Genomic DNA, 72089 nt, shown 5'->3' on the forward strand with positions numbered 1-72089 from the left:
CTATACGGGGGAACAGTCGAGTACACAACGACTGATAATATATCAAACGACGGGGTATCGACTGTCTGGAGGTGGGGGGCCACGGACACCGCGAGAAGCTGAGTATCATACATGTATATGTATACGTACAGGCTGAGTGATCCTGTATATACAGATAAAGTCAATCAGAACTACTCTAAAATAACTCGTTACTGATTGATTGTACCCTCGTAAGCAAACTCGGTTTCCGCTAGGGGAAAAAGTGATGTAATAGGGAATTATGCCAAATTAACATTCGGTTTAACATTTATTTGAGTACTTAAAATAAATTTATCGAACGGTAGAATACCCTTACCCCTAGATTCCTTTTCGCCCTAGAGAAAACCATGAATGAATTACAGACTCCTCTCGATTATTGTCCAGGCGTTATCCTCACCACCTTGGGGGTGGGAGGCGCATCCAAATGGATACAATTTGATTTTTTTATATTTTTTTTTTGAGGTATTAAGGCGACCTTGAGTTTAATCAAGAGCAAAGCATCTTGTTCTTAACAACATAGTATTAAAAATTAGATGCAGTGACCTTGGAAAAACTCAAGGTCACCCTGACATCTCAAACACAAAAATTACATTCTATCCATACGATGCGTCCCTTAAAATGCTACATAATTCATTGAAACGTTTCTTGACACAATCAATAGGTGACGAGTTACTTTAGATAGTAGATATTATCGACTCACCCTGTATATGTGTTTGAAGTGACAGAGCGTGCTCCGTACACCGAACGATCCCCGATTTTCCCCGTTGCTCCATTCTCGTCGGTTGCAGATCTTATCCATCGATATTAAAATCGTGCACGATCATCCTCCACACACACACACACACACACACATGCGCGCGCGCGCGCATACGTCAAGGATCGCTCGGCGTACAAAGAGCATTTCTCTTCTACACAGTTAGACATCACTTGTGTGGCAAGGAGTAGCCTCCCTGCTGAAGAGATACAACGACAGAGAATATCAAGAGACGAACAAACTAAAAAAGAAAATTAAAAACAATACAGGAGAAAGAGAACGGAAAAGCGGTTCGCTGGTACGCTAGACAAATATATATATATATGTATATACGCAGAGGACAGAGAAAAAAAAAACTTGGGGAGGGGGGGGCGAGCACACGACGAAATTTGGATGAGAAAAAATATATATATAAACGAAAGTTAGGGGATTGGAGAGTTTCTGAGAGGGCAGCGGCGGCGGGGGTGGTGTATATATAGTGTAACGGACACGCAAAGCTGCCTTTAAATGCTGGTCTCATGCACGAGTTTCGTCAATTCCGGGAGGGCCAGATTATTGGAGCTGAGAAGCGGGGAGTTTCCGGTGTTGTTGCTGTCTCTGGTGTTGCTACTCTGCAGCTGTTGTTGCGTATGGTTTGGGTTGTTGTTGGCGCTATTATTGGTTCTATTGTCATTGGTGGTGTTGTTAATGGTATTGTGATGGTTGTACGGGTTGTTGCCCTGTGTCCCAGACACGGTCAGCAACAACGGCGACGTCGAGCTGTTGTTGGTCCTGTGTGCCTGTTGCTGGTGATAATGATGATTAAGATGATGGTCCAACAATTGTTCCGCTGCGGTGATCCTGTTCGACAATTTCCCCGTCATCGTGTTGTTCGCCGTCTGGCCGGTGTTTGTCGGGTCTTCGTCAATGTACGTGAAGTCGGAGAGTGGTCGTGGCCCGGTGTGGCTGCGTGAGCTGCGCATACTGTGTAAGCTGTGTAAACTATGGACAGAGCGACGCTCCTCCAAATCTTCCAGAGTCGACTTGAACGCTCTGATTACTCGAAGCTGCAAAAACAGGGAAGAGGATTGTCTATCAGGAAGCGAGGAGGCAAGCCAGCGACACACAAGCACGCCATAACTCGAGTATGTGTGTGTGTGTTCGTATATTGTATTATATGTGGGCCTGTATATATATGCGTATGTCGGTTGCTGCTGGCACAACATATATGTATATACAGGCTGAATCAGTAGAGTGAGAAAGGGACACAGACCTGTGAACACGCTCTGATTACCAGTTGTGTACAAGTTTCGAGCAGATTCCCAGGAATAAATGACAAAAATTGTCTAAAATATTGCATAAAACCTGTAGCGATAACTTTAATAACAGGCATTGGACAAATGATTATTCTCTCTCGAAATACTGTCGTCTAACGGTCAGAGGCGTTCAGAGATTAGTTTCACTCCTGCACTCTAACTCGGCCCTGCATATACATATATCTTTTTTCTGTTGCTGGTTATCTGGATGACGGTGATCGATGCACACTGTTCCCGTCGATGGTGTCTGCTACACCCGGTTCTCTTGCGGGATTCTCCGTTTGTTTTCTGTGTGCGTATACGTGTATTCGTTCTCTCTAAATGCACGGTGTTTCCGGGGAGTGCAGATCGGGACCGATTCTCTTCGCCGGACGTTGTTGGACTTGGTTGCATTTCACACGAGTTCAGCACTTACTACTACAAACAGCGGCTGCGTTTCAAGGTCGAGAAGGGGGGGGGTTAAGGGAACGACTAGAGGCGGTTGCTAACTGTAGGCCGTGAAAATGTTTGTTTTTTCGTTTCAGTTTTCTTTACTGTGGCTTAACATGCGCGCGCATCTACCTTACTGTGCGTAGCTACTTGCGCTGTTTGGAGAAGCCGCAGGGATTCGCAAGGTGGCGGGGTTAAACAAACGGGGATTCGAGTCGTTTACACACAGTTCCCTGGACGCACGTCATTGAGCCTGAGAGCTCGGTCCAGAGCCTATTTGACCTCTATCACTAAGAAAGGACATGCAGAGTGTCTTTGAGAATAGAACGTTCATACACCTTAACAGTTTCCTTCGGATCTCGAGGTCAAAACTTGTCAGGATTGATCGTTTCACTCGAGGACACCCTGTATATATAAATACATGTGAGCAGACTTGGGCCCGTTAGAAACGATAACGGGGGACACGGTTCTGTTAACTCTTCTCTTAAGTATCCTCTAAAATTGGATTCCTTAAAAGTGGCACAGAGCCTCGTTAGATGCTCGTCAACGGTCCCCCATATAATAGGGGGTTGGCCCCTATGACCAATTTTGACACCAAAAAGGGTGTTCAAACCGAATGGGTCCAGGACACCTTGCATCACAGGAAATTCAGTTGTTGTTTTTTTGGAGAGCATCAAGGTCCCTCCGGGAGGACGAGTCAGGCGAGGGTGGTTTCGAGGGCTTAGAAACCTAAACCCGTCCTGTCCGATTAGGAATGGTCCGCGCGCGCGACAGTCCTGAACCGAAACACACCGGAGCAGGCTAGTTTTGATGAAGCGCACGCTTGAACCGCGCGTTACCTTGCGTCGACCACGACGAACGTAAATGGGCGAGAGATTACAGAAGGTGTGTGATAAAAAGCTTGAAGTGATGAAATGGGAAGATTGTGTGTGTGACGTTCTGAAAAGAAAGACAGATAGATAGAGAGACAGACAGACTGGAAGAATAGAGAGATAGATAGAGACACAGAGAGCAATTAGTGAGATAATACTTGTAGACACTCGGTGTGTGGTCATGCTATTCAACACAACTTCACCATTGACCAAACCCCGTTCCCCAAAACGGGGACATATCTCAGTCAGTTTTCAACCCCCACATTTTAGATCTAAAAGCTGTTCCTTATGTTATACTCGATACAATCTCAGATCCCTGAAGTCAGGGACTTCCCTCGGTTTCACCCACATTCAAGGGGAAAACTATACAGTACAACTGTCACCTTAAATCGAAGCACCATTTGTTCAGGCTTTCTCACGCGCGTAGCGAAGGCTAGAGAGCAGTCTCTCCCCTTCGATCACCATGGAGGAACCCCCCATAATGCGCGTGTGTCGCCTAGATAGCACCGTGACACGAGCCACACTAGAAGTTTCTGTTCAACGATAAACCCTCAGGGGAGGGGAGTACACACAACAAAACCACTGCAACAAAGTCAAACCCCTTTCTATGCGCCACTCGCGGTTACGAACGATGGCCGTATGTATGTTAGAGAGGTTCGGGCAAACAACACGCGCACACACCACCACCAACAGCAAAATTACGTGCACACACACACGCGCGTACAAACATACACTCGCACATTGAACGACGTGAAAGAGAATTTAGTAAGGGACACACTTCTTTCCAGGCTCTGCTAGGCCTGGTCCCCCAAGGACACCTTCAAAGGTTAGGATATGGGGGCATGAAGCAGGTTGGAAACACGCGCTTACGGACAAGAGCAGCCTCCAGATTCGTCTTTTATAGGGGAGCCATACGCAACAAAAAAAAAAACACAGAAATAAGCGACGCGGTGGCGTAGGTGAAAGAAAGAATTTTCTCGGTGGAGGGGGCTGTGAACACACTCTGGTCAAAATGGACAGACACGAATCACACGGCCGCCACGAAAAAGATGCTTGTTTTTTCGTCTAACCCATCGCATTGTGGTGTCGTTAAAGACAGAACATGGAACGACGCAATGGGACGGAGGATATACACGTAGCACACAATCATGTCAGACAGCTAGACTACTTGAACAAGGAGCGTGGGCGATCGGTACGGTCGCACCGATTGGCCCGCACCCCTTATAAAAAAACAAAGAACACAGTGCTGTGACGAAACATCGGTCACTGCAGCATCCGTGCGACCGATCGTCGTCGTCGTCCTGGTCTGATCGTTGGATAAAATAGGGAAACGAGGTCAAAGGTTCAAATTTTTCTCCTCGTGTTAACACGTTTCACCCCCGTCAGACTATGGTTCCTCATGAGCCATTTTTACAAACAAAATGAAAACTGTTTAAACCAAGATTTGACAAGACTCTCATAATTCTATTACTGCAATTTTCTGACTTGCCTAAATCAAACACAGCCAAAAGCTTCTGTAATTAAAACAGGAATGACAATTAGAGTTTGTTACTTCACGTCACTAGATCATATTTATTTTCCATTGAGAGAGTATAATCTTTTTACCAATTCGATTCAGTCCAGTCTGACAAGCAACACGTGTTAACGAATCTAATGACAGAGAAAGGCTTAAGGGCGTTTGGACAACGAGAAATGTTGCGCGAACAAAAACGCTGAAAACCAGGCTCGACTGCGACGGGGTGGTTTCGAGCGGCACACAATTTACGTACGTCGACGATCCGTCCTGTATTATTGATACATATGCGTACGTACGGCAAAAATGTTGACGATACAACGTATTATTTAACGGCAGGCGATCTACATGAGCTACGTACTTGTTTGTACTCCGACAGGATAAGTGTGGCGGCGGGCAAGACTGCCGCCCCGTTATACCTCAGTCTCCCGAATGGGTTCCGCTGGCTAACAAACCACAAATCATACCATCAGTCTTAATTTCTATTCCTCTCGTTAAACAGCATTACTTTTACAGCTTTGTTGTTTTTGTATTTTAATATTGGCGCTTGCGTCAGTATTTTTGCAAATCCCATACACTGGCTTGTGTGTGTCTGTGCGTATGTGTGTTCTCGTTTCAGTTGGTATGCATACTGTGCTTCCTAAAGCTTTGGGAAGCCTGTTCGAAGAAGCTTTGTGGGTTTGCGTGTTCATGCGAGGCTCCTTTGGGCTGGCTCTGGGAGTCCTGGAGGCTTCCACGGACAAGAATATTCAAAATTGATGATCCCAGAATCTTCATCTGTGCACGATTCAATTGTAAAAGGTCAGATCACAAAATATATTTGTATTCCCGATAACGTAACCTATTCTTGCATACGTGAAAGTAATAATCCAGAACTAGATGAGGCAGAGTCTTGGTAGTCAGTAGAGTCTGAGTCCCTCCATCGACTTCATAATCTAATTAGAGAATTTATGGAGCTATCCAAAAATCTATGGAATCTATCCAAAAATCTTACAGGAATCTCTCCCGATGTGCTTTCTTTTCAAAGACCATTAGCCTCCAGTCCTAATCCAGATGTCCCATCAGCGAGCCTCCAGTGTATATGTGTATGTAAACGTGTGAACTGACTGCCAGTTTTGTATATCCCCGTGTGAAGAGTTTCGCTGAGCTTCAACAATCGTGTACACAACAGACAGACAGACAGACAATTGGACAAACAAACTGTGTGCACATACATCAGCAGACGCACGCACATTGAGAGACACACGATGCATTTTTTGGCGCATACCACAGCATAACATACACGTTAATGGTACACATATACATATATCACAGCAACGGCACACTGCAACGACAAAGAACAGAAAATATATGAGACACAGGAGAAAGAAATCCGCCAACGGGGACACCGTGGGCTTCGTTCCTCTGTTGGATTAGCTGCTGGGGATTGGAGTTGCTTGGATGCAGTTAGAGGTTAGATGTTTTGTGGCTGATTGTTCCACAAAGCTCTCAGAGGCACGAGCGTTTTGGCTTCTGTGTGTGTATATATATATATATGTGTGTGTGTCTGTCGCACAATTAGGAGATTTCCGTCCGCATGCAGAGCTTTCACACGCATAGCACACATACAAGGTACTCTTGTGGGCGGTCGAGGACACGGGGGGAGTTGTTTGTTCGCACAGGTGCATCTCTTGTGAAGTTGAATATACATAACTGACGTCCAGGAGGTTAGCTTCTGCGAGAGAGAAACTGTTCCGTGGCTTTTGAATGGGCATGATACGGCTGGCCTTATTGTATAATATGTATATCTGTCTCTTGGGCATGCTACTCTGTCAACACTGGCAAGCCAATGATCCAGAATAACCTGGTTAGTGTCTGGACGGTACGATGATTACTTCATGACGGATTATATTCGTGTCTCTTCCGTTGCGAATCACCGGTTATGATTAAGAAATGTCCCCGAAAACACTGTTCGCTGAGATATTCATTTCTACTTGATACACACACGCACTATGGTCCAGAGCAGAAATTCGAGGCAACGTGAAAGCAGCGTGACCAGATTCAGGGATTTTGAGGGAAAATGGCGGAATACATTGTCATGGTAGTGGGGCAAAGTAAAGTAATGAAGTCACAACTGTACTTGTCATTACTTTCCCCCACTACCAAGATAGTGCCATGCGCCATTTTTCCTCGTGGAGAAATTTCTTGGCCACGCTGAGTGAGAGGACCCACCGTTGGAAAGTATCTTCAATTCTTCAACCATTTCCAGTGTACAACTGAACACCACCGGCGAAATTTCTGCTCCCCACCACAGTGTTGTATATATTAGTACATAATGTGTACATCCAGTGATAATAAATGTCCGAATGGAAAGGAAAAGGGTGGCCTTGCCGAAGCTTGATGACACCTTGTCAAATGGTATCCTCCCCTGAAACTGAAAGTGACGTGAATGGAAAGCAGAAAGATAGGGTGAAATCAATGGGGGTGGGGGATGGGGGGACGTACTGAACAGTAGATGCACCATAAAATCAACATTTGTTTTGTCACAGAGAAAATAAAAGAGAAAAAAAATATAGGAATAATTGACGGGGTGTACCGAATTAATAATAATAATAAAAGTAATGATAGAAGACTGCGAAAGCGTACCTTGTCGCGTGTGTATGTGTGTCTTCCGGACACATATATACGCATACACATACATATACGCGTACACATACGCGCATGCATTTCACATACACGTGTGTATATATACATATATCTACGTATATACACGTATATATGGGCAACTTGTATATAACGTACATACACACAGATGCACAGACGTGCATGCAACACCTCAGTGTCAACGTAAACGAACGGAAAACGAAAACTGGGAATGAATTTCGGGGATAGGGATGGTGGTTCAAAGGTGATGGGATTTTTTGCATGGCTGAAGTCCAATCGGAGGTACGAAGTAAGTAGAGGGATGTGTTTTAGAATTTTTCTGACAACGCTGGTAGCTTTTCAGAGGGTTTGTATGCCACCCTGATATTAAATACTAATTTAAATGTTTGAATTGATTTTAAATGTTATTGGTGGCATACAAACGCATTATATAACACGTTCAACCCTCGAGTCTTTTCTTTTTTATGCACTTTGTGATAAAGTTATAGTACTGTCTCTGTGTGTTTAACTTCTGTACTTCTTGGTGGCCTTGGAATGCCTGAGGGATAGCTCCCGCAATGCTGCCCAGTCGGCTAGGGGTGGGGCAAATAGTCACTGAGTCACTGTCGTTTGCTTGCGAATGCATATAGGCACACTATTGATTGTCCTTAAATATAACTTGTCACACTGAAAGCAGAACAAGAGCGACTATAAACATTTCGCCTTAGGCTGTGTGGCATATGCTGTATAGTCAGCGAAGAGTAGACGACATACTGAAATCAGTAAGCAAGTTGAACGTGTCACTTACAAAGGAAAAAAGAAAAATAGAACATAGCAATAATACAAAAAAAAAAAAAATTAAAAATAAAAGGAGTACCCCTTGAATTTTCAAGAAATTGAGAAAATTATGCCCTTTCGATACAAACTTGAGGCTAAAAGTTCGCAGCAAAGCATGATGATCAAAAAATTCCAAGTCAAGGGGTTGGATAACACGAGGGAAGGATAAGGTGGAGAAAAATATAGGAAGGGACGGTTAGCCTTTCAATGCCATATCCTCTTCGCTGGGACCAAGCTCCTGGATGAGGTACAGCATCGAAGAAGGACCAATGGAAGGGGTTGGGATGGAGGCAGGTAACACTGGAATATCCAACGACTTCGATATATCTCTCCGCTGTGCGCGAACTGAAGAACCGGCGGAACAGAAAATGAAGCGAGTACAAGCTCTCGCGGCGATTCCCAAGCAAAACTGCGACCAGACGGAACAAAATAGAGAGTGAAACAGGCGAGAGAGATATAACGTTGGAGAGGCAGACAACCACAAGTACAAACTCAGGGCTGGAAACAAAAAAAAAAATTAATGAGAAAAAGAAACAGGTCTGGGTTAGAGAATTAAATCAGAGTGAATGGACAAAGTGAAATCAAGAGTACGTCAAACTGAAAAGCAAAACGGTGAGAAAGAAAGAAAAAAAATGTAACAGAGAGGACAAACCAAAAGTGTATGGTGAGAGGCAAACTGGTTAATGGAAAACCAAACGTATAGACAGACAGATAGATATATATATATATATATATAAAAAAAAAAGATTCAAGAATTAATATTTAAGAACGGTCAAACAGTGCGGAGATTGGACTTGCGGACTAACCATATAGTAATCCTGAGAGGGGGATCTGCCTGTCACAGATACATTCTGCACCAGAGTTCTATTGCTCGTCTGAAAGTAGGTTACACATTCAATTTACATAAAATTAGCTTAACCGAGTCGGTGGATTAATTACGTTGTTTCTTTTTGTATGGTTTTGGTTTTGTTTGTTTGTTTCGTACTTAAAGATAATCGATCGCAGAGATTGCACAACAATCGGTGATGGTTGATCAGTAGTGTCTGGTTTCGTGATCGTATTTTCTCTTTTTTTCCCCACGGTTGTTCTTATAGATCAAGAAATAGCGTTCACGAGTAGTAAGAAGAAAGGAAATAAGAGAGAAAGCGAAGTGTAAATAGTCAACAGAATAAAGAATGTGGAGATGGCTATATACACAGTGTCCCAAAATTGCTTCGACTCCCGGAAACGAGGGGTTCCCGGGGTGATTTGAAACAATTTTTTTCTCAGCGAAAATGTTGGGGTTTTTCATTAATATCTCGTTAACGAAGCCTCGGAGAACATTTTCGCCGAGGAAAAAGTTGTTTCAAATCACCCCAAAGACCCCTCATTTCCGGGAGACGAAGTTATTTTGAGACACCCTGTATATATATATACAGGGTGAATTGCTCGCTGTTGGAGTTGAGAGGTAAGTCGCCTGTTTTGTCATTTAACAATCGCTAGCTACACTGTTTGTTACACACACAGGCTGCTCAGGGCAATTAAACGACAAAACAAGTAAAGGCTTGCTTCTCGACCCTAGCAAAGAGCGATTCACCCTGTATATAGATCATTTTGGTGAATTTTCGTCGCAATATTTTCCAGTTTTTCTTCCTGTCAGAATATCATTCACTTTCGACCGTGCGACCGTTCCACATTACGATTTCACGAGATAATTATACCGTTTTTTTGTTCATTTTATTCACGAAGGAGGATGTGGTCGTCGCACGGCCAAAGGTGTGTATATGTATCCTCGATAGATCAATGATCGATCGCCTCGCGACAGTGTAAATCGAATAATATCGACACCGTCACGAGTCGCGGGTTTTGGTCAAGTTTTATGCGCTAGCTTCATCAGGCTTAACCCGTTCCCTCGAAAGAAAAGAACGGAAAAAAAACAGTGAACAAAAAATATTACACGGGGCCTCGTCGATGAGGAAGGGCTCTGCTTGTGTGTTTTTCCATTCCGACTCTCGCTCGAGCATCGATTCCTAAGTCGTCCTCGTTCCATATCTAGACTCGATTAATGATCATTATGCAGACTGTTCGGATAAATAGAAAAAAAAAGTGGGATAAAACTTCCCTTCGAAAAGCTTTCTTCTTCAGATTATCAAACCAGAAGATTCCCCGCCTGAGCATTGCTCGATATTACTACTTAATGTATACATGAACTGTTAAGTAGAGTCAGACGTCAATGGTCAGACACGGACACAATCTACAATAATGTCTCGATGTGTGCGACGTACCCAGATCCGCTTCGGGGCATTCATGGCCAGTTGAAAACGTTTGCAACCCCTATAAATTTGTTTTTTTACCCGAATCCTAGCCACTGCTTAGTTTCCGTTTACTCTGTTTCGATTGCTTCCAGAGGGGGATCCCCCTAGTGGAGTGAATAACGTCATTCCCCGTGTCGCATTCATCGAGGGATAATTGTAGCTTGATTTCCTGAGAAACAAGGCTTCGCAAAAGGGAACGTTTTATACCACATTTTAGATTTATCCTCTTCGTCGTGGACAGAAGTCTATCTAAATGTGGTACCAACCGGGAATTATTTTTTCACGGTCAGACAATCCTAACGATTGATTAACATACACAGGAGTCTTTAGTAACCAGTTGGTTCTCTCAGCAACTGCCAGGTGCATCCTAATCCATTAGAATCCATCGAGGGGATGGTCCTGAAGGTTCTGATTACAAGGTAAGTTAAGCCACGAGGACCGAGTGGTCTCGTTGGCCAAGGGAAGAGAGTGACTCAAACGTAGGGTAGAGATGTGGATCGAGGACTGCGTGGACCACTGCTAACATGGTACTATAAACCGACGACTAGCCGTCTAGAGGGCCTAGATCAAGCGCAAGCTCGAGAGCTGGTCTACCGTTAGCTTCCTCTAAGCCCTACGAACCTTGCCTGTCCCTGAAACTGCTGGCTTGAAACAGTGATTCTTACTCATCATTCGATAAAAAAACAACGAGGAGTCCAATAATTGAACGGTTAATGCGACACACGGTTGGTTCCAGGGACGGGCAAAGATCAATTAACCGCGGTCGATCGCCGATTCAATTAAGGCCACCGACCTGGATTTCCGCTGCGTCCCCAATTAACCTCTTCGAACTGTCACATATCAAACTGGGGACATAATTTTCGATCGATGGAGAAGCCAGGGGAGATCTTAACGATAAACGTGGAACACTTAGGTTCCCCTAGAACGGATACCACAGGTGACAAATCAACGAGGAAGAGATTCCAAGATTCTGGAAGAAGATCGAAATTCCATTGGGCAGTGAATGCAGATAATCCTTTACGAGTTCCAGTAAAAATGACATTTTCTATTGAAGTACAGTAATGCTTCGATAACTGATTCCCTATCGAATCTTCACTGGTGTATCTATGAAACATCCTATGAGAGGTTTATTACGCTATGTACTACTATCGAGGCATTACTGTTATAATGAATCCCTGGTTCGTAAAGGACTAGAATCAAGTACAGACACTGTTCTTGAAACTGAGAGAGTGGAGGGTACTCGAAGGCACCCAGAATCAAGTTTGGTCCGCCTGATCATTGGGAACCACTGGTTCCTGAGACTCAGAATAATTCAGAGGAAGATCCGAAGACGATCAGAACATGGCTCTCCATCGAGAATTCGAGACACGGTTTCACTGGGCTGTCGAGAGACTTTCTTTCTTTGCCTGTGTGTGTCGGTGGCTAACACGGGATTCGATTCGTTCGCGTACTGGGCGCACGCGCGAGGGTAAACACGTGGTTGGAGAACTCAACTGAAAATGCAAACCAAGGTAAACAACGGCACGAACGTATAAACGAGTAAAAACGGAAACGAAAGGAGAACAATGAAACATATGGGAACAAAGTATACGTATATAATATACTTCTCAACCGATTGGTTGTGCAGGGTGCACGTGGATAATACAATATTCTGACTCTTTTGACTCAGTGTCAGCCATAGATTCGGCCAATCATAAAGTCTGATCTGGAATACCTGTGACTGGGCTGGACCATCTTCCTCGTCACTTGCCCAGAACTTCTATTTCTCAGGGGTGCCATTCAGGACACCAGAATGACAATCAGACAAAAATTAACCGAATGGTCCAATTTCACTTCGAAACAACTACAAAGAGTTCCCGTTACAATCCTGGATCAGTGGTTGCCAGGAGTAGCGCCTCCAAACCATGAACCTGACGAAACTTTTTGTCTGTCTACGCGTGACAAGACCCCCGAGAGATCTCTACAAAATTTCACCAAGCTCATGGTTTGGAGGAGCTTCTCCTGGCACAACTGGGTATTGGTGCTCCTGAAGTTACCAAGTACACACTCCAAACCATGAACCTGACGAAACTTTTTGTCTGTCTACGCGTGACAAGACCCCCAGAGATCTCTACAAAATTTCACAAAGTTCATGGTTTGGAGGAGCTTCTCCTGGCACAACTGGGTATTGGTGCTCCTGAAGTTACCAAGTACACCCTGCACAGACAATCACGGTTCAAAAAACGAGAACAATACTCTGTTTTGGTTCCGATATGAGAGATGGTATATCTCGGACATATGTACGTTGTAACACACAATCAACGGTGGTGTGTGTGTGTATATATATATATACAGGTGGTTGAAAGAACGCTGAACGCAGCCGTGGAACACAGTGGTGCGGCGTTTCTCACAGCCCCTGAAGAGAGCAACGGTGGCGGCGCGGCCAAGGCTCTCGCCAAACCAAAATATGATGTTGGAACATCGCGCGGCTCTGTCTATTATTATGTTTTTTTTTTTGCTCTGATTATTATCACACACCGTCTCCTTCTCTGATCGTGTTCTCTAGGTATTTTTTTTTTTTTTTTGTTTTTCGGTTAATCATATTTTACTCGTTAATTTGATCCCGAAGGGTCGGGGTTCGTGGGGGGAGACCCGAGGAGAACACGCTGTCTTCCGAGTTGATGGCATGAGAGTGAGAGATAGGGATAGTTACCTGTGTCTGTAGTCGTGTTAGACCACGGAGCCATAGAATTTGTCCTTTGCGCGGCTTTTTATCCGAGTCAGGGTCGAATTTCTCATCTCCGAGATTGATCGCACCGATATCATCCGGCTGGCCGCGGCCCCATCTGTTTTTAAAAAACATGAAACCAATTCTTCATCACTCGATCCCTGTTACACATATTGGGTCTATAATCAAAGTAGATTTTTTTTTTGTTTCCTATTTACTTTAGAGGCTTTTGTTTTTGTTTTTTTGTTTGTTCTTTTGACGCCGTTGGATATCGTCAAAAAAGCTCTCGCTGAGCCGGCTCCTCGACGCACTGCACCCCGATTACGTTTTTTTTATTTATTCGGTTTTTATTTATCTGTTAGTACTTTTTGTTTTGGATCGACGTTTAACACGTTTCCCCTCGCTCCTTAGCTTGGACACCTAACGACCACGCTCTCTTTTGTACATGGTGTCGACGACGACGATGCAGGGCATATTTATAATCGATCTTTGATTTTTCTGTCTGTGCTTTATTTTTTTTTTTTTTTTTTTTTTTTTTTTTTTTTTTTACGGCGAGAATTCGATCGACGGCGGCGGCGCAACGGTGATCGGAAGTGGCCGAGAAAGGAAAGCAGACGGACAAAGAGATATGTATGCACAGGCTGTTTCAGCGGCGAGGATGATAATTCACGAAGTATCGTCGAGGCAAGTCTCCCCCCAGGTCTTCTGTCTCGTGGGGTCCCAGAAAATGACAAGTAACGAGGTAACACTGCACTTTGAAAGAAAAATGTACAACAACCAACTCGTATCGAGAATGAAAACTGTCGGAGTACTACTGTGCTTTGAAAAAAACAAATATGCAACAACCGACTCATATCGAGAATTACAAGTAACGGGGTACTACTGTACTTTGAAAAAAAAAAAAAAAAAAAATGTACAACCGACTCGTACTGAGGTAACACTGTATTTAGAAGAAATAACCGACTCGTATCGAGAATGACAAGTAACGGGGTACTACTGTACTTTGGAAAAGAAAAATGTACAACAACCGTCCAGAACAGTGAGTCTAAAGTATTGGACACCCGCCTTCGAAACAGCCGGTACACGATATACACACATATACAAGAAAAGAATGTTTTGCGGCGTGTAAAGAATGAGCCAACGAACGAGGGGGATGCGATGAGGTGCAATGCGGGCAGAGTGAGCGATAAATGCGTTTCTGCTGATGAAACGGAAACGAATGACACTTGTAAAAAAAGCGTGTATGTGTGTGTGTGTACACGTGTGATACGTATTTCTGTGTGTGTGTGCGTATGTATATTCAAGGTGTTCCAGTGAACGTGACCATCCAAAGTGTAGTATCTCTGTCAATGACCATAAATTCAAAAAATATTATTGTAGAGAGATTTTCTGTCAACTACAATATATCGTACACCATACAACTTGTTCCCCAATTATTGTCTTGTGTCATGAAAAACAAAGAAGACACACTATGGATGGTCCTATTAGCTGATAACACCTTAGTGTGTCCTGTAATAGTGGAGATGATGAGATACTTTTGTACTTGGGTAAGAAGGGCGACAGCGATGAGAAGGAACGTAAAATCAACCAACAGAACCGGAAACAACAAATGAACATGAAGAAGAAACGAGGGAATGTTGGGTGGACTGTACGAACCCAAGAAGGATCAGGGAACAGAATGTACGCGCGTTTCGGAGAGGGTAACGACAAACGGGGGACCGGTTTCTGATCTCCAATTCTTTCCTTCTTCTCTGGACAGGGTTCATATATGTATCAACGTTTTCATTCCTGTGATCATTGGACGCGTCCGCGACTCGTTTCCGTTATCTCCCCAGAGATATGTATTATTAATATATATATACCATATATCCGAGTTTGTTAGTCGGGCCAGGCGATGCGGCGTGATCTCCTTCCCTTGCCTGTCGGGCGGGGCAGGCACGTGGTTAGTAAAAAAGCTCAAGGGGACACCGCGGCTACGTTTTTTTTTTTTTTTTTTGCACTATTCACGGTCCTACAACGACGACAAAAGTGGCTCGTGAAGCTCGAACGAAAGCGTATGCAGAAGATTAAAACAAGAGGCGAGAGAACCCCACACGCCCCGTGCGTGTCACTGTGTACGTGTATGTGTGTGTCCTCTCTCTCTCTTAGTGTCCCATTTACACACTGCAGAGAGAGAAATTCTGAGGACGAGAGCACAGAAGCTAACTCTGCCACCGCTAGCCCAGAGTGTGTATGTATGTATGTATGTGTTGTGTTAAATAATCATGTGTATACGTTAGCAGCAGATCTGATTGATTAGTGGCGCTCGACGCGAGAGCAGCGAGTTTTCATTAGTCCATTCTCTTGCGAGATGGTATTTGTGGCTACCCAAAGCGGACAGAGATAGACAGAAATAGAGAGAGAAAGACAGAGAGAAATAGATGCAGAGGGAAACCGGTTCAGAAGGAGAATGTAGTACTTCTTTTGGCTCCGTGTGTACATGTATGTATGATGGACGAATTTTTGGGACGGGGAGGACGGTTGAAAACAAGAAAATGTAACCCAGGGGATGGTGGAGACAGAGGGTAGCAGATAAGAAATACAGAGACAAAGAACAGAGAAACACAGAGAAAGAAAGATAGAAAGAAAGAAAGACGGTTAAGTATATAGCATCAGCGATAGATGTGATTACAGAGACAAGTGCTAAGCGCAAATACCACTTGGTAATGTCATTTCGTTTTTCTCGTTTGCACCGTTTGTCGCAAAACCGAGATAGATCCGCAGACAGTGATCTATTTTATGGGCCACTGAGAGTCACCCCTTGCACCAGAATCGAACGACACGAGTCTGTGTGTGAATATCGTCGGGGTCGCCGTTCGTTCTGTCTCGTTATACAAGCAAACAAGTACGTAGAGACAGAGGGGTTGTTGTATAGTGCATGCAACACGGCTAAGTCGACTATCCGCTTGGTCCCGCGGTTCTTAAGACAGACTATACACATGTGTGTGTGTGTGTGTGTGTGTGCTTCGGTGTCCAAAAATGTGGTTGGGATCAACAGGGTGTTCCGCGTGAACCTGGAAATTTCACGAGATTTTTTATTTATCTATTGTCCGTTCGACGGAACGAGTCAGTAAACATAACCAAAACATTTTCGTGTGCTAAATGGTGTCATCACCTCCATTTGTTTATAGTTACTGACACAACTCGTCGAATGAGGTATAGAATAGAATCTTGCTCTCTGGAAAAATTGAAAATATACACATGAACACAAGTCTTTCTTCCCAGTCATTTGCAGCACTCAATAAAACTGTAATTATACATGAACACCCTGTGCACCTAGAATCTACAACGTAATTTCTCGCCTTATCGTTCCTTTAAAGAGAACTAAGCTTTAAAAAAAAATAAACTATTTCAACAAGACGCGTCATTAGATCAACAAAATCTCCACTTCGGACACCGAGGCACTTTCCAGTCCATCCACACAGCCAATGGAAGATCCAAGATCCGTTTCCAGGGTACTTGGAGATTCCAGGCATGTTGGGCCAATGGTATATATGGTATAATTATCAAGAAAGGTTGAGGGGGGAGCGAGGGAAGAGTCGAGCATCATTCTGTCGCGACTATATAGGCGTCCAATTCGTTCACGACTGGGCCGAATCGGATTGCTAGGGCGTCTAAAGGAGCATGCTACGTAAAAGCTAAGAGTAAAGGAATACGGGGGGGGGGGAGAAACACGAAAAAGCATTAGATATACAGAAGGGACTCGGTTCAAAAGCGAGATAGATAGAGATATATAATAACATAAACGAACGGAAGCACTACACGCTATCACAGCTACTATAGTTATAATAATATGACTTCTTTCCACGATGCATGCCTCCCTTCTATGATACACCTTCCACACGATATACCGAGTACACGTGATACTTATCTTCTGTTTTCGTTCGGTATATTCGCACCGGGGTTCGAAATTCGGGGATCGTTCTCACAACGCTGGTGGTGGTGGTGGTCACCACAACACGCTTGGCTGCGCTCTTCCCCCCTCCCCCAAAGACGACTTTTACTCGGCGTAACTGTGGGGCCCGTTGCTCGTGTAACGAGTTATCGATCACGATGTGTCGATATCGTGCACGGAACTACTGATATATGTATGTATATTCTCTTACACGAGCAACGACCTTCATGTTTACAATAAACAGAGATCGACACAGAGATCAATCGTGCTTAGTGGATACAGCGAGGGACAACAAAGTGTTCTTCCATTTTCTGCCGTTGCAGACAATATAATCGTACATTGCGTGACGTGATCGTATACATGTATACAATACACATTTCACATAAAGGTAAGTTTTGAACGTGTACACTTAATAATAAAGAGGATTCACTGTTATCCTTCACTGTAGATCAGTTTCCAAGTGTATCGATATATATATATGTGTGTATATATATATATGTACACGTTGGTAAGTAATTAATTCAGAGGGTTCATGCAAAAGGCGGCTCTATGGTCGTGTACCACACAGAAAGGGTCTCATTGGAAAGTCCGATAATAAAATCTACCGATTCGAACCGAAACGATTAATTTGGAGAGCGGGGTGGAGGGGTGGGTGGGATGTTAGTTACCAACGGTTTACGGAAAAAATAAAGCAAAAAAAAAAAATGAACAGGGTGCGTCGGCGGCAACGTTTGTCGAGAAAGCTCGTGATCATCCATTTTCCATTTGCGCGCATGGCGTTCCTGTCACACGCGCCCGCGGAAAGCAAGAAAAATCCAACTTTCTAAATATGCGCGGCGCACAATGGTTTACGCTCTTTCTATTTCAGCTCCAACACATTTCCAGCATCCGGGGGAAACTCAAAACGACACAGACGAGAGAAAGACAAAAAAAAATGGAAAGAAATCACGTAGAAAGAAAGAAAATAAAAGATAGATCATACACAGGGTGGCCTCAACAGCAAAAACTGTATTCCTATAAAATCATCACCGGCTATATTATTGTAACTACCTCCGTCGAAATATATATATATATATATATATATAGTCATGATTTTATATCGTACGGAAGGTGATCTTTGAAGATCAGACAGAAATATAAAAGAGGACACCCTATGTAAATATACCAGATATGGAGCTCGTACAAACGTAAATATCGAAAAGATACTAAACAATATTACCGAACAGAAGTATCTCTCATCATCTATAGACACAACTAGAGATATTTTCATATAGTTTTTTTTTGTTGTTGTTGGTATATGTGAATGTATCACTTACGAAAGGATTTTAGGAATCTTGCGCGTAGGAATAGTCGTAACTACTTGGCCCCACAATAGAGTGCCGAATCCGAAGAACAGGCACCACATCCATTGTTCTAATGTGAGAGCTTTCGTGCTGAACGCCATTTTACCATACTGTATGATAACTACCTAGAAAAGAGACATACGGGTCCGTTAACAGAGACAAGGTACAGTAGAATCGTTTCGCAGTCACCGTAATTGTCAAGGACGTTGGGTCCTCGATAGCTTGAGGTTTTTCATTTCCATCATGGCTGCGGGTACCACTCGGTCTCCCCTTCGTTCGGTCAACCTATCTGCGTGCGATCGAATTATAAATCGACGATCGTCACTAATCTTCCTACACAGCATCGTTCTCTCTATTTAGAAATACCTTTGTCAACTTATACATATGAGAACAGAGGACATATATATGTGTTAATCCGTCGCGAAATGCAATATTTAACGTCAAAGACAGGGTCCAATACACGAATAAATTGAAAATTTTGATTGAATCACACGCCACCTTTCAATTAACGCACTTTTACGGCGGTGGTTTCTATCGAACCCCATCTTCCACGTTTCGTAGACGTTCGTGTACGTAAACTGGAGAAAAGAAAAATGATACACACACACAAAGTTCTCTACCAGAGACAGATAATACACACACAAAAGTTCTTAGGGCTACCAGATAGAGATTTCATGTTATGTCAGGAATATTTTTTCACCGGGTTATTTACCTGCGACAGACACGTGCCGATCCAGATAGAATAAAAGATGGGGTTGGTGAATATTCCTTGGAAGACATTACGCTGACCGTGGATTTTCCTGGCGTTGAATTCGTTGAACAGAGTCATCATGACGAACGTGTTGAAGATGACGGTGAAGTGTTGCGTTGGACCTCCGCCAGCCTGCGCCACCCCTCGGCCTGTTTCGATGTCGAGCATCTTATCACCTATCGATCAGAAAAAGTCCCTGGTCAAACGGACGAATCGCGTTTACGAGGTGTTCTTCTAGCCCCCATGGTCATCTCTCAAGATGCCAAAGAAAAATATACAGAAATCGTTGCAAATAACCGAACCACCATTAAAGTAGAGATCCAAGAAACCTAAAATCGGACCAAAATACCGCAAGGGCACAAACTCAGCGCTCTGAACCTATTCAAATTTCGTCTTCGGACCGAAAAAGATGACTCACGGGTACACAGTGAAGATTAAATGAGAAGTGACAATCACCAACGAAAAGAAGCATAAAAATAACGGTCAACTGATAGACAGCCTGGCCAAGGATGTTCTTCATCATTGTCCTGGAGATGAGCGGTTTCGTGCGACCGTAAGGTCTGCGTAGCAGCAGATCAGGCGTAGGCATCTCGGTGGCCAGAGCGAGGGACGCTAACGTGTCCATGATCAGGTTCACCCACAACATCTGGACCGCTTTCAACGGCGAATCCTGCACGGCACACGCGCCGATAAAAGCGACTATAACAGCGACGACATTCACGGTCAGCTGAAACTGCAAGAACTTCGCTATACTATCGTAGACGTTCCGACCCCACATAACCGCCTTCACTATCGACGAGAAATTATCGTCCGTTAGTATGATATCGGAAGCCTCCTTGGCGACATCGGTACCGGCGATCCCCATCGCGAAACCAACGTCCGCCTTCTTCAATGCAGGGCCGTCGTTGGTACCGTCGCCGGTCACGGCGACAACCTCACGGCTGGTGGTCGCTTTACTGTCGATTATCCCTTTGACCAGGGTGTACTTGTCGGTGGGCGATGATCTGGCTAGCACCCTCAGCTTCGGCCACACTTTGTCCAACAGATGTTGCTGGACCTCGCCGTGGCTGTCACGAAACGGTGTTTATATTGTCGCCGGTCACCATACGCACGGTGATCCCAGCCTTCTGACACTTTCGTATCGCGTCGGGCACCTCCGGACGCACCGGATCCTCGATACCGACGATGCACAAACACGTCAGATTGTTCACTATGTTCTCCTCGTCGTCCCAATTCGGCTCGTTGTCGATGTGAACCTGATTGATCTCTGCCTTGCCAGGAACGAAGTCGCGATAAGCAATGGAGATCGTACGAAGCCCGTCGCACGCCATCGGCTCGATCACGTTCTTTACCAGACGGTCTTGCATCTCTTTGGTAAATTTCTCCAAATGACCTTCGCGACCATATATAAAGGCACATCTGAAAAACACCGGAAAAACACCGTCACTGCCATTTGTCTGACGACCTGTTACGTTGCACATGCAGATAATGTATCGCCCATCACTAGTCTATACCCAATTATAGATGGTGAATCAAGCGACACATGCAAAAGTTATTAAAAAAATTGATAAGATCTACAGAATCATCACAAAGGGTCAAAAGAAATCTTCTAAGCCCGTGATTAAAAATATAAAGAGGTGGTCTAATATCAAATATTTTCGTTAGTCGCGTGATTCACCCAAGTCGAGACCGTGGTAAACAAAGTGTTTCGTACTTCTTCATGATGATCTCGGAAGCGCCCTTGGTGAAGAGCCTGAAACCACCGCCCTTTCTCGGTATCACGGTGGACATGCTCTTCCTAACGCTATTGAACGTGTATACCCGCGTGAAGGTTTCCTCAGGCTGATCGTCCCTTATCGTTTGATAGTTCATGCCCAGGGCCACTACGAATCCAAGTAAGGCACATTCGGTTTTGTTGCCGACCTGAAGCGACAATTCGTGGTCTTGCGTGGGCATTATTCTGGATGTGTACGCCGAGTTCACGGATATCGCCTGAATGATCAGATTCCCAATGTGATTCGGGAGATCCGAGAACTTTGGCAGCGTCTTGCTCAGGGTCTCGCATATGTACGACTGCACGACGGTCATCCGATTGGTTGTCAGTGTGCCGGTCTTGTCCGAACAGATCGCAGTCGCGTTGCCCATCGTTTCGCACGCGTCCAAGTGACGTACCAGGTTGTTGTCTTTCATCATTTTCTACGCAAAAACGACAGCCGTGAGAAACATCTTGTCCCCATTATACACACTAGGGCACATCTTAACAGAACGTTCACTACCAACATATTATAGTTTACAATCTTAATACAGTATGAAAAAGAACAGAATAATAGAAAGTACACGAATATTGTAGAAAATATTCTGGTTTTGTCCAATAAGGTATTCCTAACCTAGGAATTAAAGCGTCACACGCGATACCTGGTAGCGAACGTGTCGATTTCAATTCTATACACACGCACACACACATATATTTTTTTTTTGTTATTTTAAAGGCGATATACACCTTAACTGAATAAGCGAGAGACAGGGTGACTGCCAGAGGAAGACCTTCGGGAACGGCGACCACCAGTACCGTCACACCGATGATCAAATGCCGCACCAGATCACCGGCGTACGTGTTCTTCCAAGGTTTCCCCTCGATAACGAACGTCGTTACGCAGAACTGAATGACTAGAATGACAACGGTAAGCACTGCTATGGTCGAGCCGGCGTAACCGATTTGTATGGCGAGTTTAGTTAGCTTGGCCTGTAGAACGCTCTTCTCTTTCTTCCCTTCGCCGCTGGTAGCGGCCGGGGGCGGCTGATGATTCTCCCCGGACTCGTGTTTCCCGCCGCTGCTTACGTGGCTGTTTCCGGTTATTTCACCAGCTTCGTCACCTTTTGGTTTGCAACACACAAAACGCTCTGAGTTCTCCTTGGACACGCGTCACTCCTTCGGAGCTCGATGCCCGCTCTTTTTATTAATTGAATATATACTCTTCTTAACACATTCGAACGACAGACGTTAAATTGAATTGAAGGACTATTCCCCAGAAACCGACAATGTTTTTGTAAATATAATATTTAGACTGCAGATTTTTTATGCAAAATAACACTTTCTAAAGGCTGGAGCAAACGTAGAAATTTATTTTTCCTCTTGAGTATCTTATCGAGTTCAGAATAAAATAGAAAGCTTGTTAGATCCGATAAAATGTTCACCTTTTATTAGTCCTGGAGGCTATAAATGTCATCGGATAAGTGAGTTATTGCATGGTCATCGGTCGCGAATATGTCACGAACAGTTACAATTGTTCATGTTTAGAGTTTGAAGATTAGATGAATCGTACATTAAAAGATTAGACGTATCGTAGGAATCGAGCAGTAATCGAACTCCTCGAAACACTTAACAACTGTATTGTACACACTTACACCTTCTAATCTGTACCGAAATAAACTAGTGTGGCTAGTATAAGCAAAACAGTAGTATTTGTAGAAGAAAAGCAAGAAGTATTGTAAACGGTGCTATAAGCGAAAGGATAATAATCGGGTGGGGTGTGACTTGAGATACACAAACGATTTACATACGGGTTAAGAGCACAGACGTGTAAAGAAAATCAAAGGATGTAACAAAGAAAAAAAGACCACTTGGTGGTGGTAGTGGTTGCAGTGCGGTGAAAGCTATACAGAATTCATAATGGCCGCTAAGTGTACCAAATGCAGAAACCATTACCGTTGAAGCATTCAGAAATGTGGTAGAAGAAGGTACAGAGAAGCACGGACGAGACAATATTCCATCTACTTGTACAGATATGTTCTGTTCAATGGAAGATCGGTAAACAAAAGTGACATAATAGATTGATTCGATAAACAGAACACAATTTTCTCTTCTGAAAAAAGAATAGAGGCAAAACATACCATACAGTGTGCAGTAACAAAAAAGACAAAAAAAAAAACAAAAATTGGAGTGGAAAGTCCAAGATATACAAATTAAACAGTGTCCCTCTTATCTTAAGAAATTCTTACAAATTCTTTTAGTAGCGCGTTTTGGTAACTCACTTGAAAGTGAAGAGAAAAACAAAAATTATAAAAAGAAAAAAAATCAAAAGAAAAAAAGAATTAAGTACGCGGGCGTGCTCATTGAATGTACAAGTACACGCTTAACACCGAGAAATGATGGACAGTAATAATTGATGATAGTACTTTATTCACCTGTTAATGACTTCTTCTTCCGCTGCTTCTTAGCCTCTAGATAAAAAAACGCATGCAAAACAAAATCGATTAGCAAATCTATCTAAAAATGTAATATGCCAGGAGTAAGTTACGCCATATTTGTAATTTAATATACTGTCGTAAGAAATATCTCAAGGCTGAATTCTTGTATCAGGTCTACTGGGGACTTAGCTTAAGTCTAGAGTGGACAACCCAGAAGGTTCTGACTCTGGCCGTGCGGACAGCAACGTTATAAATCATTTTCTCCGAACGGCAGGTTCAGTGACCAAACTAAAGGGCCTTCCAGGTTGTGCGACAACAACTGACGTACACAACAACGTAAATCACAAAGAAAAGCATTCCTAAAAAATGTTTTGTCTAATTCATCCTTTATAGTATAACAAGGTCGATTCCCACTACATACTCGACTCAAAGGTTGGATATTCTACAACAACAATTTCTATTTGGTGTCTGCTTCTTTTTGATCACTGGCAGGAATCGACCCCTTTGTAGAAAAGCTACCCCTAAATGGTTCTATAAAAATACTCTGTACACAACACACAGGACAAGAAACCAAACATTTACAACAAAATGCAGACTAACAAACGTAAATGCGAGCGTGCCATATACTTGTGAAATAGTTAACCGTTTTTATATTCGAATAAAATCAGTTGTTACTTGTTCTTTATGTTTACCAAGACACAGAATTTTTTCTCTTTAATTATATTTTTTTCTCTTCAAACGATAATTAGTGAATGGTTCCAAACATCGTGATTTAAAGGTGCTGTAAATGCATGCCAAGGAAACAAAGGGTAACAAAGTATCTAGAATTAAATTCATAGAGAAATGTTTTCACACCGATTTCAAAATGAATACCATGCTAGAACTGTTGATTCTCTACGTTTGCACTTGTACTGTGTCATGCGGAGCTTTTGCATTACATTACTCGCTACTACTCTTTACAGACTTCTTTCTACGCAATGAATAATCAACTTCCGCTTGTAGATCATTCATTCACTACCTTCTACGATGGAGAAGTAAATAACGGATTAAAAGATTTTCAACGTACTATAAGGTAGCATTATCATTCTCAGACTAAGTCTATCGAAATATAAACAATTCAAACTACTCGGAGTTTCTTCAAATTTAAAAATAATAGTAAAAAAAACGATAGCCATCGAAACCACACGCGTACGTACCTTTTTTCATTTTCTTGATTTCTTGCTCTTGGTGATCAACGGCAGCACCCAACAAAGTAAAGATAATACCAGCCTGCGAGTTAACACCCACCGCGGTGACTAACATTTTCCCAGAGCCCTCCATCACGTGGGTACCTTCGAAAGAAAAAGTCGATATATAATTATTCGAAATAAATTCGTACAAGTGACTACCGGCATCCGATTCGGCCTACAGAATCCTCACCTGAGAGAACCATGGGATCAAAGTGTTCTCCTTTCTTAACATGGTCTGACTCTCCTGTTAAACTGGATTCATCCACTTTGAGATCGTTGCTTTGTATAAGGACACCGTCTGCTGGCAGCAGGTCTCCATACTTTATCTGAATTACAGATCGGCCAATTTAAGGAAGACCTTCTTTTATTATTTGACACGACACAAACTGACATTTCCTGTTACTAAACGTATTTCTGACTTAAAACAGATCAGCGCTTCGAAGCAGTAACAAACAGTCGGATATAATTATTCTTTGTCATTAACCAGAGAATCTCGTCTAATTTTTGTTTTGATATACATGTACTTTCAGTGTTCTGAGATGTTTCTTTGACCATGTAGGTTAACTAATTTAGTAACTATATAATCAATGAAGTTACTGTACACATACCTGACAAATGTCACCAACAACAATGTCAGACACAGAGATCTGTTTCACCTCCCCTTGCCGAATGACAGAAAATTTATGTTCCCCTTCTATCCGACTTTGGAGGCCTCTAAATTGTCTTTCCTTAGAATAATCATTGAAAGCTGTTACTAACACCACCACGATCACAGAAATCAATATAGCAAGTCCTTCAATCCAGCCATACTTTGCTTCGTCCTCATCTACCAAAGCTGAAAATTCACGAAACACACGTTTTTACAACTTTCCCTTAATTTTTCCTTACAATTTTCTAATGAAGAGTGTATGCTGCAACTAACCGTGTTATTATTGAAATTTCTGATTAATGTATATATACTTGATAGCTTACTTATCAAGACATTATGTAATACTATGTTATGAACAGTACATCATTATCAGGTATATTATCAATGGTACTCTCACAGCTACATGAAATCTAAGTGTTTGTATGTCTTTATTCCATTATCCAGTGATTAAAGAGTTCAGTCAGAGATATGGTTTTATATATAATATAATATATATATATATATTATATTTTATATATATATAATATATATATATATCAGAGTTCATACTTACATGGTTCCTCCTCATCATCTGCTGGTTGATAAAAGCTAAGACCTAATGAAACCAATGCTGCTACTTCCAAGATGATTAACGTAATATCTTGCAAAGCCTCCCACACTAACTGTAGAAACGTTTTTGGTGGTTTTGGAGGTATTAGATTTGAACCAAATGTGTCTCGTCTATGTTGGATGTCCGCCGCTGATCCACTGAGACCTACATAGAGCAAGGATCACTTTTTTTAATCGAATTTCTTAAAATTTTGTTCACGAAGACAGATTAAAGTAACAAACGAGGACAAACATAACTTAGTGATTTTACCTTCACTGGGTGAAGTATACAGTTTTTTACAAATCTCCTGCACACCACCGTAGCTATTGATTTTATTGACACCTTCACGTCCCCGGAGCTCCATGAGCTCACGAAGTTGCTTAAGAGTGACACCATATTGGGCCGGTCGGCCATCTATTGTTGCCATTTTGCCTAGTCCACCGACGTTGGCCTAAGCCAACTCTACTGCACTTCTTAAAGTTAGCAGCTCCTATTATTCTCTGGTGTCACTGACACCACCGGCCTCCAGGAAATTGGAGGGCCAACAGCTGAAACAGAAAAACAAACAATTCTTAAATTCCTGAACCCTTGCCTCTTTAACCTCCTGTGTTCACCAAACATTATAACAACTTGTGCGAATACCAACAGAAAAGGAAGGGTCATTAGCATGTAATAAAATGATCTGAATCATAGTTATATTTATATAGGTGTGTCATTCAGAGATAATGATATTCGCAGGCCTTTTCCTTGAAAGTATGTCCACTCTATCAAGAATACACAAAGACAGAAATCTATCTTGTCTAACAACAATCTCCCAACAGCATCAAGGAAAACATAACGAGTAAATAAAAAAAAAAAAACAAATTCAGCAAAGGACAATCCAACCATTCATCAATGAAGCATACCATTTCAAGTTGCACAAGCTGACATACAATCACCAAGAATTCCGTCGAAGGTTACACAGATGATTCGAAGGCGTCACCGACAACGGTATTTTAAATTTCTCCTGGGTGTCGGGCGACAGAACCGAGATCGACATTTCTGTGCACGACACGGACGGCTTCCGGAGGACACACAACAGGAAATTCGAGTCAGTGAACCCAGCCGGTTTATCGACTGGTCACCGGCGAGGAACGCGTAGGTGGGTAGAAGGGTAAGATCGCCGTCGGCGTCTGGGAATGCGAGAAGACGACGGGACGAGTCACGGCCTGTCAGTGGAACGCCGACACGGTTTTGAGGTTATGTGGCCCTCGTCGAGCCGAGAGTCCGTTACACAGAGAGACCAGAGCTACGGCGACGACCAGACGTTTACTTCCGAAATGATGTCACGACGAGGAAGGATAACGGGACCGAGTGGATCGAACGGACATCGGCGGATAGCCAATCTATAAATAACACTGACCCGCGGGGAACAGAGACGGAACAACGACTGAGGAAATAGGAGAATATGATGATCCGTTTACCTTCTGGTGACAGTGCACGAGCTGACGCGTAAGAGTGGATCGGGAATTCGCGTGCAAACCGATCTCTCTTCTCACTGATACGGCCCCTCGAGCTTCATTCTTCCCTGTCGATCTCTCAGTACGTGGAAAACCGATTCGCCGACCGACGACACACACACACACACAACCGAGTAGCAGTGAACCTGCTGGTCGCCACGGAAAGGCGTGTTAAGTGAAATAAGCCATTAGCAAAGCGGTAATCGATTCGTGTTGCCCTCTAGCCGCTCGCACGCGTACTGCGCAAAGTTTCACTATTTTCCTCGTTTTCTCCAGGCCCCCAGTGCTGGATGTAACGCAACGTGTGCCCCCCCCCCTCGCCGCGAGGTGGGCAACAAAACCGATCAGATTTTCATTCACAAAATATCCCACTCGAGAACGGCGATTATTTTCCACAAACAATGCCGATCTAATGTTAACCCTTTTACAGCGTAATAAAATTACACGGAACCACAGCTCCTGTTACGACGAAATAGAAAAACGATTGAACTTTTTACGTAGAAATTTCTGGGAAACTAAACAGTTCCACAGGTGACACCCTTGATGACTTGTCCGACTCTCGCTACACTGTGAATGAGTTAATCCTCGCGATAATAACCGTTACAGGGGTTAATCACTCGAAACACTTTCTTTCGTCACACCGGTTCTTAGAGCAACTTTCCTCTATGACGTTCCACAGTCTTGTCAGGGGAATATCGGTACACCGGAAATCGTTTTCATTCCTTGTGCCGCGGCGAAGGCGTCAAGGAGAAACGAAAGGTTACCTCGTTTCCAACGGAATAGAATTCTTGTAATATCTCGACGCGGCTCCGATGGTGTGTGTTCAACGACCTATATACTTGGGCCATCAGGCGATTCCAGTTTACAACGGAGCACGTATACATATAAGACCATAAAACTCCATAGATGAAATTCTACGGAAGGACCGTGGGCCCGACTGTACCGGCCGGTGGAAACGGACACAAGTGTGGTCGTAAAGTAGGAAAGGAGGGGGGGGGGCCTTTACAAGTATGACCCTACTGATGTCCCAGGACGCAGGGCTGTATCCATTATCCCGTATTAGGCAACTTTCAGTCAATTATTTCGACCGAACGTCTGGGGACACGAGTTTGGTACACTTTATCTCCCGGTGTCGACCTTGACGACCACACTGTGTCTATCTCTGTATATGTGTGTGGTAAACGAAATATGTTTCAGATGATTTTCCTTCTTTTTTGTTCAATTTCTCAACGATGCAATCTCCCATTATATTTCTGTGTGCAAACGAAAGACAATGGAGGTGGGGGGTATTGCTCTCGGGCTCACTAAGACACCGTGGAAGCTCCTCCCCCCCGCCCCTTCGTCACCACAAACACGTACGTTTCGCAATCGCTGATTTACGATACCGTGGAAGAACGTGCGCAACACGAGCGTGCAAGAGATATAGAATAACGACGACACATCGCACGTCGTGTCTCGCGATCGACTGAGTTTGATCCGCGCGCATTTTCACTTGGAAAGTTCAACCTGATTCATTCATCGGGTTTACGTAATTTTTACTCACAACTCTATTTTCATCCTATTACAAGGCGGCCCCCCTCGAGCACGCTCGCGACACGGCTAAACAACTGGTTTCAGGCGTGTAGCGGATTCCTTTTGCAAACTAGCACGGGGTTCTCTGGACATGTGTGTATGTGTGTGGACATGTACAAGAGCCAGTCCGAGAATTCGCGGTGACCTAACCAGGGTGATCGCATCGATCCTCCAATTAATTAATTACCGGCTGGCGGATTTGTCGGAAAAATTACATCACGCCCCGTTCCCACTTAGCGCCAGTTTTCTTTCCCTCTACTTAATGGACGCACTGGTCACCCAACTTGAGGACGCGCAACTTCACAGCCAAATTTCAGGACCTACAGATTTAAAAAAAGTGACAAACTCATCGATACAATACCTGACGTTCACTCATCCATCTTTGCTATCGATATATTCCTAAGAAAAAAGGATCGTTTCTATAATGGAGGTGCACGGTATCGCACAAGTGTTTGATTGTTGGCATAATTTCTATTAAAGGTGTGTACGGAACAGCCAGACGGTTCGATACTTTTTCGTCCGCAACGGCATCACCAGTGGTCTCGCGTTTAATAATCAAAGCGTACACCTCCTTCTTTTCCCTCGTTCCCTCTCGGTCGATAGCCCTCCACAGTGTGTTTCACGAGAGGGAGAGAGAAACACACACATATATATTTTCTGTTCTATATTTCCCGGTCTGGAGAAGAGGCGCGCGCGTTCGCTCGATATCGTTGATTGAGCTGAAGAGGCCAGAGAGTCGATACCGAGGGCAAACAGAGCGGGCAAAGCAAGAGGAGAAAGAGGACTGGAAATACTTTTTCCCGTCCAATTCCAACTATTTTCGTACTTTTCACACGGGATTCCCTTCCATTGTTTACAACGACTCCGAGGCCCCTCGATCCACCCCCACCCCGAACTCTGTCGGCTAGGAATCGAGGAAAATTCTCGTTTATCGACTAACTCGCGCCAACCTTTTTGAATCGTTAAACACTCTACGTCCGGTTTATCGAGGCGTTACCCACGAAGAGGACGGTTACAACGTTGCGGAAAACTTAATTTAAATCGAACCAGACCTTGCAGTCGACCTTGAACTCGATATCGATCTCGAAATCAAAGTCGAAATCGACGTCGAACTCAAAGTCGAACTCCCAATGTTAAAGTCGAAATCGAAGTCGAACTCGAAATCGAAATCAAAGTCGAAATTGGAATTGATGTCAAAGTTGAAACCGAATTTGAATTCGAATTCAAAAGTCCACAATTTAACGGACACAATACCTTGAAATTTGTAGCTTTACCAGACGATTTTTCTAGCCTGCTTTCTCTCGTTCCCGTTTTTTTATTCGCTGTCGGGTGTTAATCACGCGGAGGCCAGAGAGAAATCGCGTGAATCTCTCTCTCTGTTCCCTCCGAGGCTATACGTTATATAGGTTCGGTGCGTGCGGAGTTGTTGACCAGGGGAGGGCTTCCTTAATTAGAAGCTGATTCGACGGGGAAGACTAACTACTGCCTTACTAAGCGGAAAGGTGGTAAACTGCCCTTATTTTGCATTCGCGTTCGCAACCTTCGCCCGACATTTCGATCACATTCCCTCGTTTGCGATCTACCAAGGACCCCCTAACAGCACACTTTTCCGCTTCCACGATCTTTTGGCACCGGGAAAAAAGAAATTTCCACCGTTCGTCCCAGTTAAAAAAAGACGGCAGAAGATAGAACAACACACACACACACACACACACACATATCGACGTTGACGACAATCGATCCATCAATAATCCCGGGGAATTCCACAGACTCTGGTCAGTCCAACAATAACTTCTCGGCCCTCTAATTATAATTCTTCTTGGGATCGGTTTCCATTGGATCGGATCAAATCGTTCTCGTCTCGACTCCGTCGTGTATAATTAGTGTGTGTGTACGAACGTGGATTTTTGAGCCTGTGGCGGCACAAACAAGATGCAGAAGAGGTCCTGTAACGTCGTACGTCTTATTTCTGGAGCACGTTTAGAACTCGTAGTATCCTGTCTCTCTTTTTTTCTCTCTCCTGGCCGAGTTTCATGGAGGAGAGCACAACCTGCACGCGCCGCCGACATGTATGTATTTATACTGACACCGACCCCGTGGTCTATTTCTGTGATTTTACATCGTTCGCTGATAGCGCCGGGGCTCGAGCGGAGCGCAACTTCATCCCTTTCGGTGCCTCTTTAACGGGTTCTATTTATTTCTTAAGGAGGAACAAGAAGAGTGGAGACTCCAGGTTGACTTCTCTGTCTCCAAGAAAGTTGCATTCTCCGCAGGGTCCAGAAAGCTGAGGTTCATAGGCAAAGCGTAATGGTGCGTGACCACTTGAGAGCAACTATCGAGGCATCGCCTAAGGGGATACTCTAGGCCATCCTATTTCGTGATACCCATCACTATTGATGAGTATTATCCTTCGTAAGTCTAGAAAGCTGACGTTTATAGTAGAAACTAAAAGATTATGCTGCGTGTCCACTTGACAAAAACTATCGAGATAGCTCTAAAGAAAATATCCTAGTATCATCCTCCATAATTCTATAGATCAGACGTTCCTGGAAGGATCTAAAACAGTAGTGTCCAACGTTACGCTGGATCTCCACTTACGAGCAACTATCGAGGCATCTCAAAAGCCTGTCAGTCTAGAAGTTTTCAATTCATTTCTCCTCTTTTCCGACGTGATCGAGGTGTCCCCATCAAACGAACTAGGTCTACGAGGAGCTCTGTGTTTCCTCACCCGAGAAATCCGTCGTTCCACGAATCACGGAAGCCCCGTCTCGTCCGATCATTCGTTGTTAGCTATCGCGCCAAGCGAGGTAGACCGAGTAAAGGCTCGGAGCTGGGTCCGAGCGTTAAAGGAAGAAATTTAATCTTCCTCCTCTTCCATTACCGCGCTCGTCTAATTCTACCAGGCCTACTCCAACTACAGAACGAAATCGGGACAAGCCGCCGTCGTGAAATGAATTGGAAACGTGTCCAGAAAACCGATGTAACGGCCCGATAACAATAGTCACGCCGTCTCTCCACGGATTACGATCATTTTCCATTATTTCTCGCGTTAATGACCGATAACCATCAATCGTACCATCAATCGTACCATCAATCGTACCATCACGATCGATGCCTCCTGTTATCGTGTCTCACCCGGTTCGATCTCGATCGAGTTAAGAGCCACTCCACCGAGATCGAGGTGAAGCCTCGATACGTCCTAAAAGATATCGTGGTATCTTTTCGATCATTTTCCATCGAAAACGAAACAGGGGTTAGACGTGTGCGCGATAGACGGTTCACAGGGAATTGGTTCCCTGGTGGAATGATCAAAGCCGTACGACACCACCATCTTTCTATATTTCCCAGACGACGACGACGACGACCAGGTCCAGCTGTAGAGGCGGGAATAACGAGGACGGTGAATGGGATCGACTTGCGAGCCGTTGCGCGCACGCGAGTAATTGCATACATTCGCGAATATGGCCCCCCCCCCCCCGCGTGCTGGAAATCTCGCGTGTCCCGCGGCTTAATTATCGTGCCACTCTGTAAGGTCGTTCCATTCCATTTCGTTCGGAAACTCGCATCTCCGGTCCCGCGGATCTTCTCGTCGGTTCAAAGCTGTAGCATTGCCACGGACCTACACGAGCGTAGGTATCTGGTCCGCGCCTGGTTATTAGTTCCTACGGATACACACACATACGCACAGAGGCAGGGACACATACTCGACAGGCTATTTCTATTCGAAGTACAGCAAAGAACCTACTTACGGGGCGAGGCCCGTCGCATTTTCGAAATGTGCAGCTTACGCGAGGCGGCGGCGGCTCGCAGACAGACGAATATTTATAAACTCAAGGACACCAGGGAGAGGGAGAGAGACAGAGAGACTTGGACGGCGAGACAAGTCGGTCTTCCGCAAAAAAAAAAAAAAGAGAAGAAAAAACGTCATTTATCGGATCATCACGAGACAGAGATCCACTGTTCGTGGAGAAATAGGGACGACGAGTAGAATCTGCTCTGGCTGGCCCGGAGTCTGTTTATTATTATTTATTAATTTATTTATAAAGGGGTTGAACCCTCTTTTCCATTATTTCTTTACATACATACACGGATTTTTTGTTCCTGGATAGGAAAAACGTTCCCATCGTGTCACGATGGTAACGATTTACCTTTTTCTTTTTCTTTTTTCTTTTCTTTCCCGATTCCCGTCCGACACATCACGCCCTAACAACAAGGAAAAGGGTATAGCGTGTGTGTTATCGCGGTAATGCAAATGTTTCTCCGACAGATAAACCAAAGATGGAGGAATACTAGGAGAAACGGAGATGATTCTCGAACGCACGCGCGCGCGAAACAAACATGTAAATCCGGTGTGTAGGCATTTTATGGGCAGGTCCATAAAAGTATTTTTATTTCGGCCCCGGTGACGCGACGCGCCACCGCCATTTTATTATTTGCATTCACTCTGACGTCCGCGATTCGAAACAGGATTTTGCGGCTTCTGATCCGTCGGGTGTGTAACAGGAGTTCGAATATTGGAATTGATACAATTGGAACGGAAAAAGTCAGTCGAAATAGGCTCAACGGCGAACGGGAGTCGGATTCTATTAATTGTGATGCTTCCGAACTGTCGGTCATTTTATAAGCGTCGACGCGTTAGTCACTGGATATTTATTCACGCTTAGTCATTCGTACAGTTCCCTGAATGGAATGCATGGGAATGTTACGTCAATTTTCTGTTCACTCGTTAGTGGGATTAATTGTTCCAGGGGGACAGCTCGTTTTTGAGGCAGAGGACATATTAGTCGATACGCCTTTTCGGAGTGGGAACAACAGGTTCGTGTGGTAGCTGAATTTTAAGGTAGCACCGGGTAATCAAAATTGGGATCTTCTTTAATACCTGACAGAGTGGTCTATGATTCTACTTAGAGTTAACGTGGACTACTCAGGGCCAATTTGAACCTGCCACGAAACTCAGATCGAACCAGAATCTATCTCGAACTGACTACCAAGTCCATACCCTAATTTGAAGTCAGAGTGAAACCTAGCCCACACTTTAATTTGAAGTTCCAGTCGAACTCAGGCCATATCCTCCTGCGAAGTCCCAGTGAAATTTAACCCGTACCCTAATTCCAAGGTCCTGTCGAACCTAAAACTAACTACCTGATTTGGATCTGACCCAGACACGACCATTCGAATCACTACTAACTCGTTCATGACGACCAGATCTCGATCTAACCATCTATCCTAGACCCTAGATTCCAGACCTGTCATTTACCTTCAACTGAATATGGATCAAACGATACCCTATCTCGATCCAGGCGAAGTGTACAACCGCACACACCTGTTTCAGACGTTATCGGGATGTTCATTAGAGGAAAATCAACGGGAAAAAAAAAGAATAAAAACGGCCCTAAGGTCGGTGTGCGACAGGGCATTTTCTCGCGATTAATCGTGTCCCGTCTCTTGTTGAAATATATCCGCGCGGTAAACGTTCCGTGTTGGTTGGTCGCGGCGATACCTCTCGATTGACGTCATAACGCGAGAACCGTGCGGCAGAGCGCATTACCGTCATCACCGTTTGCACAATACTTTACTGCGTCCCCGTTATCAATCGTCGTTTCGGTTTACAACAGGGACGCGGGGATAGCTGCACGGTATCTTGAAGTCTGTCAAGCCGAGTCATCGTCGTCGTCACCTCGAACACGTTGTTGCTTCTGGCTCTCGCGAACCCCGCCTCTAGATCCTTCATCCTTCGACCGGTTGCCCCCCCCCCCCTCACACACACGTCGATACCGCTAACGCAATCTTGGCCTTTCTCATGTTAATTCCACGCGAATCATCTCCCGATCGTGCTCGTACGATCAGGTTTATACACACAGGACGGATGAATGAGCGAACCAAGCTCAAGAATGAACATAAATGTACTAATAAAAGATACTTCCCCCGATTGTGTTTCTTTTTTTCATAGGTATATAACAATACTTCCTGTTTTTCCATCCCTTCCACGCAAAAGTAATACGTCTGCCGCGTCAAACCCTATGACCGGGTCACTGGTGACTCATCTACGATAATCACGTGACAAACGTTATTCGATGTCTAATCCCAGAGATCTCGGTCATAAGGTCACGGTATGACCCCACGCCCAGTTAGGCTAGAACCGAAATCCACAAGGGTTACATATGGACACTCGATTATTCCAGGTGTGCGCTCTCCACGAGATGAAACAATCGATTCCATTCGTTTCGTCTGCGAGCACCAAGGATTTCTCAGGTGGAGACCAGAGAAGCGACCCTTCAAGGTGCTCCAATTACGGAGTCACGGTCTGCGTGGCGGGTCCACTCGAGACGGACGGCCCCCATCATCATCAGCCGTTTTGGATCGGTGATCGATCGCCCTCGAGATAATAGGAGATCATACATACACGTGACGGAAACGCAAGCACGCAGGTCGTAACGCAAACACACGCGCCACGGCCCGATAAAAAAAAAAAGAGTCACGGAGATAAAGCTATCACGCCGCTCCGGGCGTATATCGTATACGTATATGTAATATGTATGTGTACGTACGTTTCCATATTATTCCGTATGCGAGACACGGCGACAGGCGTGCGTAGCTGGTTGTGTGGTGCGGTGTGGCATCCACGAACGAAAGGAACGATCGTGAATACCGATCTCGGAGATCGTGTGTATACGCGCGTGTTCGACATTGTCGGCCATCGGTGACCGGCGTCAGACGGGTGTTCAGAGATTTATTCTAACCATTCTACTTGAATCTGCAGCTTCCATCGGGCCTCGTGGAGATTTCAAGCACAGTGAATCCTCCATGAATGTTCGAAGGTGTATTGGGACTGACAAGGAGAGGTCCCTAGGTGTAACGTTGAGGTTTTACTGCGGCTTAACAGAGGAATTCTGCTTGGAATTCTGAAGTCAATGATATTCTTAGGACACTTATCGAGGATTTACTGTACAGCTCTGAATTTCAACTACAGATCAGATCTAGGAGACCACAGTCCGACAATTTTTGTCACAAATGCGAAATACCCAATCCTGGACCTTCTGTCGGATTTAGCTGACCGACGCCGGACACCGGTGACCGGCGATGAAATTTCTGTTTCGTGACGCTTTGTGCAATGCTCGATAGTACCAAGGGACGTGTACGTAACTGTCTTCGGAATGATTTATCGCGCGGGATACACCAGATGGAAAGTTAAGCAAAATTAGCTCCCATTAACGCGTCAATGGCGATGTATCCGACTCGTCGAGTTCTGTCCGGGACTCCTTTCAATTATGACGCCGGTTACGAGGAATCTATCGTGTTATTCTCGTTCCCGGTGAATCACCACCCACGGCTATTTCTCTCTTTCATCCTGCGTTCAATTCGATACAGAGAAAGAGACGAACCGGTGTAGATTCTTTTTTTTTCTTCCCCCCCCCCCCCCATTCGGAACCGTGTATCATTTTACCGAGAGGCTGATGTCGGGGATCTGGCATGAGGGAAAGAAATTGCAGCAATTTCGCCCCGGGACCAGTTCCACGAAGCCTTATTTCGCCTCCCATTCCATTTCGTTTCGTCTTCGTTCTCGCGGGATCGAATTCTCTTTCGTATTCTCCGCGATCTCTTTCTTTCTGCTTCTCCCTTCCTTGAACTGCCTCCCTATTTCGTGTTTTATTGTGATCGTTAATGTTATTCGAGGTAACCACTGACTTGTTAACCGGGGGAGAACGAGTTATCCCGTCATTTATATCCTGGACTATGCCAAATATTACATTATTCTTCGCTTCCCCATCGAATCATTTGTTCAATAGTACAGACTCATCCCGATTGTCGTCCCGAACTCGGGTCTGCGCCTGGACAATAATCATATAGGGAGAAATGCTTCAGACCCTCGTTAATTCGTTTTTTGCCCGAAGCCTGAGTCTGGGAACAAAGTATGCGCCTGACAAGTTCCACGCCCTCCCCAAATAGTGGCGATAACGCCTGGACAATAATCGTGTAGAACAAACCAGACACCTATCGGCACAAGTTACATCTAAGGTGCGTGTTTTTACAGAGAGAACGCATAAATTTGTGTATTTTGAAAGTGGTGTAAATCCAATTTCCGAGACAATCGATAACAAGAAAAACAGACTTACATCACAGGACCGTTCTTAGACAACTCCTTGACTGTGCTGATGCAAGCGTCGAAGTTCGAAAAGTACTTCGGTCAACGGACTTCAATCGGAAGTCGTTACAATCACTAATTCTGTTCGAAGAAGCAATTAAAAAAAAAAATGATCTCACTCCGTCACGGTTGCGAAAAACGACGCGGATGGATGATCTCGCGATAGAAATTGTTTGTTCGACCGAAGGAACGAGACCCCGATGGAAGTACTCCGACATTTCTATAGATTAAGCAGCCTGTTTATTTTTACCCCGGTCGCCCTAACGTTTGGGCCGTCGCCCACGTCGTCGTCCACGCCCAAAATCGCTCCTGCGATATACTTACACCCGTGAACCGAGGAGAGAGCATCCTCCGGAGATCGATCCATCATTCCAAAGGGGGAGAAAACTTTCGATCCTAATTCCTGGACTGATGATGTTTACGGATTTATAGCACAGCCCCAAATTGCAAAACGAATTAAAGTACCTGAAGGTTTCAGTGAGATTTAATACCACTTACTTGCTATTATTATAAAAGCAGTAAGGCAAATTAGGAAATTCCGAGTATTAAAGTGCTGCGTCTACAATTTTTATTTTTATGTACCAATACAGTGGCACCTCGATTATCCGAACTGACAGATAAACCAGCTCCTTGATTCCTCATGATAGGTATCATATCTGTGTTCATATATAATCTGGTATTTGGGAGTTTCCGATATAATCGACGTCCTATCGTACTTCAAAATTGTTTCTGTCTATAAATGAATAACAGTATTTATAAATAATTGGCTCCAGGAATATTTCATCAAGTTCGGAATGGAATATAGAGTTCATTAAATGCCCAGAATTCTTTGATAAGTTTACTGACAGTGGGTATACAATTACCGTCGTTCGAAATCTCTGTTATTTACAGTTCGAACAACGATTGTGTTTGCACGGATGATTCTACCAGGGGCCGATAGGCGTAGTCCACATGAATCATTTGGTCGTTTACGATCAACGGTGGCGGGACCAGCTGAAAAGACACACACCACGCACATACACAACATACACACACACAAGCTCCCTCGGCCCCTGGCCTGGAACCTCCTCCTCCGGCCAGGATATATCCTCCTCGTATTCCTGAACCGTGACGCATACACAGTGTTATTACGTCACGAATCTTGGCCGATCGATACGCGACGGCGACGGCGGCAGCTCGTATTATCATCCAACGACAAAAAGCCCCCGACGAAGAGAACTTTCCAAGTCGTGCCCCCGTTGTCTCATGGTTCTTCCTCGAACGAAATTCAGCGTACCATAGAAAATTCCCAGGCGGTTCCAGCCTACTTCCTACCCGTTCCGCCGAAAATGGACTGGCCGAAGGGGTTAAATAGAAATCGACTTTCCCCAGACGCCGCCAGGGCGGGGAAAGGGTTGGCCGACGAGGTTAAAAATAATGTGAAAACTCTATTAAAACTTCGCCAGAGTTTCATACGCTATGAATATAACGTTCGCGCGGGTAAAGACTGTCGTGTTTTCCGGAGAAATTTCATAGGGAAAACCGTCTGATAACTTTTCAGTCAAGAGCATTGAGATACAGGGACTAGTAGCGAGGCAGTACTGTACTCTGGTAGTGGGACAGCAGAAAAGTTGGATTGTCAGTGAGGGCGAACGAGGAAACGGTGACATTAGCCTGAAGTTTCGAAGATTAGGTTGGTCTAATAGTGAGGCATTACTGTAATTTTCATATGGAGAATTAACGTTGAACTCATAGTCTACTGTAAAAAGTTGGATTATTAACCCTGGAGCAGTCACGTGGATAACATTTGTAACTATCTATTGGCCATGTTCTTTATAGTGAAGGGATTAGATTACGGAACCTAGAGTCTGTTGTGAAAAGAGCCGAGAAAAATTTCACGGGTAATCTTTCTACTCGTTTTTAAATTGCGAAGATTTTTCCAGAGTCGTGATTAGAGTTCCATGACGTTGACAACCGTCGAGGAAACCTGTTAACAGGTATTTGACGTCAATGCTTATCAATAAGAGGTCTGACCGTCCACTTTTATCAGGTGGCATGTGAAGTTCTTGAATCGCGAAGATTTCTCTGGAATCGAGGACAGACCTAGAGCAATCCAATTTCACCCACGATCTTACGATCAGATAATTAAAGACTTATAACCAACAGATTCTGGTAGAGATTGCAGAAATTTCTTCAAATGCGAATTTGGAATTGGTTTTCTCTTAAAACGGAGGGAAAACATATCGAAACATCTTCCGACAAATATGAAAAATAGCTCCTGTACTTTCCATCGAACGGATTGATTTCACTCGGCGGGAAGTACCATAAGCCTTCGAAGTCTTGGGCCCTTTTCTTCGCGAACACCCTGTACATTACACGCTGATCCATCCATGAGAATCAAATGCAAATTAGAACCGATTCAGCTGTGCGTGTCAGAGTATCGAAACGGGGGATCACTTTCCCCACCCGACAGGGGAATGGCAGAGGATGTTTTCGAGGGGGTTAATTGTCCGGTGGTATTTGGGGTTCGGCGTAACGCAGTTAGTCCGGTCCAGGGTTAACGAGAGAGAGTGGGGGAAACAGCGGCCACGCACGTCACCGTGGGCCCCACGCTAATGGATAATATTAATTTAATATCAGACTGGATGGGAACGCGCCGCCGCGGTCGCCACCTATTGACGCCGCCGCTTGTATAAATACTCCCTGGCGTCAAGTGTACCGGACATCGGGCTCGCTCGCCGGCGAAAGTGTTACAACGAGAGAACGTAACAATCGTGACACCATTACGCGCGATTTAATGTGCCCGAGCGCGTATATAAGATTAGACCAGAAACGCTAAATAAATCGTTAAACACGACAATAAGGTTAATTCACATCAGACGTCAATGAACAGGAAATTAAAAGCGACCGACAACGCACGCTCGGCGACTGTCGGCCCCGCCCATCCCCCTCCTATCTTTTTTCTTTTTAAACTTCCGATCGATCCCGCCCCGTCGTTGTTGCACCTCGTTGATAGTCGGACGGGGGTCCGTCGGGAGACAAGTAACGAGGTTCGGTAAGTACTTCCACTGTTCGGCGACACCTCGTTCGGTTGCGATATGCTTTCGACAACAGCTCGAGATCGGTACGGGAATTCTCGTTCGAGAACGCAGTGGAACTAGTAGCGAGGTAATACTGTACAATTTGTGAAAATCAGTAACGATCGGTCAGGAGGCGAAATAGAATTTAGTAGCGAATGAGGAAACGATGAAATGAAGCTGATCTTTAGAGGATAAGGTTGATCTAGTAGTGAAGCAATACTGGACTTTTCGTACGGAGAAATCACGCTGAACTCATAGACTACCGTGGAAAGTTGGATTATTAATGAGAGCGAACGGGGAAATGAGGACACGAAACCTGAACTTTAGAGGATAAGGTTGATCCATTAGAGAAGCGATACTGTAGTTTGCGTTCTAATTTCGTAAAGGCGAGTAACAACGAAATCACAGTATACGAAGATAGATTAATAACGAGAAAGGACAAGGAACTGAGAAGACACAGGCGACCCACTGGCGAAATAACACTGTAGTTTTTTTTTTTAAAGAAGGTACAACGACCAACACTAGCTTCTTTAGACAGTGCACAGAGCCCAATCTGAAACTCCTTCTTGCCTGAATCGATCTCAGAAAATGTCCGTCACACGCTCCTCCCCTCCCATTGACTACCGTCAACGCGACGAAGATACAGTTCAGGAAACTGAGGAAGTTGGAAGCGGCGTGCGCAAGGAAATAAGAAACTGATCTCGACGGAGCAAGTTTCTTGGGGTGAGGGGAAGGAGATCGAGAGACCGTCGAAGCCAGGAAATTAATAGAGATACCCGCGATCTCGGGGAATAAAAATCCTGCACGCTCGTGAAACGGTTTATCGGGGTTCCGGTGTTTAATAATAGCGGTGCTCCGTCGGCACGGGGAATCGAATTGGCCCCGTAACACTACTGATAGAAAAGCACCCGAGGAAACTCGATAAGATGGAATCTCTATCGGGGAGAAGTTCCTAGACCTACACCCACCACCCCCCGTCGAGACTCGATCCAACGGCGACTTAAATTGCGCCATTGTTCGAGACACAGGAGTCTAACGGAATTTTGATAAAACGTGCATTCGACGCGGCCAGGAACGAACAGACCGGAAGAGACAGTATAGGGGATGATATCGGTGTGTCCGTAGGGGACACTGGGGAATTAACTCGTAGACGAACTGATTAAGGAAACTTCACCGTCTGGATCACATCTGTAGACGTGTCTAGAATTACGTGGACAATCCATACTTTAGAGGGCAAATATGATCTAGTAGCGAGGCAATACTGTACACTTCGTACAGGCAAACTACGACGAGCTGATAATCTACGACGAAAATTCGGATCATTATCAATGAAGGAAAGGAGATAATTTAGAGGACTCAGCTGACCCAGTAGCGAGGCAACACTGTACTCTTTGGTAAAAAAAAACAAATAACGATAAGTGTATCGGTGACTACGGTGAAACGATGGATTATGAAACAGAAAGACTGATGAAATAGTGTGACCAATTATACCAATCAATAAAAGCCCCATTCCATATGCAATGACCTAATAAATAAGGATCGAACAAGGTGTAACATTACATTACTGAGGGGGTGTGGGGCTGTTGTACTGCTTCACATTATTAATTCACTATCACGATTAACCAACTTATTAATCCTAGATCCAGGAAACCTATCGATCAGTTCAAGTTCAATTCAAGTTCAAACCGATCTTTCGCAAGTGTCGACAACAGTTGTTCCGGTCGAAGGGTGGGGTTGAAGTTTTTAAATCGTCGAACGACAAGGGCAAACTTTTCAGCGGTCGATCTCTGGCTGGTTAAGTGATCGACGAACAAAGAAGCTTGAGAAACACTGCCGGGGCGTGCGGTTTACGTTAGTTCTCGGGTCGGTGAAGAGAAACAGAAAGCGACACGCTTTAAAGTGCAATTTCCAATACATCTCGAGGCCTCTTCGGGCTGCACTAGCGTCCTTAACGCCGCGCAGCACATAGTTGATACGGATCGATAAGCTGGAATTATTTTTGCGCTTGTCTTTCGTGACCCATTTCCTCTCGTCGACGCCACCCATCAAACACGTCACACGATTCACACCGATCTTTTGTTGGTGTCTCCCGAAAAAAAAAAAAAAAAAAAAAAAAAATCGTCGATCATATACTCTCGGACCTCGACCCCCTTCTTTCACGATCGTTCCACGAAGGGGGACGTTTTCGTTTCGTGTTCCGATTCGTAACCAGTCATGGAAGACCAACAAAGCGAAATCAAGGACGCCACTTATTATTACTAAAGGCTTCGATACCGATCAATACCGTATAATCTCACCAGCGTATATAACATTTATCTGCTCTCTCTCTCTCTCTCTCTCTCTCTCTATCTCCCCCTCCATTTCTCTCGTACGACGATGAGCTGTGCTACCTTTACATTCCAGCTCTCGTATGCAGACACCAATTTCTCGATCAGACGCTCTATACACACAGGGGGTGGTGGACGTATAATCGAAAACGATTATTCACAGACTGACAGGTGGCGCTGGTAGATGTGTTTTGTGAATCGAACGAAAATTTATGGAGCTCGTGCCCTGGATAAAGATCACACAGACACACACGCGATACCGTGTGAATTCGAACGAAATTTCACGGAATTCGCGGCCTTTTCCAGGTCTCGGGGAAACCTTGAAAACATACGCGTCAGGTAATTACACGGCTTCCTATCCCCGAGTATATTATAAACGCGACTACTCTACCGCAGCACGATTATAATCGTTGGTGTTTCCCTCTCGCAGTGATAACCGATCGCACGGCCCGTTCCAAATGTCTTTCCTTAATAAACAAATGGAATAACGTGGGTTGGCTATATGTGGCAACTCCCCTTATGTGTCCCACGAACCGAGAACTGGGTCGGCCTGTGTACCATTCAGACTTTGTTTCTGATAAGCACCGGCCGGGGAAGCATTGTAATGCTAATCGATGACACTTTTTAATTAAAGTTCGCAAACCGGCCGCCGAATGGACACGCTTCAGGGCCACTATTTCCATAGAAATGTCGCTGGAAACTTTAGGATTCTTGCAGATCCGACTTCACTGTGAGTCCCAACACTCTCATGTCTGGGGATATTTTCTCGAGTCCAGGAATTCAGCCTAGGATCTTCAGAATTCTGGAATTTGTTGTGCCTTCTTTGCATTCGGAGATTCTTCTATGTCTTGCAAAGTCTGACACGCTGAGAATCTTGGAATTCTCAAGCCTGAGAGTGTCTCAGAAAGAATCCGAAGACTCAACTCTTAAGATTCATGCGTCTGCAGAATTTCTGGGGACTTGTTGAGAGTCCCACAAGTCTTCTGCTTGAACAATGACGACATCGGGCTGCGAGACCGTGGTTACTCCAGTGTATACGATCAGCGTCATCGCTCGGCTCTCAGGCAGGGGTTCAAGTTCCAGTAGTACGACCCTAGGTATCGCGTGACGCCCACAGAGCTCCAGGAGGAGGCTTTCTTCGGTTCGCAAGCGTGCGGAAGGGAGACGACGTTTCACGAGCCACTCCGTGGACAACTGGCGGGGCTCTCGATTAACATTTCAGAAGGGGGAGAACAATAACAACAACAACGGGGTCTCCTCGACGGCTCGTTAAATATCGAGTGGCCACCACGTCGGAATATTAAGGGGAATCGTTCAATTTATCCTTCTGCCCTCGCCGTTTCCACGAATCTCGTCGGGGCACTATACAGGCTCCTCTCGATTATTGTCAACGCCAGGACAATAATCTTGTAGGAAGAAATGCTTCAGACCCTCGTCGCTTCATTTTCTGCCCGAGCCTCGACAACGACGTATACTTTTGACAGGTTCCACCCCCTGGTGGTGGCGATAACGCCTGGACAATAATCGTGTAGAACAAGCCAGATAATCGAGAGGAGTCTGTACGCTCTACTACGATCACCGCAGACGACGTTAATGCGGCGGCGACCGATGATGCGTAAACCGACGTTTGGATCACGATGACTTACGCCAATCAAGAAACTTGGCAGACGTTCGCGTGGCTCAGAGTGTCTGGGGGCGCGGGCAGTGCCAAAGTATCAACCGACGAGACAGTGAGTCGACATCCGACCCTTTTCGGGTCTGCGCGCGGTCGATCAATATTTTCAGCTCCCCCCCCCCCCCTATTTCGTATCCAGATACACGCGCCAAGAAAATTGTGTACCGATGTTCCTACGGCCGGGTCATCGGCGACCCGTCAACGAACACAATCACCCAATTGTTTATGTATCCACGAAGTAAATATTGTACATATGTATTCTTTTGTATTAATGGTTGTAGAGTCTTGTCACGGGTCACGATCAACCCAACCACCGGATCTAACGGTCCCCGTATCCCTTCTCTCTATCGTATGGCTAATTGGCTGATAGCATATCGGTCCCCATCCAATTACTTTCGAGGCAATAAAAGCAACATTATCGAACCGTCTAGGCCACGGAGTAAAAAAGCATTATCGTCTGAACGTCGACCTTTTCCCTTAACGATCCACAATCACGAACGGTTCCGTGGCCGTGAATCATCCTGGTGTTCCACACCCCACTTTCCACCCCCTCGATTGCTCGCGAAACGACTCCTCGACGACCCGTTTCCCCTGACATTTTTCGGAGGTGAGAACGCGAAACGATTCCACGACGACCCGATCTCGACAATTTTCTGGGGGGAAATCGAGGAACAATTTCGTGACGACCCGTTTCCAAACCTATTCCGGGGAATTCCAAGAACATTTCCTCGACAACCCGTTTATAAACATTTTCTGGGGAATTACAATAACAATTCCTGGACGACCCGTTTCGCGAGCGATCCGCAACAGCAAAGGATCCAAGAGGATAAGGCATGGAGAGACATGGGACGATAACTGTCGGTCGGGTTGCGCGAATTTACGAATAAGAAAGTTCCGCGTAAGAACAGCCAGGATAGAAAAGTGGCCCGCGGCCAAACCGTGAACGATATTTCGTCCGTTTTCCAGGATCTCAAGAACTTCACGACCATTCGGGAACAACCGAGCAACCACTAGGAACCGCTAATCGAGCTATGTAGGTAGGTCGAACGTTCCGCAGAATGAAATTGAAGACCCTCTCGTGGGTGGGGTGCTTGACAAATGATCCCCGAACCCCTACTTTAATTAACCTCCAACTTCTTTACAGCTATGTCTGAAGTCTCGATTGAATACTTCCCACGATATTAGTCTAATCGTAACGACTCAGTGATCTTGCCAACCAGAAGGCCTTCTAGATCCAAAGCCACTGTCTATAGTGCTTTGTCGGACAAATCACAGTGGAGTACACCTGTTTCCGTAATCGTACCGTGAATAATTCAATCGCCGGGAACTTTTTAATCCTTTAACGCCCAACGTTGTACAGGTGCAACACTCATTTTAAAACTGCGTCAAATTCGATCGCCGATTAATTCTAATGTTACTTTTGTTAGCAAGGATCCGTGGTTTCACCGATGTGAAGTAGATCTCCACGTTTTCAAAAAAATGAAAAAAAAAAAAAAAATACGTCTGATTTAGTATCGGTATTTTCAACCTCAAAATAACAAGATACCAGATACACATTTTGGAATAACGATTCAAAACTCTGGGCGTTAAACATTTCACCCGAATGACCAACTTGATATATTGCCATTCATTTCTCTCACCACCGGGGTTCTCCACACAACAAACTATCCGTCTCTCAAAATCTCCTCAACTTCCAAACACGCTTCATGACACCAGACACGTTAAACTTCCCTCCTTGACCGTCCGGAAAAACAGCTTCTGGTCTCGCTATCGGTTCGTGTAATCAGCGTTTTATTGTACACACAAACGAACGGTGATTTTCCAGGATTCTCGATGGACGGTCAGGCTTACGCGTGAACAGTTACCGAAAACGTGCGATTCCAGGGAATCGCGGGGCGCGTGCGCCCGACGTTCGGGAGACGGTCGGCGAGCGTTAAAATAAGCTACACGGCGGCGGCGGCGATCCTGTTAACAGGAAGACAACGATATATCCGTCAGCGAGGATGGCCAGGCACGATCCCCGCCCGGGGCGTAGGAAAAACGTATGGTCCCGGGGTCCGAGTGCGGCGATGCATCACACGCCGAGAACGGCGGTGCACAGTTTGGTATCTTCTAAATTCAGCTAAATTTAATTAAAAAGAACACGGTTGATATATTTACATATTATTTTGTTTCTATCAATCCTGAAATCGTAAAGAGTTCAAACTAGATATAGACACAACAGTACAGCCTGTCAATAATTATAAAGTTAATCCCAAGTTAATTTCAATTTTTTTTTTTTTTTTCGAACACGTGCAAGTGTATGTGAACATTTGTTTGGCCGAAGATTTAAAATAGGTTAATTTTATTATATTATGGACATCTAAATGTGTTTAAATAATGATCGAAGTGGCTATATTAACCGAAATAGAAAAACAAATTTCGGTAATAAAAAGACAATTACCATAGCTGCCAATTTTTGTTCTGAGATTTTTCCTCGGAAACCTATCGGTGGCTGTCCATGAATTTAGTTTAGTTAGATTTATAAAATACCACACTGTGCGAGGACGACGGCGGGAGGAGGAGAAGAGGAGTTCGCCTCGAAAAAGTTAATCGGCGGCGGCGGCGGCTGCTGCTGTGGCTGCTTTATTTCTGGAGGCGGCGCACGCTCCGCCAGTCTCTCGCACACGTGTCTAGTTATTTTCGAAGTCGCCATGACGTGTACCAGCCGCAGCAGCACGAGGGGAACTAGATACACTTCCTGGTGAAAAATCACGATCGACGGCCGAATTGCACCCACCCCCCCCCTCCTCCCACGTTCCTCCTCGGGGAATCATGAGAAAAGAGTTTCCCTGATGGACGACGCTTATGTGAGTCTAGAAACCGAGATTCGACGTTGGAATTCCGAGTGGGTCCAAGTTTTGCGGGCAGTTTGATTTGTAGTGCACGCGGTAGACACTGGTGGAATTTCGTGTCGTTTCGATTGTTAGTCCGTGTCGGAAGTAGGTTGAACCTTGGAATTCTTGAGACATTGTATTCGAAAATCTTGGAATTCTTGAGCCATTGTATTCGGAAATCTAGGAATTCTTAAGCCATTGTATTCGGAAATCTAGGAATTCTTAAGTCATTGTATTTGGAAATCTTGGAATTCTTGAGCCATTGTATTCGGAAATCTTGGAATTCCTAAGCCATTGTATTCGGAAATCTAGGAATTCTTAAGTCATTGTATTTGGAAATCTAGGAATTCTTAAGTCATTGTATTTGGAAATCTTGGAATTCTTGAGCCATTGTATTCGTAAATCTTGGAATTCTTAAGCCATTGTATTCGGAAATCTAGGAATTCTTAAGTCATTGTATTTGGAAATCTTGGAATTCTTGAGTCATTGTGCTCGGAAATCTTGATATGTTTGGGCTTTGGAATTATAGAGTCAGTGGAATTCTAAGATCGTGGAGTTTTAGAGAATTATGGAATCATGGAATTCTAGAGTTACAGACTTATTGAGTCCCCGTATTCTTGGGTTCCGGAGTTCTTGGCTCTCGGAATGCTTGAGTCACCGAATTCTTAAGTCCTGAATTTCTGTAGCTATGGAATTCTAGAGTTATGGACACAACTCGAGTCCTAGAATTCTTGAGTTCTTCTACCCTGGAGTTCTCGATTCTTTGAATTCCAATATGTTTCAAAACCCCTGTAAGACACTCGAGACTCTTGAAAGAAATCTTTTTTTAATCGTTGGATACGCTTCCTGGTCTCCATCGAGCGAAGTACATACATACATACATACATACATGCGGCAGATCGATAAATCCACGGCACGTGCACCTGTCGATCGATACGTTCCGCGAGCCTGTCGATTACAGCCTAAAATAAGACCACGGGAATCACCGGTGACACTGGCGGAATTACCGCGCACGCGTACAGGAATAATTCGATATTACCCGGAGTGAATTCTCGACGAAACTCGCAGTGAGTAGAAGAGAGAATCATAGGGGTGACGGGGTTTCGTTCGAGTCGTCGAGGAAAGATTCAAAATTTTTCCATGTAATCGTCTTTTCTGTTCGCTAGTGAATTGGAGAGAGAGACCCCGAGGCTGCATGATTCTTTCCGCGGTCACACGGCCGCCGATATATATGTAGGTCGATAGGTCGATATACTCATGGCTACACTTTAACGTTTCATCAGGGAAAAACCGTGCAGAACCGTGACAAAATGTTGGCCAGCCAACAAGCACACCAGGGAATCCGTACACATCCTGGCGTACACAGATCTCCCTCCAGCCGTCGAGGCGATCGTTATACATCGCGATCCAAAGATCGAAAATGGACTCCAAAAAAAAAAAAATTGTCTTTCAAAAATGTCGATAATCAACGAGGATATTGTTATGCGTGTTTAGTTCACGATACTCGTTGCGGCCCGACACGAGGGCAACACTTCAATTATTCAGAGCTCTCGGTAGACCTTTCGAGCTGCCAGCCGTAGGGCTAACTTGTAGCTAGTCCCCACCCGATTAATGGATTGGACATGATTTTGCATCGTACTGTTCCATACTTTTGCAATGTAGTTTAGAAGTAGATAGTAAGCTAAACTGAAAGAAGCTATGTAATATAACCGATCGGTTAATTCGAAGTACTCTAAAAGACCTAAAGCACGATCCCCTAACTCTGCACACCCAGCTCAATCCATGATTAATGGAATAAAAATGATACTATATTGTTCTATACTTTACGATGTAGTCTAGAAGTTGACAGTAAGATCAAGTAAAGGAAACCAGGTAATATGACTTGGTAGATCGGTTAATTGGAAGTACCCTAAAAGACCTATTCCCTAACCACGCAGACCCAACACGATCGGTCGGTCCATCCGTGGGGTCGGACATTAACAGCGGAAATCTAGGGATTTTCGTGAAAGGGTGACGATCACTAACGTGCACACACACACACACCGGGCCGATTTCCACGTGCGTAATTAGTTTTGACGGGGGTATCGATCGGTCGCGGGGCCGGTTTCGTCAGCGCGCGCGGGTAAGTGTCAAAGGTTGAGTACACTTCCTTGCAAGTGAGTCTAGGTCAACCGTATTGGGTCGATACTATGAAAGCAGGACAAAGAGGAGGACGGAGAGCGGCGGTGCGAGGGAGAAAGAGAAGGGGAGAGAGATGGGGAATAGAGAGAAAGAGGAGGATGAGGAGGAGGGTGGGAGAGAGAGAGAGAGAGAGAGAGAGAAAGAGCCTTCGATGTATTTCAGGACAAAGCGAATCGGGGAGCGACGGCGTGCGCCCATAGCGTCCCGTAAGAGGGGATAGTGAGACCACCCGATCCGGAGGAGGAGAGGCGGGGACTTTATATGCACGATTATTAGCTGCTTTGGCCTCGAAGGTTCGTCGTCTTTCGGTTTTAAACAAAATAAATACTGTTGTTGTAATCGACGAGCGGAAGAGAACCATTCCGCCGCCTCGGGCGGAAGATAACCGCCGGCGATTAAAAGGGAACGAGAGGGGCGGCTCTTTTATAGGGGTTGCGATACTTAACGCGAGGAAATCCAACCTTTATCGTCAATGGTTTTTTCTTTCATGGCCTTTTTATAAGCAAACTGACTCCTGATCCACTTTAGGTATCGGTGTTGTGCTCTACACATTGAAGAACCAACAGAAAAATTGGCTACATTATCGTCATTTTTGTCTATCGTGAAACCAAATCTACAGAACTGTCGAGCAAACTCTTTCAACTGCTTTATTTTCCCTAGAAATCTCAAAAATGGGTACCCAACCTTCGTCACATGGCACATACACAAAACCATTTGAACGGATCTTCCAACCCGAAAACAACCGAATTCCGTGAATGTTCCCGCCTACAACCAAGTCCGACGTAACTGGCCAAGTGACGGGGGAACAAAGAAAGATCAAGAGACCGAACACACGTAACCTTGTAACGCCACCATTTTGTCTCGAATTCTTTCGTTCGTGTACGGCGTTCGAGGGGTTTTCCACGGAATTTTCTAAGCGATAAAAGGCTCGTTAGAGGGTGGCTACGTATCGAGGTGTGCGAGCGAGAAAACTGATTAGAGTGACCCAGTTTCCACGGGAGGGGGGTTGGAGGACCCCACGAAGGGACCGAGGCGGCTCGTGTCCGACTAATGGCGACCCTGTCTACTGCGGCGAACCACACCATGCGGAACTGGGCCCCTCTCGTCAACCTTCTGGAGAACGCTAGCACGTCTCCGGGACCGTTGTAACCCGAGATGGCGAGCCTGAGAAAATAAATATTCCCGGCGAGGAAGCGAATGCTAGAGAGGTAGAGTTAGAGAGAGAGAGAGAGCCGTGGTCTGTTCCGTTTAATTTCGGTCCCTCCCCTCAGCCTTCCCCCTCGATGTAACCCGACCCCGAGTCTGGCTTCCGTTTACCACCGAATCACCGTGGGCTCCGTTGTAACAACATTCACCTCCCCCTTCCCCCCGTTTCCCCTTCGTGTTTTTACGTAACCACCCCGCGAGGAGATTCGAGGAACCGGACGAGGAAGATCCTCGTGCAACACCGGTTCAGGGGAGGGCGATTCCTATCGTGAAAAGATACATGTTCCCTCCCCCAGCTTCCTTACGATCTCAGAGACATCGAGCCTACGTGTGTTATCTTTTTGAACCTTCACAAGCTTCATTAGTCATTCGTGTTTACGGACGTTAGTCCCTCCCTCGTAACATTATAGGGGCAAAGTGGTGCATCGTAGAATGGTAATGAGCAGACAGGTTGGCAGAGACTTCTGAGGGTACCAGACGACGGCTCTTCGAAGACGTTCCTTCTGAAGAATCTATCACAAATCCGTCACCACAGACGTATATTCGCGAGGAATGTTTTCGGTTCGAATATTCGCACAGTGAATTTATCGTAACGCACGTTTAAGTACGCGAACGGGTTGTCCCACGATGTCAAAAAGGACCTACACCCTAAAGCCTAGGGGACGATGGATAGACGTCCAATTCTCACGAGGGCTGTAAGAGCATAGTCTAGTTTCTCGCAAGGGGCTGTAGAAGAGCACAGTGCTGATTATTCCTCTGTAGGGTCTGGCGCCGGAAGTGGTCGCGTAGGACCGACGATCCAGAAGATATATCGCGTCGGGGCATTCGATCGGGGGAGGCGCGCGTTCTCTACGAGGAGGATACGCGAAACGTGGATAAGAGGAACATAGAGCGAGAGAGAGAGAGAGAGAGAGAGAGAGAGAGAGAGAGAAGAAGAATGCGGGCGAGAACGCATTCGCTTTGGAAAAGCTGCGCGCGGGCCGGCGCGATAATGCGCCTGCTCGATCCCGGGACACGAAGGTGACTAGCAGAGAGAGAGGGAGAGAGTGAGTGAGAAAGAGGGGGGAGGAGAGAGAGAAAGAGTGAGTCAGAAAGAGAGGGAGAGACAGAGTGAGGGAGGGAGAGAGACACAGACAGGGAGCAGCAGTAGCAGCAGCAAGGAGAGACCGAGTTTCTATCCCGTTTTCTATCGCGCCCGCGTGTACTCCCGATCATTCTGTCTCCGTCGGTCCTGTCGGGATCTGGCAGGCTGGCTGGCACTCCCGAAATAATGTTCAACCGCGAGGCAGAAGTGGTACAAGTAAGGAGAGGGGGTGGAGGAAGAGTAGAGGAACAGGAGGAAGAAGCCGAAGGACGGGAGAGCGTGCGCCCGTGCCGACGGTTACATAATTCTCGTAACATGCCTTTGGGTTAGCCGTGTGGCGCGCTGGGGCATATATATCTGCACGCGCGCCGCCGCCGCCGCCGTTCGTCTGCTGGTCGGTCTCTCTACGCGAAATGGCACCAGCCGCCATCGGTGTCCTGATTCGCAGACGGACGGACACGTGTGTCGGGGCCACCACAAATAGCGAGTAGGTAGGATCCCCTCGAGCACAACAGGGGTACCCTTTAGTGGAACGAATCAAACGGAAGACACCCCTCGAGAGGTGTCCTGGGTGGGTTGATTGGACCTGGAGGGAGGGGTAGAAGAGATAACAAGCTAGGCGTGTACGGAGGGTACACGGTAGACTGCACACCACCGGTCGTCTCTTCCAGGTGGAAATCACGGGCTCACCACGCGCCTAGGACCCCAAGGATATCAGGCTGATCCTTGGTCTGGGTTTACGCTATCTTTCTGGGCTTACGGAGTTGGAACGTGTACACACATATACGCGCCGAGGGAGTTGTCGGCTATCCAGCAGCGAGATGAGTTTTTCTAGAGGGTTGGGGATTCGACCAAGTAGGTACGGCACAGTTTGAGATCGAAGATTCGCGCGCGTGTACGCGGAATCGAGAGAAAACGGGTGGGTAACGAATGGGGAGGTCGTCGGTGTGTGTTAGGTGGGCAAGATCCAACTGGGGCCGCGGGGGTGGGAGAGAAAGAGAGATATAGAGCGTGTGTGTGTCTGTGTGAGTTGCGTGTACGGTCCGGAATGGAATCGCGAATCAATCCGGCCGGAGGGTAGAGTGGATCTTGTCGTCTCTTCGGGAAAATATACTCACCGCGGTATGGTCCTCTGCAAGATGTCTTCCGGGTGTCTTTCTCGGTGGCAAGAGAAGAGAAATTTGATGTCACATACGCCGCTTCATCAGGCCACTGCGCGCCGTTTATACCACTCTGCTTAGCGCTTCGCGCTTGCCACTAAAAATATACTCACTTGCGCCGTGTATGCCCCCGCTTCACGTCTTGTACCGTGACCGACACATTTATCCGCGGTTTCGGTAGCACACTCGTACTTGCAACCACGCGCGAACAATCCCTCACGGACAAAATAACGTCTCGCTCGATCTCTCCCCTATGGGATGTATATATATAAGAACCAACGGGAACGAACGACGAACGTACACCGTACGTACGTACTATGCGTAGCGAACGACGAACGAACGACCGAACGACCGCCCGCCCGGCTGGCTGGCTGGCTGGCTGGCTGCTCTCCGCTCGGTGTTGCCGGCTTCCGCCGCTTCGCGCCGCTGCTGCCTGGACACCGACGGAGAAGGACTGTTGCCAAAAAAAACGATCCTCTCGCTCTCTAGCACCCGTTCCCTGTCTCTATCTGTCTGTTGATGGTGTGTTGTGTCTCTCTCTGTCTCTCTGTGTCCTGTTCGAGAAACGAAGAGTCCACATACACACGCACACGTCACAGCGGCACCGAAAGGGAGCGAAAGAGAGAAGATTCGACCGGTGGAAACAGTTACGGTGGGAGGGGCGCGTAACGGAAGAGGGAGCGGACCCGCGAGTAGGCCACCGGTCCCCTTTTTGTTGTTTTTTATTTCTCTATCTTTCCCGTTTACTCGGGGGGATCTTTTTCACACACACTCACACACACACACGCACGCAAGGAGGAATATACCCGTGTCCCAAAGTCTCTCGCGCGCGCGCGCCCCGCGGCGATTCGCTGGGTGATGACACAAGCCAAGGAACCAAATCGAACGAAGAAAAAAAAAGGGAGAGAGAGAGAGAGAGAGAGAGACAGAGAGATCCCGCACCGCACGAAAATACACGCGGCCCCCCCGGTTAGAACGCGGAGAGGAACTTTTCGTTCGACACCCGACCCAGAGAGTCCAACCAGCCACTGTGTAACCGACGGAGTAATATGTGTGTAAAACACCAACAGTGGGACCGATCAGGGTGAGAGGGGGGAGCAGAGAGAGAAAGGGGAGGGAGAGACAGACAAGAGGGAGGAGTTTTGCGAGCAAAAAACAGGGGAAGGCGCAGGCCACAGAAACAGGCAGGTAAGGGGGATATTTCGTGGAGCAAATAGGACTCGATAACTGTTCAACTGGGTTCCCCCTGGTTTAGCAACAACGATACAGCCTGGAATACTTAACGAGGGAAACGCACGGGGAAATTACCAATGGTGCTGGACACTTCCCTGCGTGTCTCTCTGTGGATTCTTACTAGTTTCTCTACGCAAGGCACCGCGCATGCACTACAACACGACAAACCGTCGGAAATTCGTTTCTCCTCCGTAACCCTCCTACCCAGCTTATGCCCCCTCTTTTACGAGAAACACACCTATATACTCCACACCCCCCCCCCCCCCCCGAAGCAGCGAGGCCGCGGTCCGCGAGACACCCCCGAGATTCCCCTTGCGCGATCGTGTACAAACTAACGACAACAACAATAACAATACCGGTGGAGGAGACCCGGGTCGCTTCAATGGCAATCGGCTCGAGAACGGGGGGACTACTCCCTCGATCGGACGTGTGATCTTCAAACGTGTATGTATACATACACACGGAACGTGAGGAAGAGGAGGGTTGGGTCACTCGAAAGAGAGAGAGAGAGACACACGACACTTTCGAATCTGTGCTCGGGTCAATATAAACGGACGTGTGTTTATATGTGTACAGGGTGAAACAAAAAAAGGGTTCGTAACTTCCGGGGTAGATAGTACTTGCCAAATGATGAAAAAATATCCTTGAAACATGGGTCGAAAAATTAATATTTTCAAAGTTGGAAACAATTCTGGGTTTACTAATAAGAATTGTAGAAGAACCTTCTGTAATCAGGAACACGAGGAATGATAAGGTAATCCATTGTTTCCGTACGGCTCACGGTAGCTTCCGAACCGAGAAAGTCACTCGATTTGACCGAAACAAAAAATTGTTTATAACTTTGAAGAATATTTATTTTTCCACCAATGTGTTACTAGGACTTTGTTTCGTCATTTGACGAGTAGTTCTCTTGTTCCACCCTGCACACTTCTCGAGCATACTTGGAAGGTCGGTTACCCCAAACAGGGGTATGAGATATATCACAGGTGATCGACACGAGAATCATCAAAACAGACTTTCCTATATCTAGTCGTTCCGCTCCCTATCCGCCTGCTATCGTTCACGCGTGTCTCCTGTGCACAAGCCGTCGCCGCGCGAATGATTCTTGCCGCGAATACCAGCCTATTATACGGCCCAAACGACACGAATCATTCGTGGAGTCTATTTTCTTTAATCACCCTATATACAGACACCTGTGAATTCGACGAAAGATCGTCACAAAAATGACTATGCTCGATTGGTGTTCAGAATACAGTACAAGATCGTCCGGGTACTTTTCAAGGATACAACACACGCGCGAATGATTCTTGCCGCGAATACCAGGCTGTTATACAGTCCGAACGGCACGAATCATTCGGGCAACGTGTGTACACTTGAGATATCGGCGGCGGGCTTAATTTCCTTCTCCTTTTCGGTGCTGTGTTTCAAGGTATATTGTGTGTATGTGTGTGTGCGTGTGTGTGTACGTACGTTTGTTTTTCACGTCGATGTGGTTGCGTGAGAAAAGAGAGGAAGAGGGAGAAGAGAAACAGAGAAAGAAATAAGAAGGGTGGGAGAGTAGAGGCACGGGGGGATAGAGTGCACGCGAAAGACAGGGGGAAAGAGAGAAAGAGACCGAAGTTCCTTCGTGCAAAACGAATTCGGTGCGACTCACTGCACGGTCCGTACGCAACTACGGTCCCCGTTTAACTGGCGGCATGTCTCAACTATTCGAGGCATTCGGAGTCGGTGTGCGCTCGCGCGTGCGCGCGGGTGGCTGTGCCTCGATCGCCCAACCCTCTAACACACTACCCCCGTTTCCCTACCCGCGCGCCGCGGCGTCTTCCTTTTGCCTCTTCCTCTCTGCTGCCACTACACATTTCTCGGTGTTTTCCATTCATCCCGTCCATTCCATTGGTATAACCCTATTTGTTCCAATTCTGTTCTACAGAGCAAATTATCCCACAATTTTGTCATCGAGTTGCTTTTATTTTTTTTCTTGTTCGACCCAGTGAACCTGGAACTGTATCACCTATCCACGGTTTCGTCCTGTGTTTACGATGCGTGCTGCTCCAGGATCATCAAACGGACATACTCGAGGAAACGTGAAAAACCTTACAGAAAACGAGTCCGTTGGTGGCGCGATGGGATCTCGCACGATTCAACCGTCAGATATTTCTTAATAACTCTCGACGATAACTGGGAGGAGGTAGGGGGGGGCATGACTAGATTCGCGGAATTTTAACGCTAACCGAGAAAATACCACCGACGGAACTTAATCTCGCGACGACGTCCCTGACCTGTATACGAGGAGCCTCCTAGGGATACTCGATTTCTCGCATACCTATCGTGTCTTCTTTTTAACTACCACACGTTTGATAATGTTTCGCGAAATAAATGCGTTGTAATTCGAGATCGTCTTAAAAAGTCATTTTCCGATCATCCCACCGAATTCGGTTAACTTCTTCCCCGTTTTGAAGACGGGAGGAATTGTTCGGTTCCACCGTAATAAGAGGTGCCGATGATCTTTGATTGCCTCTGCAGCGCTAGACGGTGCGCACGCGTCGTTCCCGAACCTCAAAATACTTTCTGCCAAGAAAAATTCGCGAAATCCCCTTCCTCGATTATATCTTCTGGCTCCGTACCACGCTCCGATAATTCATGTACTTTTAAAAGGATAAATAAATGAATTTCAGACGAAAAGTTATTTCCAGCGTATAACGGAGTAACGGACTCAACGGGCGAGATCGAGAGAAAAAAAAAAGAATGTTTCTCGAATCGTCGGACCTTATGGAGAGACAAAAAAAAGCTATGATACGCTATCGGTTGATTCCAGTTCGAACAGGTTTCCAACGAAACCGGAGGAACTCTGGTGACGTCACCTGCGCGCCCATTTAACATCGTGCACATTAAAACAGCCTCTGCCGTTAATTTCGACGCGCGTGCATCCACGGCGAAATTAATTTTATTGCCGCGGATTAATCCAATCAATTTTACTTGATTACCGTGTGCAGACGCACCGTGACGTCAAACGCGAGAACACGTCACGGTCGGGCGGCGGTTAATTTCCATCGACAAACGGAAACGCCAGGTTTTTATGAAACCCGTTCCATCGTGTGCTCTCGTGCTCGGTAATAATCGGACGGTCACGAGACATTCTTCGCGGGGACGTAACCTATTTAACATGGCGTTTCACTCGAAGGTAAAAGTGCTCGAGGTGGCATCGGTTACGCGAAGATTTTCACGAGACACGCACGACGCCATCTCGCCTGATAAACCGGAACCTTCAGAGCCTTCGAATGATTACAGATCCGTCGGTAACTGAGGAATTAGTACCGAGTCGATAAGTGTATTGACCGACAGAGCATCGGTCGATAAATGTTTCGACCGATAACCGTATTTGTCGATAAGTGTGAAAATTTCGACGAGCAAACACACTTCCGCAAAAGAAAATGTCGCTGAATGGAAATCAAAACGGTCCAATTTTGATTTACAATGAAAGACAAGGTAACTGGGATTGCATAAAGTATCGGGTATTCGGGGGGAATATATAAGAGGATAGAAGATTCAATGATCTGATTTCGATCGAGCACAGTATCCGCGAGAAAATCGCTTTGACGAAGCCTCGTAACCGTTAGATCCAAGACTGTGTGCGTGACTGACGCTTAAAAATAGCAGACAGCTTGGAGAATAAAAGCGGAGATGATCGAACAGGGCAGAGGATTGTTCGATATGGAGAACGAAACCCTAGGAAAGGAACCGAACGGTTTCTGGATCATACATGGATCCCAAAAGTTCTATGTATTCCTTTGCAGCTACGATACAGAACATTCAAATATTTGAATTTGCCGCCATCTTTCCCACCCACTATTCTAATAAAGAAATTTTAAATGGTTCTCTACTGAATCCCAATGTTTACAAACAGAAAAGAATGGGCTAACTGTCTGTAGGAATTCGATGCCAATTATAAGGTTTCATTTCATTAATATAGTAAGTTCTATTAGAACATTGTTTCGTAGCTCATAAGTTATTCACTGCGACATTTTTGGATCAGAAATATATGCGGTATATTCTATAAAATTACGACATTTTAAACCCGAAGAGAATAGAAAATTGTAATTGCTCAAATATAAAAAGTAAACGTTTGTAAATTCAACTCTCTAAAAAATTTTTAACCGTTAAATGTTAGGCGGGCCTAGATGGCGACTATGTGTCATTTCGAATGCGTACCAATAACGACCAGAAATAATATTTAACAGGAGTAACACTCATTTAAACGTACAAATGTTTCAACACTTTGAAACGATATGCCTTGGCTATTGTGACCATAAAATTCAAGATTATATGAACCATTGTGTTGTAATTACATAAAAATGGAACGTGGAAAGTCAAGATTTGGAGAGCGTCACTCACCGATGGTATTCCTCGATGGTTTCCATAGCCATGACGTGCACCCTACACGTTTCCTTGTATCGTAGACAAATACTTGGAGGTGTCAATGATGGATCTTGACACTTCACACCGGTTTAATCACTAGAAACAACATTAATCTGATACTAGGACGGAAATCAAGCAACCACAACCTCACTCAACGAATGCCGCGCGCGGACTGTCGTCCTACTTGTGTGTCCTGCGCATTACACGCAAATTCTCCCACTGCGCAACTCCAACTCAGATGCGTAGTAATGTGAATTACATTCGCGTAGTTAAATCTATAACAGAAATGTTCAAACACAGTTACGACATTTGCGATTAATGTGTAAATATTACTTTTGGATAATTTATTAAAATATCCCAATATATCCTTTACATCTGCTTTAAATAAGGTTCGAATAATTTAGCTCAGCTACTGTGCAAACACGCTGAGCATCTTGGGTAATTTATTGCGAATTAAAATATCCGGGAAACTCACACGAATTTAAATGTTTCGTAATGAACAACCACAATTCACTACGTAAATACTATTTCTGAAATCGTTACAATGAATGTTGAATCGTAATCTGTACGCGTTATTTTTATGTCTATATTGTTTACTTCAACTTTATTGAATGCAGATCTGTTTATTGCATTTTTGGGGAATTATCTACGAAAAACTAAGGATTGGATGAACTATGGTTTCAGGATTCAAGTATCAAACAACATTATCATATTTCATTTGAGAAAAAAAACCCTACTCTTATCTTAAAGCACCATCCACCTTTTCTTAATTAAGCTATTTCGTAAAATCTGTTTCAGGGTTAAAGTATCATAAGACAGTATCATATTTTATTTAAGAGGAAAACTTTACTATTATCTTAAAGCACCATTTGCTCCTTCTTCGTTAAGCTGTTTAGTAAAATCTTTTCTGTAGTAACAGGACCATCTGCAAAGATAGTTGATGGTTATCGTAATGCAAAGAAATTAAAAAATTCGAAAGATAATATAAATTCTATTACACCTACCCAACCGATACCATGGATCGTTATTTCCAGCATCTTTTCTTGCCGAATTAAGTGCATTGCGAATTGCAAGTGGCACTACACAACTCATACAGAGAGGCGGTTCACCAGTTACTGTAATACACACATCATTAACAAATACGCTCAGAACATTTATTACTTAAGACAAAATATTGAATTGCTTAATTGACTGTAGTGTGATAATTAACTAACTTTTCGATCGAAGGACAAACAATGGATTAGGCGCATTTCGACGAATGTAAATCCGAAAATCGGCAGGAATGTCTTTTGCACCGGGTGGTTTGTAATTCTATGACAGAAATATTGCATGAAGTCGTGTTCCGTATAGGAAGTAACAACGCATTATTAAATACAAACCCAAGTTCGATAATTCGTTAGTTGACCAGTTCTTGGATCATAAATTAAGTCTTCTGAAGTCCAGTATCCAAGTCCCATAACGAAGGCACCCTCTATCTGTCCCAAGTCTATTTCTGGATTCAGACTAACTCCAGCGTCTTCCATTAAGTCTACTCTGTGCACAATATGTTGTCCGGTTAATACGTCGACTTCAACTTCCGCTATTGCGACTCCGTATACATGATAATTATGCACACCCTCAGACTGTGCGGTACACCTAAAGAATGCGTAACGAATAATCACATGCAAAGCGTGCAATTATTATGAATAATTATTAGAAATATACATGTAACGCGCGCATAAATCCACGTCCTTCAGAGTAGCTGCGAGCACTAATTGTTGCCAGGTAGGATTCGTTAGCTCCTTTTTGATAGGTTCCAGCCTCTTCAACAATTCTTGGCAAGCCTTCATGGTTGCCTACAATTGTGCCAGGCGTGATTGAAAAATATTACAATCACCATACCTTAGGTACACATAGAACAACTGCTTACAAATGCGCAAGTCTCGCTGGTAATGCTACCACCGGTGACAGAATTGTTTGGAGCCGTCAAATTGTTGCTTGGTTTAACAGTCACCAGTGACAAGTCGATTCCCAAGACGTGCGCTGCTACTTGAGCTACCTACCAAGAGAAACTTATCAAAAGATAATTCTTCGTTACGCATATTTTATCTATTTGTTTTATTTCTCGTACCTTTGTATTAATACCCTGGCCACACTCAATACCGCCATGTGTAACAGAAACGGTGCCATCCCTGCCATAGATTACAACGTGTGCATTAAACTGTCCCCAATACATCATAGGATACATAACTGGTACTACAGAGATTCCCTTCTTCTTCCATCGATTTTCCTAATCAATTATGACAATATAGTTCAATCAACAAATCAGTTTACACGAGCTTACCAGAAGCATGTAACAAAAAATGTAATCTCACATTGTTAAATGTTTCCACAGCTGTCTTCCTCGTCTCATAATCTGAATTTTTGGACAGTTCCTCTATCATTGGCTGTAATATGCTTTTGTGATCCGGATGCATATTCAATAACTTCACTTCCAAAGGATCTTTTCCAACAACTCTTGAAACATGCTCCATCAAGTACTCCGTCATGCCGACACCTTCCGTGGAAGCTGCAAAACAAATATCCCATTAATAACGGTAAAACAAACAAGAAGAAATAAATGTTTGCTTTATGGCTTTTTCTAGCTTTACATGGCGCTCGACAATATGTGTTTGATGGTGTATCGGTTCTGGCTTCGAAACCTTCGCCTGACCAGGTGCTGGTGTCGTAGCAGCTGCAACCATCAACAGAAGGAAATAATCAACTATATATCGTCACTATCCAACAATACTAAATGATTTATGCCTGACTTTTTGACGTGTTCTATCGTGAGGAATGCATGGAAGTCGTTGAAATTGCAGCCACTGTTTTGCCAGTATTTCGTGTTCAAGTACTGAATATATCCACTGTCGTCTACGCCAACCTCGTACTCTTGACGAGTGTCGTACCGTTTACCCAACACTTTCATATTACTCTCTATGGACATTATAAAGCGTGCTGGTCGATTCAATTTGTAGCAGGCCAACGCGCACGCACAGGCCACGTATGAGGCACGAGATATCTTTGCGCCGTATGCACCACCCAGACGCCTCACGTTGATGTTCACGCTGAAACCAACGATTAATTAGCCATAAGGCTGCAGGTAAGTAAGTCTGATGGTATCTGTGTATGCTTCACCTATTTGCCTTTATACCAAGGCAATCAGCTATGGACGTTTGAACAAGGTCCATCCACTGTGACGATGGATACACGTCCAAACCATCCTCGACTGGAATGCAGACGCAAGACTGCGGCTCCATGGTGTAATGGTACTGGCTGCCACAAGAGAACTCGCCTTTTATCACATGTTTCACGTTGTTACCTATATAGTATAACATTAGAAATGTACAACAAGATGTACGCGACAGATGTTTACACGAAAGGTAAATCACCTTTCTTTTGAGCTTTCAATGTAGCTGTCTGCATCAATCTGGACTGATCGTTCGAGGCGAGAACTTGTTCTATGGACATTACCGTATTCTCTTCTAATACGTCGATGTAGGAGATATTCACCTTCTCTGCTGCCTCGTTCGCAATTGCGTGAGTCTCGGCGACGATGATGCCCACCGGCTGACCAGCGTATTCGATTCTCGTATCGGCGAACAACTACAAAATACAATGGAGTATTTGTACCGACTGCAGTTTATATAGACAGCGTTAATTTCTAGCTTCATTTACCACTTCATCGAAGGACAACATTTGTTGTTGATTGTCTTTGTTGATGAATAAATTCCTCCCAGGAACATCCTTAGCGGAGTAAAACGCCACGACACCTTTCATTTTCTAAAAAACCGTACCAAGATTCCAGAGTGTAGTTTCTCCGCAGAATATTTTTAACTGGTTCTAATGTCAAAAGACTGTACCAATGCATTGGAGGGATCGATGCTAGCGACCTTCCCGTTCGGCACAGTGGAAATAACAAACGCGCAGAAAACTTCGTTCGCGAGAGGAGGAATATCATTCACGTACTGCGCTTCGCCGGAAGTCTGGTACACGGATTCCATCTTTGGAATGGGTTTGTTTAACGGCCACAGATTCTTATCCGTCTCGAAATCCTGTTTACCCGAAGATAATCCACGATCCAAAATGGACCCTCCACTACGTAGTTTTGGATCCAAGTTTTCTGGCTTGATGCTTAAAATGAACTAAACCATGGACGTTTTACAAATGATTGACAAGAACCAATAAAATGGATGTGTTGCACTGAACAAAATAATTTAGTTAATTCGTGAACCGCTGGATAATTACCTTGTAGAGAAGACCTTCAGCAAGGGTCTTCCTAAATGAAGGAGAATAATCAGGCAACACATGATCCGGATTTAATTCGTTATCCAGTTTCGCCATGGCATTTTTGACGACATCTTTGTTCAAGATGGATTTCCCAACGAAAAACTTTTCAGTGTCTACCGCGTGCAGCTGAAATATTAAGTCCTGGAGGTATAATACCCCTTCACTCTTACATCACTGCACAGTTTAGTTCTACTCACGAATTCTTTGTGTATTCCACCGAATATAATGTTTGGTTCTTCTAGTACTTTTCCAGTCCCGTCCAATTTAAACAGGAAGCCACCGTTCACATGGGCATGAGCGTTCTGAGCTCGCGGCATGATCTGTTCAATAATTCTTTCATGTTACCCACAGAGAGCTCGATAAAACGATGATTTTTAAATACCTTAAATGATCTGTAATGGTATTCGCTGCCGAGCGCCGGTAAAGCTATACTGTATATAATTTTATGTTTCATATCCATATTCAGGAAATTCAGTAGATTCACGCTTGTCTTCCTACCGCCAGCTTCCACTGTGCATAGAATTCATAAGATTGAAACCAACGAGATTCATGATTGAAACCACCGATCCAACGAATTCGCTCACCTATATGCAATTGGGCGCCTACGGTTTCGAGCATCAAGAAGAGATCCGAGGGAAATTCGTGATACTGATGCTTGATCATTAAATTCCCGGCTAGTGTTCCGATCTGGAACCGATCAACAGGGTGGTTATATCGTTCACTGATTATTCGAATTAAGACATACATTTCTAACAGGAACACTGGCGATCAGATCGATGTGACTAGCCAGGTGTCGCAGATACTCGAATTTCGGCTCCTTGGAGTACTCATTGAAGGTTTCCATGGCCGTTGTGAGGGAGTTGTTGCCGCCGATGGTCAAGGAATCGTTGTTTTTGCTTATACGACGCAAATCAGGAATATCGTTTATGTCGATGTACATGTCGGGTACTTTTAACCGATAGACACCTACAAAACAGATACCATAATCGACGACATCTATAAGTAATCTGTACATTAAAATGTAAACACTTTACCGTGAGCAGTGTTACCACCGTGTAGAACATAACTGGCTGTAGGATTTTTCTGAAACACTTCGAACATATCGTCAACTGAGAGCACTTTATGGAACTCTGAACCGTCCAGTTTCATGTCGATCTTGGCCTCAGTAGTCTGATTAACTGTGCTGCAGGTATTACAACCATTCTGGCAGGGTAAACCGGTCTTCTTGCATGTTTTGATCTTGTACAACTCCTGTCAAGGGAAAGTACTGATTAGAGTATCAATTCCTTTAAATTCTGGAGAATCATTTTCTTAGTTCCTTTAAGCAGTTTATCGTCTCCCACCTCGATATCATGGATATCTTTGGCAAGCTCCTTGGGGGCGTCAGTAGCGAAGCCTTTAAACGTGTCCAAGATTGGCCTGTAACCTGTGCACCGACAGATATTACTGCCAAACGAATTCTCGATCTCCTTCATGGTCAGTTTCTTGGTCTGCAAAAGACTATGCAAGGCGACCAAGTTAATCGAATCTGCTCTTTGAAATCAAGAATGGTAAATGGGGATAGCATACCTGTACATGTTCATTACCATGCCTGGAGAACAATAGCCACACTGGGAACCATTCTTCTCGGCCAGACTTGCTTGCAACACGTGATACCCATCTTTTTTGTTACCCAATCCCTCGATAGTTTTAATGGCCCAACTGTAATTAAAAATGAAAAATAAGTTTCATTAGCCTCTTCATTAGAGCCTTTTCAGCCTCTGATAAATTTGCTTTTGACCCGAAGCCGAGACTTTGCTTAGCTTCCCAGATAGCACACGATGTCTAAGACTAGACCTAAAACAGCCGTAAAATGGACGTTTTCGAGGCATCATGTGCTATCTGAGCTGTATATACTACAAAGACCAGAAGGATCATGGATAAAAATCTGTTCTATCTTACCCGTTACAGATCAAAACCGGCACCAGACAAGAATTAACGGACATTGTCACGCCCTTGACGACCACCGATACAATGCATGCACCACAACCACCCTCGTGGCACATCGCTTTGGTACCACGAAGCCTCGCGTGGTCCCTGATGAAGACATTGAGGGACGTTCCGCATGGTATGTCACCCTTAACTAAACAAAATTATGCGTAAATCCGTGTGTCTTCGAATTTTCACTTTCAAGTGCATGCGATAGAGCTTTGGACACGTACCGGTATACGGGACTCCATTGATGGTGAACTCTACCGAGGACTTGGTATCCCTGAAACAAGAAATGTCAATCAGTTTGACAGTGGAAATGTTACCACAATACATAGATAACAGAACAAACAGCGCAGTGTTTATATTCCCTTTGTTTCTATATCAGAATTCAATCGATTTGTTAGTTGTTGGATATTTCTGCAAATATAAAACTTATTTGATTAATTGAAATTCCAGCAAAATTTGATTTGCCCAGTTAAGGATTAAGGGGTTTAAGTTAGGACAAAGTTACAAAATTAAGGAAAGTAATTTTAATAGCGAGTCTTCATAATTTTTCAACGATATTTCATGCAATATATCACCGACATCCTTCACATTTTCGTTTCAGAATGATCGTTTAGTTTGCCGATAAAACTTCACCAGATATATAATCTGCCATAAAACACAACGTCTACACCTACAATCGCATTGGCATTGCAAAACATGTGGTGTCTAATAATAGATAAGATAAATAGTTTGAAAATGTTTACTGCCCAGTTTTCAGTTTTAAAAAAGCTTCCACTCTCGTTATAAGAAAGAATTATTTTCTACCCAAGAGAAGTCAGACTGTTTTGCATACGTAAATTATATGAAGATCCCCTGCATATGAATGATTGGTAAGTTCAGGCTGAGGCTTAAGTGCCCATTTAACGGGCGACTGTATTTTCATCCTCGTTACGGGTAAGTAGGAGTTAACAGTCGATTGTTGAATCCGGTTTTTATGAAAATCACATCGAACGATGATGCATTAATCGACAATATCGTTATGTAACTCGATAATGCTCTGTATTAACGTTTAATCTGAACGGGTTTGATTGCAAGCCTCGGCAACGGAACCAACGAAAGCTTGAGCATGCAATAACGCATTATCGAAAATTACAGAACGGATTCCTTGTTCTTCCAGGCAATTCATTCCGATCATACTAGCTAATCACCTCCTGAGAACCAATTATCTTTCCTTATCTCAACGACTCTTCAGCCTGTAAGAGAAAAAAAATGAAAACTCAATATTATGATCCTCCAGAACAGATTGTTTTGTAACTTGGCAGATTTTTAACAAGTGCACGAATCACGTACAATTTTCAATAACATTATTTCTTGACGATACCAGCTGGAATATTCCACTTGTCAATTGAAGTACCGCGATTACGTAATATTAGGCAAGCAGTTTTTACCACACTTCAAGTATAATTTTAGAAGACCGATTGATAACACGATCTATCGTGCTTGATTGTGAACCGAGTAATAATTTCCTGTTCTCAGTAAATAGAATCTCTGTACAAACTCAAAATATATATATACACTCCTTTCGTTTCCCCAAATGAATTACGGTTCAACCGGCAGAATGTTTCCCCCGTTCTGTCGCAATCGATCAACTTTCACGATCAGTGAAAGGATTTTCGACGTTAGTGGGGATCAGAACAATGTCTCCAGCTGGCCGAATTTTCTGCAACTCTCTCCCAAACAGTGATCGCTTCATTTCAGGATCGATCAAACAATGCCTATTTCACAATTTTCAACTTCTATTTTTTCTTTTTTGTTTTATTTCTTTGTGTCTAAGATTAATGAAGGCAAACTTTTCACTCTAAAATTGCCAAAGAGAGTACAGAGATCGAACGAAGAATCTTTACTTGCATTGACAGTGCTGGATTTCGAATAAGTCAAAACTCACCCGGTCTCTGCTTTCACGCCGTTCATGCTTGCTGCTCTGTTGTTTGGTGCGAACTACTTTTAGACGGAGAATCGAAAGGAAAAAATCGAGAAAGCACGGTATACGGCACTTACAACTAGACACTATCAGTGACAGCTAGTTCCACCGATGGAGTAACACGAGTGTAATACACTATAAGAGCTTGCCTCTTTGTACTCCAACATCTAGACCTCCCACCACTTGTAAGGATGGTTACAGAAATGTTGTATCATCTATCCAGGCCACTTGAAACATGCACACTCAGCAGATTTTCAACGATCTAGCCAATTATTTAGCAACATTCTTTGTACGTACAATGGATAACAAAAGTATTCAAAGACCTTTTAAAATAGAACAACTATTTTAAAAGTTGATCCAAATGATTTGAATTTTTCTGTCAAGTTACGGACATTAGTTGACTAAATGATGCGTAACAATAAAATTGAAAAAGATGCAATTGGTCGGAATCGCGGAGTAAATTGTAAAGGTCGTTTTTTACAACTTTTTAATCTGAGGGTATAATGAAAATTTAATAAGTATATATTAACTAATAAGTAATATAACTAAGAATGTTCCTAATTTCACAAAACAACTCGAGTTACTCGGACCAATTTTAAAAAGGATGTTCAAATACTTTTGTTACCAACTGTACATCTTCTGCGTCGCATTAGAAGGGGACATCTGTTTATAATAATTAGCTTCCTGCTCCTTGGAGTGACCTTCGTAATAGCCCTGAAAAGAAATATTCGAACAGTTTGCCTGAACTTCAAAGTATTAGGTAAATATCCGAAATATAACTCACTTTCGAACACTCTTGTCTGTATGTGTTGGTGAAATAAAGAAATGGAGGTTTAACTGTCCTCACGAAGATAGTCCACTAAAATCTACCCATTTTCTTCTTCTTGATACAGTTTGGAAAATACGTATGTGTATCAGTTGAAATGAATTATATGGAGGAACTTAATGGATGCATTGTCGCAAGCACAAATAGTAATGTCAATAAATACTCTATTAAACGCCATTCATTGTTTACAATAATAATCGTTACAACATATTCACGTAGCGCAGTAATGATATCAATGATAATCGATACAAAGTGAAACCGTAAATTAATAGCCGTCTCAACTGATTAATTACGGATTCGGTATGTACACACCATTTTCTTCCCGTTTGAACATTTCTACGCGATTTACACGACTACCGAGGGTTAAAGAGAGAGACACGTCCTGACGGAAGGAAGGTAGTACATAGAACGGTGTGAAACTGAGGGTAATATTACTAAAAAAAAAAAAAAAAAAAAAAAAAAAAAAAAAAAAAATTTCATCTCTACGGCTACCATCGATATACAGTAAATCCTCGCTAAGTGTTCGAAGGCTCCTCGTTAGTGAACATTAAATAGTTCATAAACTAATAACCATATGCAGCTGAAATAATCATGATTGGCTTCGGGATCCCAAGCTCCATCACTGAGCTCAATGCAAAGTCAGCGTTATACCTCCCAGATAGCACATGACGCCTTCAAGACGTCCATTTTACGGCTATTTTAGATCTAAAGCGCCTTTAAGCCGTCTTCAAGGCGTCATTAAACGTCGTGTGTTATCTGGGCTAGGGACGTCTCCTTGTCGATGTCGAGGAGTCGAACACACATCGAAAATTTACTGTACTCGGCTGGTGTTTGCCCCCATCTCTATGTCTCTGTGCTTTTCTCGTTAAACAAAATATGTCCGCTAAACGCTAGCGACTTTACAGGGTTCCTTTCCAGGCTGACGCTCTTAACACGTTCAACGCCCCTCGCTATCTCTCTCTAAAACTACAAATTTGCAGAAAATCTTGCAACATAACCTATGTCGAATTGGAGGGCAAAACCGGAACAAGGTTTGCGAAAGCCAATTTGCTGTCATATAGCAAATCTTGCATCAAACTTTATAACAGGCATTGCAGGTTTGGCTGATTGGGCGATTCTTTCATTACATATTTCGCAAGCAGTGCGTGACGACGGCAATTATTTACCAATAAATGGGCCCCTAATTGATACACTAATCTGTACGATAATTAGAACAAGCGACAAGAATGAGATGTTTAATTGCTCGGGCGGCACTGAACGTGTTAATAGCAAGGGCGACGAAAGATTCGATATACATAGCATTAGTTCTTCTCTTTTCTTTTTTTATCGTGTCGTCTTCCGCTAACTTACAACAGGGAGAATTACATAGATCGCTACTGCCCTATGATTCTCGTTAAAATATGCGTTTATATATGTATATGTAATATTGTCCTGTTACACTCGATCACCAGTAAGTTTACACAATGTGTGTGTGTGTGTGTGTGTGGTTTTATTTGTTGGAATTTTACTGTGAGACCGCGTACGACAACACACGAGGTATAAAATAAGTGTATTCGTTTTACAATATACTCTTCGAGGCTGATGAAACAAATTCTTTTTCTTTATTCGCTTAATTTCACTACCAACAACAATTATCATTTAAATCCTTCTTAATGTGGAGCTCCCTGTACAATAAATCCCATACTGAAAGCTTACCAGATTCGGATATCATTGTGAATTGAAATAATCTTCTGTATGGATCATCCAGGATCAATGAAATATCTATATTGTACCGTGATCGAAGAACAGATCGGAGCTGGTGAGCTTTTTTACATACCAACGGAAAAACGCGTCCCACAATTTCTGGACAGCAGAAATCCTTTGGGGGTATTCTCTTAAACTTAATGGTGACCAGTTTTTTTCGCTGTGATCCGTAGCCGTTAATTGAACATGTAATTTATGATATCTAGTCTTCTATGGCCGTTGCTCTCGCCAAGTCTCTAGAACCGTATTTATACAAGGGCATATCTAAGCTAGGTAAATCGCAAACTCGGACCTGAGGGGCTGGGGGAGGTGTGTCAGGGGTGCAGCCACTGAAAAGGCGATATCTGCAAAAATCGGTGAATCACTTGGTAAATACGATCCAATGAACAGGTTCGACTGGATAACAATAATTAGACTGTATATATATATATGTATATTTGTGAATCGTTATTACCATTTTAATAGGGTTCCTTGCTCGTCGGAACAAATGCTTCACAAAATCGTTCTGTATCTCTTTGTACCTTTTTCCATCCTGAATACGGTCTCTGATGGTCCGTTATATAAACAAGTTTGCGCGCACCCCTGACTTCGTACAAGTCCAAACAGTCCAGACAGCAGAAAATTTACTCGCATACTCGTATCGATACGTTTTTTTTCTCCAAAGACCAAAAATAACAGTTATTTTAAATTTTTTTGGGAAAAAAATCATTGAGTAAAAAGTAATTATTATAAAATTCCCGTCATCAATAATTGTTATTTATAACCAAAAAGAAATTTAATCATTTATAATGGTTATTCGTAAATTCTGGTTATAACACTTAGGGTCTCTGTTTTTTTCTCCTGTTATCTGGGTCTCTCTCTCTGTCTCTGCACACTCGACGAACTCTTTCGCGGTCCAATCATTTTCACACATAGATATAGCGTTGAAAGGAAAAACGAACAGGATGAATTCGCCCCCCCACCCTAGTTACATCTAAATTCGCTACTCCTATTCTGTTCTCCGCGGTGCCATCCACTTACCGATCGACGAGAATTTTGTAACGTGAGACCCCACCGATCAAGAAACAATTTCACTCAAGCCGTCAAACAGAAAGATTCTCTAAAGTACGACGCTGTCAGGAATCAATGAAACCTTTCGGAAAACTTTATAAACGAACAAGTGTAATTTGTATTTTAACATGCGAAGCCAATTACCTACACAAGCGTAACAAAAGAAATAACTATTCCACAGTTTCTGATGGGAGAAGAAAATAAAAAAGAGAATCTTTAACTCACGGACACGATCGCCAAAGGCATTCATACTTCCGCTTTCTATAACCTGTAGACGGCCTTTCTCTCACTTGGACTACCCGTTTCGAAACACAATTCGCCGAACACAAAGTAGGGCTGCAACATCATGGGAAACAAGGTAAAACACACACACACGCACGCACGCACACACGTGTTAAGACTCGCGAATATTACATTCATAATAATCATATGAGTATCATAATCTTAACTTGTGTACATAGTTCGCTCGATTACCTAATTAAGACAGTTCGGAACGGTATACAGATAAAGAACATTAGTGAAACAAACTAATATTCCAACATTCTTCTCTCTCACGTTCGTTCTTACATACACACATTCTTTCGTACGTTCTTACATTCAGGCATACGCATATTCTCTCTCTCTCTCTCACTCCCTCTACGTACATGTATATATACATACATATGTGTGTATAATCGGGGGTACATATGTGTTTGTATGTGTGATGATATCGCGTATACATACGTATATATACATATACAATTATTATTTAATACTTTTAACAAAGGATACGTCGTAACTATTTCAGCGCCCTGAGTCGAAATCAAAGATACACGGTAAATAATACGAAAAATGAAACGTGGAAAGCGACACGGGTGCGCCAGTAGGATTACGCCATATACATATACATATATTTATATATACATATATATATATATATATATATATATATACTTCTTTAAGATATTTATATCTTCAACGTTGTATCTCTCGCGTTAGTATGTTTTTTTTCTTCTTTCTTTTAGTCACGTGTTGATTCGGATCACGCGAAAATTTTACACTAATACGAGATGCATGCATGCATATCATCATCAGCCAATTACCCAAAGTGACCCAGCACTTTCCGAACGAACCGTACCAGCATGTTCTTTCGGACAACAGTCAGAAGGTGAGGTCTTTCTCTCGTCTGTGTTTTTTTTTTCTTCTTTTCGTTCGCACATCATTTCTGCGCGTAGAACATATTCGTATAATTCAGCCGGAGAATCCTGACTCTCTTGTAATATTATAACGTGTTTCGACGTATGTACGTTTAGAATCATGACGAGCCGATCGACGGGCTCTCTCTTGCGCGTCAAGGAATGCTCTTTCTCTACGGCTCTCCATCTACGAAAAATGATTTCCCTTCCGGCCATGGTTTCCGCTGACTCTCTCGCGCACACCACGCGCACACACACACACACACACACACACACATTCTTTCGCGCGATAAACATTCATTCTATCGTGTTCTACCGTCTAATCAGTTTCACCCACGCCCGAGGGAGATTACTGGAAAACGCTACAATGTCGATGCAGTACTATCACAGTCAACTCTTTTTACGGAATAGTCGCATCCACGCTCATGGAATTCTAAACGCAGTACGGCTTTTTTTTCTGTAACACGGCTGTAAGTTCTCTCTCTTTCTCTCTCTCTCTCTATATATATATATATCTTGCGTTTTAGTTGCCTTGTACAATAGTCTCCCTCTGTGTATGTCCTTCGTTTATTTGTGTATATGTGTGTGTGTATCA

The 72089-nt window shown here is 44.2% G+C and overlaps 2 protein-coding genes across 2 annotated transcripts; both read right to left on the minus strand.

The window, feature by feature from the left end:
• Window positions 1-1137: 1137 nt before the first annotated feature.
• LOC107189505 (plasma membrane calcium-transporting ATPase 2) lies at window positions 1138-53019 on the minus strand. The gene is given in 15 exon segments (XM_015578046.1): window positions 1138-1818; window positions 13327-13459; window positions 18592-18743; window positions 19331-19545; window positions 19826-20445; window positions 20447-20788; window positions 21084-21565; window positions 21870-22243; window positions 23555-23590; window positions 24754-24888; window positions 24977-25112; window positions 25395-25621; window positions 25989-26189; window positions 26295-26572; window positions 52765-53019. Coding segments are annotated over 14 exon segments (3753 nt in total). The 5' UTR covers window positions 26452-26572; window positions 52765-53019; the 3' UTR covers window positions 1138-1275.
• Window positions 53020-59173: 6154 nt separating this feature from the next.
• On the minus strand, window positions 59174-66690 carry LOC107189453 (indole-3-acetaldehyde oxidase-like). Its single transcript, XM_015577988.1, has 25 exons — window positions 66665-66690; window positions 64965-65014; window positions 64705-64885; window positions 64333-64464; window positions 64107-64263; window positions 63798-64014; window positions 63509-63729; window positions 63348-63450; window positions 63146-63273; window positions 62961-63083; window positions 62722-62889; window positions 62337-62618; window positions 62152-62256; window positions 61866-62079; window positions 61612-61795; window positions 61245-61541; window positions 61086-61168; window positions 60810-61003; window positions 60566-60724; window positions 60365-60493; window positions 60160-60290; window positions 59835-60090; window positions 59670-59766; window positions 59460-59570; window positions 59174-59380 (listed from the first exon to the last, which is right to left on the minus strand). The coding sequence occupies exons 1-25, from the start codon at window positions 66688-66690 to the stop codon at window positions 59313-59315; spliced, it is 3816 nt and encodes a 1271-aa protein (XP_015433474.1). The 3' UTR covers window positions 59174-59312.
• Between the last annotated feature and the right edge of the window lie 5399 nt (window positions 66691-72089).

This window comes from Dufourea novaeangliae, unplaced genomic scaffold (genome assembly GCF_001272555.1).
Source record: "Dufourea novaeangliae isolate 0120121106 unplaced genomic scaffold, ASM127255v1 scaffold163, whole genome shotgun sequence".
In the NCBI taxonomy this organism is placed as follows: domain Eukaryota; kingdom Metazoa; phylum Arthropoda; class Insecta; order Hymenoptera; family Halictidae; genus Dufourea; species Dufourea novaeangliae.

Excerpts from the sequence above, each read along its gene's own strand:
- LOC107189453 (XM_015577988.1), bottom strand. The coding sequence starts at position 66,690 with ATGAACGGCGTGAAAGCAGAGACCGG. Across the intron at positions 64,015-64,106 it reads AAGATATCCATGATATCGAG|GAGTTGTACAAGATCAAAAC; the intron begins GTGGGAGACGAT and ends TTCCCTTGACAG. Across the intron at positions 63,084-63,145 it reads ACCATTACAGATCATTTAAG|ATCATGCCGCGAGCTCAGAA; the intron begins GTATTTAAAAAT and ends ATTATTGAACAG.